At 43.7% G+C, this 72089-nt stretch overlaps 1 protein-coding gene and 3 pseudogenes across 1 annotated transcript; 2 read left to right on the top strand and 2 right to left on the bottom strand.

Annotated features, from left to right (window-relative positions):
- Positions 1–6220: 6220 nt before the first annotated feature.
- Positions 6221–6973, top strand: LOC136501850 (uncharacterized). The gene is made up of 3 exons (XM_066497375.1): positions 6221–6278; positions 6437–6513; positions 6665–6973. The coding sequence occupies exons 1-3, from the start codon at positions 6221–6223 to the stop codon at positions 6971–6973; spliced, it is 444 nt and encodes a 147-aa protein (XP_066353472.1).
- Positions 6974–28326: 21353 nt separating this feature from the next.
- Positions 28327–31130, bottom strand: LOC136499553 (uncharacterized; annotated as a pseudogene).
- A 2518-nt stretch (positions 31131–33648) lies between these two features.
- LOC136501788 (uncharacterized) lies at positions 33649–36654 on the top strand (annotated as a pseudogene).
- Positions 36655–39071: 2417 nt separating this feature from the next.
- On the bottom strand, positions 39072–48533 carry LOC136501632 (protein CHLORORESPIRATORY REDUCTION 6, chloroplastic-like; annotated as a pseudogene).
- Between the last annotated feature and the right edge of the window lie 23556 nt (positions 48534–72089).

Raw genomic sequence — 72089 nt, 5'->3', positions numbered from 1 at the left:
CACTCTAATTTGAAATCGTATTTTTTAGACTACTAGGTAAATGCCCGTGCGTGGTAACGAGAACACATAATACCATGATAACATATGTATGAGCGTGTGTTATACTGTTATCTAAAATAGATACCGCAATCATAATGTTTCAATCAATATTACATAAGCCTTTACCAAAGATAGATAGTTAAGATATAACTCTAAATTTGAATGCAAAACTAAAACATCAACTTCAATTGTCATATCACTTCATGTCTACGATACGCAAAAGATAAGCTTGCATTTATTTAGGAATCAAGTGCTAGAGAAAGATAATCATAGATGGCACATAGATGGCATCAGAATTTGATTGTTGTTTTTTTCTTGTGATTTGTCCGATTTTCCTTGAAAGAAAAAAATACCGTAGATCTTGGAGTGCTGGGGTGCACGCAATCGGGCACAACAACGTCCTGCCAGTGGACGTTAACATTTCCCTTATTGTTGATTTTTTCCGTGATCTGTGCTTTCTGGATTTACCGAAAAGATAAGAATACCGCGACTATATGTTGGAGCGGGGTGCACGTGCATGCATCCATGCATGGAAAGACCCGAATGAACCTGTGAGGGAGGAGCGCGGGATAGAGCTGGGCAGAGCAGCCATGTAGGGGTTGGGGGAATTCCCTTTTCTGCTTCAGATAGTCATGGATCGCAAGAAGATTTTGGTCCTGCCGGGTAGATGTTGACAATCCGTATGTTTTAGTTGTATGAGCTGTTGATGAATTTGTGTTCGTGCCATTCGGAAGGGGACTCTATATTCCCTTTTCGAGAACACCTAGCGGCTACTAATTTGTTAGGGAAACCTTCGAAATGCTTCATAGTGAACCCTGTCGACCTCCCTAGGAAGAGGGTTAAGAGACTAGCTACCTCGGTGAAAAGGGTAAATCATGGCTCGCGGTGAAAGTGTACAAACTCTGCAGAGTATTAAAAACCGGTATATCAGCCGTGCTCACGGACATAAGCGGCCCGAAAAAAATGATAGAATAGTTGCTCACTTGATGATGATGTTATTAATGATGATAATTCTAAGGATGACTATTACTCATGTTTATGATCATGTGATTTAATTGGGGCTTGAGCACATCTAAATGCTAATATAGTGCTAAAAATTTGACTTATTAAAATGCTAACCGCAGTAAACCAGTGTCAGCCTTCTAAGCTTCACAAACCCATGTTATTCTTGTTGAGTACGAGATGTACTTACGTTTGTTTATTTTCATTATTTGGATAAAAATCCTGGATGGGTAATAGATGACAATGGTTATGAGGACTACCCTGAGGATTATAGACTTGTGCTTCACCAGTCGACATCCCTGTGAAGTTTTAGGCACTCATGGAGAGTAGTTATCTAGTTCTTCCGCTTTCATGATGGACTTGATATTATTGTAATGAATTATTGTTCGCGATGTAATAAACATTGTGATGATATTTTGTAATTTATCAGCTTATGTGTGCGACTGAGCTCTGGGCGCACATAAGATTTATGCATCCCATTTTATCCTTAAAATCGGGTGTGACAGATTGCTTTGTGGTGTCCCGCTGTATTCTTAGGGAACATCCACCCACTCATTTGGGTCCTGGATATCACAGTGTTTGGTTTGCGTGTTTGGCGGTGATATCGGAACAATGGCCAAAAGTTTCGCGAGAAATTTTACGGCTCCCATTCATCCCCCTCTGGTCGCCGTTTCGGTCCTTTAGAACATGCCATTGGGGTGAATTAGGGTGGGAAATTAGGGCCTCTTTGGTAGGGCTTCGCTCCTTGATTCTGTAGTTCTGCTTCTTGATTCTTTGGTGGAGTGAATCACATGATTCTAGTGGAAGAGCCAGAGCGGGATGGGAAGCAGGTGAGAATTAATTCTAGAGTGATTCTTGTGGAGATTGAATATAGAGTTGTGAGGAGTAGATCGTTTTAACTCCCAGCTCCCAAATGTAAATGGAGAACTGATGTAGTGTCAATTCGTCTTGCTGTGTTGGTGTTACCTTTTGAGTTTTTAGCCATGCCAAGCGCTAGCTAGTATTAGTGCAAAATCACGTATACTACCTAGGAGGTCCTCTTAGTTTAATTCGAAGGGTTTGAAGCGGCTATCCCTCTCAGTCCTATCTCCTAGAGCTGGCCACGATAATTCTAATAAATTCTATAGGAACTTCAGAGGTTTTATACCCTGTTGATTTCTAAAAGTTTTTTTTAAAAGACACTCAAACGAGTGTCACATCTGATATATCGGAAAACAAAGGTTGGTACAAAAGATGAACAAAAAGATACAAAACGACATCTAAAAATAAGAGTACATAAGACCAAATCGGTCGTCTTCTTCCTTCGAACATCCATCGCCTGCCAGAGTTTGAAGATCACCTTGTGAAGACAACAAAGAAAAGGGACACAGACAAGTTACCTTCTATCCTTCGGGGAGGAATTCTACTTTTACTTTTCATTAGTTTTGTTGGGTCGTTCTCTTTTTATGTGGTGCAAGGAAGAATCTCTTTGGGTGACAGAAAGATATTTAAAGGTAGAAAAGTCCGGTTCAAAAAGACTAGCAATTGCTGGTTAAAGTGAAGTCAGTCAAGAGAGGCAAACCTATCATATTAACGACATATCCACAAACAATCCGGACCGGACGGCACGTCGTCTCTAGGTTTCCCATGCATGTGCTGTGGACTAAAATACACAATTCTCCGGCCACGCGTGAGTCTTGGTCGTGACCACTGAATCCATCAGTGCCGAGGAAAAGGCAGGCTGAGGGGCCAAGCACGTACAACATTTATATGTCCCCTATAATGCATTCCCTTGATTAACTATTCAGTATTGCTATATGTTAATTGGGTGATTTGGGCTCTTCTATCAACCGAATTCTGTGGTCGATCAGGATTGTCTGATGCACGTACGCAGGGTAGATTCCTTGTTGATCTGACTTTTTTGTTGAACATATATATGATCAAGTGTGTCTGCTAGGTGCCATTCGTAACTACACATACTACTAGTAGCAGGCACGTCAGTGGTTAGTTATCTGGGAATTTGGATACCATATTTAATTCGTTGCATTGTCTTCACGTCAAACGTACCCTAATGACAGTGATCAAGCAAGTAGTGATGTGTCTGTGTATACCTTGGCGGCGAGGATATATCTGGAGGCCGGCGTATTTGACGTCCAGCTGAACTCGTTTATGGCCCAGCTCGTGCTACCGAACTCGTCGGCCATGGCCATGGTGTAGTCGAGGTACTCCGTCCTCATCCTAGCTGCGATTTTTTTTTCCTGAAATTTGTGAACAATTTGTTGATATTTGTGAACAATTTGATATATATTTCTTTGATATCTGGAATTCATAGAAATAATTTGTAATTTTTCTTTAAAGTTTGCCATATATTTGTATTATCCTCAAATTACACCACCGTTTCCAATAAATTACACCGAAGAAGTCATTGTAAATATAGTAATAAGTCAATGTAAATTTAGCTAGAAGACTATAAGTGCATGGGAAAAATTCAGTCGGAAGGGCCAAAACAACTGAATGTCACCTAGACAGATCCTAACTATTTAGTAGTTTAATTAGCTAGTCAATGATACTATTTAGGCTTTGATTATATATACTTTCTCCATATTACTCACTGTAAGATCAATCTTAGTGGGGTTTTATATATATCTTAGAATACAGCTTATCGGGATTTCATTGCTGCAGAAACAACTCATAGAAATTCTCCAATTCGATTTGGGTAGTATAGCGCTGAAAGGACAGATAAACAAAGTCCAGCTTTTCTCCTTCAGGCCCAATAGTAATTCTTGTTTTTTTTTTCTTTTAGAGGGAGCCCAATAAGATGGAGGTTATTCAAATTGGATCCGGGGGATGTGTGATGTTTTTATTCTAGGATATATATATTCATTGAGCTTTTTACCTGTATGACCCTAGAAAAAATGCCTCTTCCTTGTATGGCCTGTTTTTTTTTCCCGAACTTCCTTGTATGGCCTCAAAACGAATTTATCTTCCTTATATGGCCTTCCGTCGTATCTGTTAGGGTGTACCATTAGTTTCCCCACTGGATGACATGCGAAATGACTGAAATGCCCTTCTGCTTTCTTCCTTCGTATCCTCTGGTTCCTTTCCGCTGCACCAGACCAGGATCGAGCGGGTTCGAGAAAAAACGCCACCGCCGCATACATAGGGGAGATGGACGCCGCCGCCACCGGCCCTTCTACCACCAGATCCGCCGGATCCAAGGCCAGCCGACCTCTCTCCCATCGCCGACCGGAGAGCTCCGTGTGGAGGAGGCGCCACCGCCTGACTGGTAGAGCGAGCACGGCCAGGGCAGGTCCGGCGCGGCCAGCCCGACGCCCCATCAGGCGGCCCCTCCCCCGTCCTGTGCGGAGTGGCCGACCCCTCCAGCGGCAAGCCCGCGAGCCAACACGCAGCCCCTCCCACGGCCAGTCCATAGCGAGCGACCCCTCCCGCACCCAGCAGATGTGTTTGTGAACTATGACTGATCTTGAGGGACCAAATCTTTTTGAACGTACAATAATCATATGTTTTTTTCAAATATCCATAAAGCATAGCTTCTGAATTTCTTAGTGTTTTTTTCTTTGGCTTGTAACACATCTGATTGATAATATGTCTCCTACCAGGTTAGTGTACTCTCAAGAATAGCACAAGGATCTCAAATTGCTGATACTAACTCCATTGCGTCATCGCAAACAGTTTCTGTAAAAGGCTCATCTCTCCAGGTTACTATGATTCAGGTTACTCGAGCCTCCTTTATAATTTCTTATTTATTGTTAGTTTGACATGAAAATTTTTATTGCAGTGCTTGGTGAGTATTCTAAAGTCATTGGCTGATTGGGAGCAACTTCGAAGAGATTCCTCAAAGAAAGGGAGCATTGTTGAATCTCGTGAAGAGGATGATTCAAGGAGCTTGGAAACTTCAAATCCTTCAATTTTTGCAACTGTAATGCTAGGATCAAATCAAATATTGAGGGATTTTGTAGTCCAATCGCTAAAAGAGTTGGCTGGAAAACCTGCTGAACAAATCTTTGTAAACAGTGTAAACTGCCAAGTGATTCAATTGTTGAATTCTTCATCGCCCTTTGTGGCGTTTCTGCTGAAGAGCTAAAACAAACACCTGCTCGCTCGCTGTATGTGAGACCAATGTATGATTGAATTCGCACTTTTGTATGACCTTATTTATGTGAGACCGAAAATATGGTGGATTTGTGAACAATTTTTGTGTCAACCTATGGTTATATGCATTTGTGAAATTTTTTATGCATTTGATAAGCTCACTTTATTGCAATATATTTGTGTACTTGATTATGTGTCCTATTATGTAATGTTATTTGTGAATTTATTTGCTTGATATTACTCTAAATATACAACAGACAAACAAAACTATGCATTTTATTTTTTTCGCTAGGGGTAAAATGATCATTTTACCCTTGACTTAACACCGCTAAGTGGCAAAAACGGACGGAAGGCTATAGAAGGAAGGAAATTTCGTTTCGAGGCCATACAGGTAAGTTCAAGAAAAAAGAGCCATACAAGGAAGATATTTTTTTCCAGAGCCATACAGGTAAAAAGCTCATATTCATTCATCAATCAAGATTTTGCTCAAAAAACAATTCATCAATCAAGATACTCTTGTACACTTGATACTTCCTCTTTATAATTAGCATCAGTCACAAGTTGTTCATATCACCATTTCTAGCTAGGTCCACACATCGTGCAACCTGATTATGTATTTTCAGTGGGAGAGAGAATCTCAATGAAATGAATTCTCCATTCTTTCCCCTTAATTAAAAGCTGTGCGGTTTAATTATCCAAGGCTTGATCGGAACCTCAAGCCTCAGAGTGAGGACATGAAGAACGTGACGGAGCAAAACAAGGGCCACATTTCAGGGGAACATCCTCCCTTAAAGGCCGTGGCATGCACAGCTTATCTTGAGATTCACATCAAGATCTCATTCTTTGTAGGTTTGTAACCCAACTTCAGGGAAAAGAATATGTGATCAGAAACTCTCTCACCTCCTCGCTAGCTAGAAGACATGCATATGCCTTCCGAGTATATGTGTTCATGGGAACCAAAGGCATGCATCATGGGAGCTCACTCCATTCATTCGTATATATGCATCCAAAATCAGCTCTTGGGCAAAACTCTCTTGTTTGGAGATTTTAACCAGCTTCGTATTGCACACTCTTATTAGCACTTGCAATGTGGAGTTCCATGGTGTTTGGCTCTCTCATCCTTCTCCTGGCTACCAGGGCTTATGGTAATGATACTTGTTAGCTTTGGGCTTTGTGCCCATTTTCCTGAGTTCAGTCCTGTATTCATTTTTATCTCTCTCATCTCGTATAGCATGATGATGAAGATCGATGTTAAACTGAATACATGCTGATTGTAAATGTATTCCATTTTCATCTTCTATAGGACTTGGGAGGCTGGACATGCATCAGCTCCACACAGCACAACATCAACAACTGCACAAGAAGGTCGATAGCCAGAAGGTTAGTGACGCAGTTCTTTCTAGCATTCTCCATTAGTTTCTTCTTCATCATGGCCATGTCACACACAGACAGTGGCATCTTGCTTAGCTTGCTTGCATGTAATTAACTGGCCACATGCATGTCTAGTGTGTCTCTGATGTGTGTATTGCAGGAAGAGATACCGGCTGACTTCACGTGGCAACGACCACCACCATCTCCTTCCGGTCGGCGGCCGGCGGGGGTGCGCGACGACGCATCCAACAGCCGAAACCGCTTAGGCGGCAGCACTACACCGGGGCATCGCCTGACGGCGAGCACGGGACGTGCTGCTGAAACGGACGGAGAGGCGAAGAAGATGAGGACTCATCGTGGGCCTCGTGGGGTGGTGGCACCCAGATTAATCCACGAAGATTACGTCGGGCCCAGCGGTCATTCACCCAACCACCACCGGGCAATACCATGCGGCCCATGCAAGCATTGAGCAGCCCGGCCTATTTCAGTTTTCTCCGGTCAACACATGCTGCTTGTGTCCGGACATGCGTGTTATAGGTGGAGAGTAGTCCACTGGTAGCATTTAGGAGTTCAAGTTAACTTTTTTCACATCTTGATTAGTTCATCTTGATGAGTTTTAGATCGACCCAATTACCTGGAACAGACCAAAAACATGTATTCCTAGATGCAATACATGTAAACAAGGGACAAATATAATAATGAACTAATTAAGTTTCAAGTTGTGCCCATCAAGCTTGCACTTTTGGGGAAAAGTAAGGTGAAGTTTGCCATTCTTAGAATGAAGTAGTCGTCCATCGTCAACTCAGTTCTTTAGTTTTTTTTATTTGGTTTGTGAAATGGAATGAGTCGATTCATCACCACCCTATCCCTCACAAGATAATAAATAATATGAGTATGAGGAATAAGGTCATTTCACTAATTTGAGAAAGATTTGTCATGTATCACTCCATCTAAAATGCTTTGATTCCCGAAATGAACACTCCACTAATTTATTCTTGTTCATTGGTATGCATCACTCCATCTAAAATGGTTTGATTCCCAAAACAAACACTCTATTAATTTATTCTTGTTCATTGGCATGCATATAAACATCGTCAGGTTCCTAAAAACAATGTGCCATTTCCGCACCAGAGTGATTCACACATCCAGTGTGGCCCCTGTGTGTCGACATGTGACCTCTTAGTTTTGAAAAAAAAACTTATATGTTCTCATAAACCTTATAAGTATTGTAGTAATGCACGTGCGGCACATACGTGTTTCTGGTTATGATAAGTGATGTTATAGATTAATTTAGAAAGTTTGAATGTGGTTAGAAAAATGCAAATTAGATTGATTGATAGTTTGATACTAAGAAAGACTGTAACAAACCTCCTTACAAAACCTATAGTCTTAATGGATAAGATTTACAATCATTTTTGAGTGATCGTCCAGACAAAAAACTAACATACAGATTCGACAATTAATATCTACCAAAACATCGATTAGACAATTAATATCTTATTATGGAGATGTAATCTTCCATTGCCTTTTTATTGTCACACAAACTCCCTCTGTCATCGTGTAATACAATGTATTTCAAAAATTTTAAGTTGACTTAAGAGAGTACTCAAATGACGCATATACCCATAGATTAAACACAATTTTCCTCCTTAAATTATGGCTTCCTTTTTAACAACCTTTGCCAAACTTGGGTATGACAAATTATGTTTTAGTATAAATTTTAGAAGCACCAATGCACTATATTTCAAGGTGGGGAGAGTAGTATAACAAATAAGAAGACAAATATACTTTAATTTAATCTACTCCCCTTGTAGATTTCAAAATTTGTATCCGAATATAAGACATTCTTTTTTTGAATCTGGGTGTCACTTCATTACTCATTGGCTAGCATATCGTTAGCAACAATTACTGTGACACTTTCAGGCAAGGAGTTAGAAACTATCTCCTGACCTAGGGACAAGAGTTGTTTCGCATTAAATAGTCACACAAATTTGGCATGCACTATGTCGTTACTTGTTATTTATCAATCAATCTCCATTAAACACGCTAATGATAGTGTCTGATTATGAAATGAAGTGAGGGCACATAAGTGTCCTAAAATCTCTACAATACACTATATTACAGGATAGATAGATACTGCGTGGTGCTGGGATTCGAACCTGAGATCTGTGCCCTCACGCGTAGCTGCTATAACCACTCCACCCCTAAGTCCCTCTTGTTCACATACAACATGTATATTCCTTTGGTACTAACTTCTCAGGATTTTAAAATAAATATTTAGAACCCTAAACGGCTTCACATAAAAAAGTCATCAACTACAAAGTTATTGTTCTAATCGAGATCTACAACTTTGATGTTGGTGGTTTCACCATCCGAGGTCGTTTGACAAATTTAAATTTTATATCGTCAAAACTTCAACCATACTATTGGGACATCAAATGATTTCAAACGAAAAAATCATCAACTACAAAGTTGTAGTTCTCATCGAGATCTACAACTTTGGTTTTGGTCAATTTTTCATCCGAGGTCATTTGTAAAATTTGAATTTCAAAATTTTAGAACTTCAGATACAAATTTAGACCCTAAATGATTTATAATGAAAAAATTGTCAACTACAAAGTTGTAGATCATAGCGAGATCTGCAACTTTGCTTTTGATCATTTTTTCATTTCAGGTTGTTTGTATAATTCAAAAAAATTGAATTTTAAAATATAAGAGCTTCAAACAGAATTCTAGGACCGTAAATAATTTCAAATAAAAAGGTCATCAACTACAAAGTTGTAGATCTCATCAAGAACTATAACTTTGATATAAAGTTTGTTTTCATCCGACTTTGTTTAAAAAAGTTATGAATTTTATTGTGCTGCAGCATAAATTATCACCACCAGTTCGTATCATGAACCGTTAGTGAAATGATTTTCACCACCGGTTGGTACCACAAACCGACGGTAAAAATGGGTCGACCATCACTACCAGTTGGTAACACAAACTGGCTATAATGATTGGTTATCACTGTCGGTTCGTGTTACCAGCCGGCGGTGATAATAGTCCAAATTTTCATCAATGGTTCATGATACGAACCGGCGGTGATGAGTATCTTGGTCGGTTTTTAGCAAACCGGTGGTGAAAGTGGTGGCGGTGATTATCAGTTATGTAGTAGTGCTAGACAGATAGATAGAGAGATAAAGAGATAGATAGCTAGACAGATAGATAGATATAGATAGATAGACAGATAGATAGATAGACACATAGATAGAGAGAGAGAGATAGGCAGTGTTAGAAAATACTTAGTATTAAACACTTATATAGGATCTCTAGTTCTGATTAGGACACCTAATTAATCTTAACCTTAGAATTAGATACATCTCGGGTTTACCTTCGTTGGCGGATGAGGAAGCCATAAGCGATGACCTGTGCCTGTGAGATCCAGGCGGTGGTGAAGTTAGGGCATTCGGTGTCGACTCTTGACGGTGGTGACTCTTCTACTGTGCTACTCTGATTAGGGCGGCGGCCTTCCCTTTACTCCAGCACTCGAGTTAGATCAGGTACTTAGGTTATGTGGCTAACCTCACTCGTTCTGTTAGGTACAGAGAGGGAGAAAAGGAGCCTTCTATTTATGAGCGTTGTGTAACGGGGGGCCGCAACCGAGGTTTCGTTGGGGCGACTCCGATCAAGCCGCATACATGGGGTTTCCCCTACTGACTCGGTCATATGATCGTTTGGTCATTTGACCATTCTTGAGATCAACCCAACATTCGCCCCCTTGATCGAAAGGAATCCATTCTTCAATTGAAAACAATACACCAAGGCAAGTGTTACGATTGCCGGTTAAGTGCAACCAAACTCAGTGACTATAGCATACCATTTAAAATCTCCAAATGAATATTTTCTAAGTCTTTGGAGGAGATGGTTGCTTTAATGGTCCCTTAATACCATAATCATAATCGATGGCCTCCTAGATAATACTTAAGCCGACAAATAATAAAACTAGGTAATAGGCCTTACAGTGGTACCATAAGCATTCAACAATATGCTTGTCTTAGCTTATAAGATTCTGGGTTCTAGCTTTCACAACTAGCACCTTAATGTCAATGTGGTTGATAGTCCACTTGACATGTTGTTACTCGACTAGATAACTGCTATGAACTATTGAAGTATTATTAAGTGGTTGTGCAAATATACCACTCTTAATCCGGGTACTAATATTAGTAGCAATAAGCCTACCAAATTTAACTCATGCTTCAAACTTTAGTTTGCATTGTCGACTATGCAATAATAACTTTGCGTCTCAATAACTCATGACCAAAAGTTATTTTGACAACTTACTAATGAGCATGAATTCCTTATTCTTATGCAAATCAAATTTTCTATATCTGCCAATGATCCCGGTTATAAATATTGAATCAAGGCTTGCACATTTTGAGCATCACTAAACTAAATGAACCTCTTTTGTCTTATTCAACTTTGTACTAATTCATATTGGTTCATTGCCTTGATTTATGAGAGCAGGCATGATGGAGCACTTAAATGACACTTTGTCTATATTTATCTTTGTTGCTCCTTCTACGTATGCCTTATATTTTAATCCCAATAATGTCTTATTTAAATTATGTACTAAGCAAACTTGACACAGAGAGAGAACTTTGTGTGCTAATTTATTACTCTCCCTGATCCTTGAGATCTTAATTGTCTATTAGGACTAAGATTATGTAACACCCCTGGTGTTAAGCATCACTAAAACTTGATCATGTCATCATCAAGCATGTCAATCATCTATAGTAGCTCACAATGCTTTGCATTCACTAAAATCGATATTTATTTACTAGTATTGCAATGTATTTGTGTTGGTTTGTGCTTAAGCTCAAAAATCCTTTTAAGGTATTTTGTGGTCTTCTATTTTTGAATTTCACTAAAATGCTTGAAATTATTCCCTAATAAACTTTGAGATGTAAAGTAGGAGCGTTACACTAGTGTCAAGTATGGGGTGTGAATTCAAGTCCAAACCCTTAAAATTTGAGCTCCAAATTTGAATTCAAACTTGAGTTTCAATACAATCATTTTTGGCTAAGTACTGGATTTCAGTATTGGATTCAATTTTGGGGAAATTATTAAAAGGAATTTCACAAATAAACTTGATCAAGCAATAGCATCATTTTGAAGTATAAAGTTTGTACTTTACAATGGTGTTATTAGTTGATTTGTTTGCTCACTAATTAATCACCAATTAATTTACCAAAGAGGCTAACTTAATTGTTTTCTAAAACCCTAACTGTCCAAACTGAAAGTTCAGTGTTTCAGTTTCTTTCTACCTCTGTTCTTCCCTCTTGATCTCTTCAACCAGTTAGAACTAGAGGAGGGTGCTTAAAGCAAAGTTGGAGAGCAGATGAATATGAACAATTTTTCTTTTTGGAGATCTTCGAGTTACCACATGGAATCGAGAGAAAATGTAAGAGAAACGGGGCTGTTTTAGTCGCTACAGTGCTCACCGAAGCAGCTGCCACGCAGCAGCTGCCGCCGGCCGCCACCCTCGTCCACCACCTTGCGCGCCTGTGCCGCGCAGCTGCTTCGCCTCGACGCCTCCCAAGCAGCTGTTGGACGCCCAGAAGCCGCTCCGTCACCCTTTAAGTCGCCAAGCCAGCCAACGAGCTCGCCTTCTTCCCTTTCGCACCGCCGTCAAGCACCACCAATTCACCGGCAATTCTTCCGCCACCGCTCGCCCGTCGTCTAATTCATCTCGCAACCACACTCGCCTCATCCTTGCGCACCGTTTGAGCCAACCCGTACCGCCCCTCGACGCCGGAGCCGCCCGTAGGCCATCATCTTCCTCGACGACGTTCACAGCGCCGCCGTGAGACCCCTCACTGTGGGCAGCCCTCTGTGGTACATCCCTTTCCTAACCGTCCCGTGTTTTAGCTCCACCTAGGTGTCTTGTTGCTCATTATGTTAATGGTTTTCACAGTCGACCACCAAACGCGTCGAAACGCCGCCGTGTCCGCGAGTTCGCGCTGCCGCCATCGACCTCGACGCCGGTGACCTAGTCTGCCTCGCCTCCATCTCAACCAGCCGCCGTTCCAAAGTCGTGGTGAGCTCCTGATGCTAACGTTGTTGTCTGTTTTATCTCTACTATGGCCTAGTAGCCGGAGCGCCGCCATACCAGCGTGCTCTGCTTTGTCGAGCTGCCGCGGTCGTGGTTACGTGCGTAGTTAGCCGCATTCGCTCGACCGACCCCTCGAGCACGTGCGTGTGAACGTGTTGAGTGCGTCAGTGACCTTTGCGTCGCCGGGGACCTCGCCGTTGTCTTGGTCCGCCATGCCATAGCTCCGTCGTGCCGCCATGAACGCCAGCGTGCACGCTACCGTGCCTTAGCTAGTCAACCGTCACCACCGGTGAGTTCGTGAGGTCGAGAGAGATGTGTAGGAGTATGTTCCGTCACCGGAGTCGCCGTCTTTGGTCATCGCCACCGTGCTGGAGTGTCGCCGACCTGCCGGAGTCGCCGTCATGCTCCCCGTCGGGCACTAGCTGTTCAACTTGTACCACCATGAGATGCGCGAGGATGAGAGGAGTGCAACGGGCTAGGTCTCATCGCCGGCGAGTTACCCGCCGGTCAACAACGAGTGCACCGTGGTCAGTGCGGGCGCACTGTGCGCTAACCCGGGGGGGGAGGGGGGGTGTGGGGGGGTTGAGTGAGAAAAGGATAAATGAAAATGCTAATAAATCCTAAACTTGATTAATTCATAACTAGATAATTAAAGCTGATAAAATTATGAAAATTTTGTGTAAGCTTGTTATCATGTGCTTAATCATGGAAAAATAAGAGTTTGTCAAAATCAGTAGTTTTGCTAGGTTTAAAAATTACCTCTTTTAATTAATAAATGGACCTTCAATGATATTTATAGGCTAAAATAAATATCCTAAAAACTTGAACCTTTTTGTATATGCTTTTTATGCTTTTTATGCTTAAGTCAACCTTCACAAAAAGTTTGGCTCTGTTTTGATGAAAATAAATTGTTCACTTAATTCAAATGCCTTTTATGGATTAATAAAAATACTAAAATGATTTCTATAAATCCCTAAATGACTTTGATGTAATTTTGGAGTTGATTGTAGACCTTGGAACACTAAACCCTTGCTGTTCCTAGGCAACTTAATCATTTTCATGTTGTGCTCATAATTAACTTGTTAATCATAAAAACAATGATGCTTTGTGAGTAATTAACCTAAATGTTAAGTGAAGGAAAGTTGTACTCAAGTTAATTAAACTTGTTAAGTCATCTCAATCCATGTTGCACCTTCCATAAGTTATGATAGTACATCATCATTCTAAAGCATGCATATTTACTTCTGTTTAGTGAACGAGAGTGGTGATCCTAGTGTTGAGCAAATTCCAAAGGAGGGTTTTCACTTTGTGGAGGTTGGGTTTGAGGGTTGTGGTTTTCCTAGACTAACTGACAACCCCGACACCACAGGCAAGCCCCGAAGCATACAACCACTTCCTTGTGTTTTACAAATATTATCCACTTAAGTCTTCTGTTTGATGCATTATGTACTAAAGGAGTTGTTTGGTAAACAATTGTTGCATTACCTGCCTTGATATGCTAATACCATTCCTTGTTCCCCTTTTAGCCGCATAAGTTAGTTATGCTTAGCCTTGTTTAGTGATAAGAGCCGAGTGGTGATTTCATCATCTGCAATGGTTCCTTACTCAGGAAATGTCCTGAGAGCTTAATAATGATTAATATTTTAACCGGAGGCCGGACTGGACATGGGTAGTGTCACGGGTGGTTAAGCCGACAGGTTTACCTGGTCATGCTTGTTCCGTTTATGTCGATTGAGGACCGTACCGTTGTAGACCTATTGTGAGTCGAGACCTTGTAGTACTAGCCACATACTCTAGTAAGCCTAATACCTCGGCTATTCCATTATGTGAAAGGCCAATCGCCCACTAGGAGTGGAGAGATGGCGAGAGTAGCGTGTACACATCCTATGAATCCGCAAGAAGTGGTGCAGGAAGGTAGAGTACTGTGCTCTCGGGTAACGTGAACCGTTCATGTTTTGGGAGACCCCAGTGAGGGTTGATATATATATAGGTTCGGGACTGGTCCTAGACCTGCATATGTCATGTGGTAAGGAAACCCTAGCTGGGCTAAATCGATTCGAATCACCTTTGCTTCACGGAGAACAAGACTCGATTCTCTTCTCTACATCGTAGTAATAACTGAAACATTAGTGCTATGTTTAAGAGTTGGAATAATAAAAAAGTGATTGACTTAGATCATGTGCCAACTAGAAAGTTCTAATACTTTAACTTGAGCTAAAACATTGAAAGCAAGGATCAATTATTAGTAAGCTTTTCTGTAAAAATTAATCTTGATTCTTGCTACAGACTTACCTTGATTCCCTTTAAAGCTTGCATACCCTTGAAAATTTTCCTTTTCGTCGGTTAAGTCTTGTTGAGTACCTTTGTACTCAGGGTTTGTTAAACCCTTGTTGTAGGTGAGTCTCATGAGCAGTTAGGCTTTTGCCCCTGCTACATGATGGTTCTCGAGGAGGAGTCCCAGCAGTAGAGCAGTTGTTGTGCACCCTTGGGCAGGGTAAACTTCTTTTGATTGTAGTGTAAGTGGTACCTGTTTTGCTACCCCACGGCCTGGATGGCTAAAACTTATGGTTTGTAATAACTAAATAAATGGCTTGTAAACTTATGGTTTGTAAGACTTCCGTCACTTACTCTGATGTAATATATTTGTATATTTGGGTTTTGCGGCGGCACAACTTGAGCGAAGGCGGCTGCTATTCTGGAACGAAATAGGGAGGCGGCACGGTGCAGCTAGTATTTATGGTGGGGAAATACTTGGAGCACACGCCAAGAACCGAGGCGTGGCGGCGGTAGAGTCCGGTGCGGACTCGTCTCGGGGAGGAAGAAGGTGTCGCTGATGTGTGGGGCCGGACTGTCAGCGACACACGTGCGGGAGAGGGGAACGGCGCGGGCCACGCGGGGATGGAGGTAAGGCCGAGCTAGGCTGCGGTGGGAGCCAGAGCTAGGCTGCTCGGGCCAAAAGCCGAGAAGGGAAAAGAAAGGATAAAATTCCTTTTCTATTTTTCTTAACACATTTTCAAATCTAATTTAAACTCAAATTTAAATTCTTTTAAAATTTTGATCAAACCCAAGCATCACAAAATTAAGTATGCATCAGCATGCATGCACAAACATGTAGTTAAACCTTATAATTGATTTTAATTTTAACAAAGTTATTATTTTTCTAAGTTTGCATGCTCACAAAATGCATAAATAAATCATTTTAAGCTATTTTAAAAATATGCAAATTTTAGTGTGTTACGGCACCTTTTGACATTGCTAAACATCCTACATAGTTTGTATCTACTGATAATTTTCCTACATTAGCAAAGTAGAGTGGATCAATTGGCATGATGGTATAAAACGATCGTTGCTTGAATACTAGTCCTGTAACGACCCAAGCATTGCACATTTGGTGATCACAGTCATCATTTAGCAACATATTCATATTGATATCGGTATGCAACATAAGAACGAGCTCATTTTATATTCAATGGTAGTATCACTAGATGTCATGTTCTTTTAACAATACCTTTGGTTCATTTTTATATGTGGTGATGAGACATTAATATTGTATGGCCATTGGATGGTTGGTCGTACACAATAGCAAATCTCCTATTTATTCTTTGTGAATGATCTGTGGATGAATGAAATTATGACAATTGTCTATGTAATCACAAATTAAAGCAAAAAGATTTGTGATACCACTTGAATTGAAAATGATATACGTTCTATCTATCTAGTAGGGTGCCCATGACGCTCAAAAGTTTCTACTAGTAGAGAAACAACTTTTGATCCACTTCGAAATTTGGCTTTAGTCCCGATATTTTTCGCGTCCGGGACTAGAGAGACCTTTAGTCCTGGTTTGTAGATCCAACCGGGACTAAAGGTCCCTGCCCAATGGCTACTGCGGCAGGCTTTTGCTACAGGGGATCTTTAATCCCAGTTGGAGCTACCAATCGGGACTAAAGGTTAACTTTTACTCCCGGTTGGTCTCTCCAACCGGGAGTAAAAGTCTACTCCCGGCTGGAGGCTCCGTCTGAGACTAGAAAGGAACCTTTAGTCCCGGTTGATGTCTCCAACCGGGACTAAAGGTCCCCCCTATATACCCCTTCTTCCTCCCCGAGCCCGAGCCACTTCGACCTTAGTGTTCTTGCTTCATCGCCGGCCTCTTCTTCCTCATCGTCGGTAATCACAAGATTTCTTCGATTCCTCCATCGATTCTTCGGTTCTAAAGGTTACCAATTTTATACTCTCATGTTTCATCAGTAGCATATCTCATTTTGTGGACTAGATATATGTGGTTTTTTATGGTGGATTTTTTTTTATTTGTAAGCCATTTAAGCTCAAAATCACTTTAAAGTTTGCATATTTGGATGAAGGAAGGTTAAAGTAGTTATTCAAAACTAGTATTCAGCTTTCATTTCTAGCATGCATAGCACACTTCATGGTTCAGAGATATAGAGAATTTTAGAGTTTTTTTTAATTTTATTTGTTTATAAAATGAGAAATTTATATTATATTAAAAATGAGTATAGAGAGTAGATGGCAACTGCTTCTAGGTCCTCGGCCTCTCATCGGGTTCCAAAGCAACTGAGGCCGGACCTCCCTCTCATTGCATGCGGCAAGTGTGAGAAGATTCTGATTTAGTACCGGGTGAGAAAGGAGTGTCCCAACAAGGGCCGTATCTTCTACAAGTGTCCGGGTCATAATGTGAGTTATTTTGTCGCATTTGATGATTATGGTTAATTTATACTTATTTTCATGATGATTATGATTAAAATTCTAAATTTTTGTTTTAATTTCAGTGGGATGGCACTGGATGTTTAGGCTGGTACTGGGAGGAAGAGTATGTTGAACACGTGCAAAACTCTCTTGCACAGGTGGCTATGGCGGCTGATGAGGCAGTGATCCTGCGGAAGAAGCCCATAGATGTTGAACAAATGTATGATCTGTCTGTTTTAGTTGGGATTGGTCGCGAAATCCTTATGCTGTTGAAGTGCATTTTAGCTTTAGTTTTTTAGTGGTAGTTGGGATTGTCTACATTGTAGCGAGACTTTCATAAATTAATACCTTGTGTGGTGGTATGCATATCGTATAATTAACTAATTATGTTCTAGGTTTTAATATGGTATGTATGTCATGTAATGTAGATGAGCCGTCATTAGATGTACAATACTGATCGTCGCTCCCAAGAGTTCATTGAGGGCGTGCATTCTTTCTTACGTGTGGCCGAGGCAAACAAACACGATGGTTTCATGTGCTGCCCATGTGCCATATGTAAGAATTTGAAGGAATATGCTAGCTCAAGGAGTCTTCATCCACACTTGTTGAAGTCGGGTTTCATGCCAAACTATATTTGTTGGACGAAGCACGGAGAAACCAGGGTTGTAATGGAAGAAGGTGAAGAAGAACAATGGAACGATGATGACATAATTGCTGAATATGGTGCCTTCAATGATACTGCAATGGGGGAAGCTGAAGAAGAGGTAGGGGCAGAAGATGAGCCTACTGATGATCTTGGTCAGGCCATTCATGACGCACAAAGAGAATGCGAAAGTGAAAAGGAGAAGATCAAGTTCGAGCGCATGCTCGAGGATCATAAGAAATTGCTATACCCAACTTGTGATGCGGGGCAGAAAAAGTTGGGTACCACACTGGAATTGCTGCAATGGAAGGCAAAGAATGGTGTATCTAACAAGGGATTTGGGGAGTTACTGAAAATCCAAAAGAAGATGCTTCCGAAGGATAACGAATTGCCCGCCACTACGTATGAAGCAAAACAGGTAGTCTACCCTTTGGGATTGGAAATCTAGAAGATACATGCATGTCCTAATGACTGCATCCTCTACCATGGCGAGGAGTACGAGAAGTTAGATGCATGCCCGGTATGTCATGCATCGCGGTATAAGATTAGGCGAGATGACCCTGGTGATGTTGAGGGCGAACGTCCCATGAAGAAAATCCCTGCCAAGATTATATGGTATGCTCCTATAATTTCACGCTTGAAACGTATGTTCAAAAACAAAGACCATGCAAAGTTGTTGCGATGGCACAAAGAAGACCGTAACATAGATAATATGTTGAGACACCCTGCTAATGGGTCCCAGTGGAGAGCAATCGATAGAGAATTCCTGGAGTTTGCAAATGACGCAAGAAACTTAAGGTTTGCTTTAAGTACGGACGGTATGAATCTTTTTGGGGAGCAGAGCAGTAGTCATAGCACTTGGCCTGTTACTCTATGTATCTACAACCTTCCTCCCTGGTTATGCATGAAGCGTAAGTTTATTATGATGTCAGTGCTCATCCAAGGCCCAAGGCAACCTGACAACGACATCGATGTGTACCTGAGGCCACTAGTTGAAGAACTTCTACTTTTGTAGAATAGACCTGGTGTACGTGTGTGGGATGAGCACAAACAGGAGCACTTTGACCTACGAGCATTGTTGTTCGTAACAATCAATGATTGGCCTGCTCTAAGTAATCTTTCAGGACAATCAAACAAGGGATATAATGCATGCACGCACTGTTTCGATCACATTAAAGGTATATTCTTGAAAAAATGTCAAAAGGTCATGTACCTTGGCCATCGTCAATTTCTTCCTACGAATCAGCCCCTAAGAAAGAAAGGCAAGCATTTTAAAGGTAAGGCAGACCACTAGACCAAGCTGGGCAACCAAACTGGTGAGGATGTACTCAATATGGTCAAGGATGTGAAAGTAGTATTTGGAAAGGCACATGGCAGCGAACCTATTTCGAATGACGCCGACGGTCACACACCCATGTGGAAGAAGAAGTCCATATTTTGGGAGCTACCCTATTGGCAAGTCCTAGAGGTCTATAGCGTGATCGACGTGATGCACCTGATAAAGAATCTTTATGTGAACCTGCTAGGCTTCATGGGTGTGTATGGGAAGCCTAAGGACACACTTGAAGCATGATAGGACCTGCGGTGTTTGAAAGAACGAGACAACCTGCATCTAGAGAAGACAGATGATGGATGCCATTACTTAAGCCCTACCAGCTACACTCTTAGCAAAGAAGAGAAGGAAAGCATGTTTGAATGCCTAGCAAGCATCAAGGTACCATCTGAATTCTCCTTGAATATAAAGGGTATAATAAATGTGCCAGAGAAGAAATTCCTAAACTTAAAGTCCCATGACTGCCACGTGCTCATAACGCAATTGCTTCCTGTTGCATTAAGAGGAATTCTACCTCCAAATGTACGTCTAGCCACCGTGAAGCTATGTGCATTCCTCAATGCAATTTCTCAAAAGGCAATCGATCCAATGGATCTAGCTAAACTACAGAATGATGTGGTTCAATGTCTTGTTAGCTTTGAGTTGGTGTTTCCTCCTTCCTTCTTTAATATCATGGCACACCTCCTAGTTCACCTGGTCAAGGAGATTAGCATTCTCGGTCCTGTGTTCCTGCACAACATGTTCCCCTTTGAGAGGTTCATGGGAGTCCTAAAGAAATATGTTCACAACCATGCTTGGCCAGAAGGAAGCATCGCCAAGGGCTATGGAACAGAGGAGGTCATTGAGTTTTGTGTTGACTTTATTCCCGACCTTGACCGGATTGGTGTTCCTGAATCGTGACACGAGGGGAGACTAAGTGGAAAGGGGACACTAGGGAAGAAACCATATATTGGTACGCAGGACAATTATTTTAATAAAGTACACTACATAGTTCTACAAAACTCCTCCTTGGTGGATCCGTATATCGAGACACATAAAGAGTTGCTCCGATCCGAGTTTCCAGGGAAGTATGAAGCTTGGATTACGCGTCAGCACATGGAAACTTTCAGCGACTGGTTGCGAAAAGAATGTTAGGGTGATGAGAGTATTGATGAGCAACTGTATTTGTTGGCTAGGCAACTATCGTGGCATATCCTCACATACAAATGGTATGAGATAAATGGGAATACATTTTACACAGTAGCCCAAGATAAAAGGAGCACCAACCAAAACAGTGGTGTCCTCATAGATGCCACCGACCATAATGGAAATAAGCAAACATATTATGGCCGCATAGAGGAGATATGGGAACTAAACTATGCACCTACTTTTAAGGTACCTTTGTTCAAGTGCCTATGGGTAAAGGCAACTAGAGGCGGGGTAGCAGTCGACAACCAGTATGGAATGACAACCGTGGACCTCAACAATATTGGGTACAAAGACAAACCGTTCGTCCTTGCCAAGGATGTGAATCAGGTGTTCTATGTCAAGGACATGTCTACAAAACTGAAGAGAGGGAAAAACAACAGCGACCCAATCAATGAGTCAAAGCGTCACATAGTTCTTTCAGGGAAAAAAACATCGTCAGAATTGAAGACAAGTCAGACATATCAGAAGATTATGAAAAGGATGATCGAATTCCACCCTTCATAGTGAACAAAGACCCAAGCATCCAGCTAAATGATGAGGACACTCCATGGTTACGGCGCGATCATAACCAAGGGATATACATTAAGAAGTTCACTACTGTGCCCGCTTGATATATATAGTGATGTTTAATAGTGTGTATTAGAGGTATTATGTAATAATTGTGAATTCAGAGATGTTTATTAGGTGTTACCTTTTTTTCTATGTTCAGATTAAATTTGTGTTTGATGATGAGATTTTCATGTCGCTTTTGGACAATGAGTGATGAAAAAATGAAAAGATTTACGTTAAAATGATGTGAAAACAAATTTTGAATCAAAAACAAAAGTTTTATTGATTTAAATTAAACACTATATTTTTGCATTAATGAAATAGTAATTATTAATGACATTATGTTTCAATATTTATAAGAAAAAACAAAAAACTTTAGGTCACACAATTTTCTTGTGTGCAATAAAGCAAAAGTAAATCCATATTCTTTTAAAACAATTTTATGCTTTGTATTTAATTTACTGTGCAATTAACAAGACTTTAACATTTTATAGAAAGAATATATATAAAAAAAACAAATGGAGCTTGAAACCAGCGGGAAGCCAAACTGCAGCCCACCTTTACTCCCGGGTGGATCAACCACCCGAGACACAAGATGGGCTACATTTTCATGGCCCGCCAAAATCCCCTTTACTCCCGGGCCGTGGCTACACCCAGGACTAAAGGTCAGACCTTTAGTCCTGATTCTAACCATCACCCGGGACTAAAGAACCTTTAGTCCTGGGTGCCTTTAGTCCCGGGTCCTAGCTTCACCCAGGACTAAAGGTCCCCCTTTATAAACCACGCCCTTCTCCCTTCTCTAGTTCTCTTCCTCTCGGTCTCTGCCAAGCCATGCTGTCGCCTCATCTTCTCCACCAGATCCGATCCAGCAGCGCCACCGCCCCCAGGCGACCACCCTAGCCTCGCCTCGTCACGCGCGCACGCTTTGTCACCGGCCCCACCCGCACGCATGCTTCTTCTCCGGCCGGCCAGCGCATGCCTCACTCATCCTCGTCCATCATTGCCACATCTCGCGTCGCTCGTCCCCTGGCCCACGCGCCACGCTCGTCCTCGCTGGAGCGCGTGTCGTCCTCATCCCCGGCCCACCTTGCTCGTCCTCACCGGAGCGCCGGCCCTTCACTCCCAAGGAGGACGCCGCCATCGTCCGTGCCCACGCGTGGCTCGGCAACCACTGGGTCGCCATCGCGCGCCTCCTCCCCGGCCGCACCGACAACACCGTCAAGAACCACTGGAACTGCTCCCTCAAGCGCAATCAAAGCATCCCGGCAAAGGCACCGGTGGCTGCGTCCAGCGCCTATCGTTTTCGGGGCCCTCTCGCCTCCTCTCCTCTCCCCCGTCCGTTCTCCTGGCGGTGTGGCCTCCTGCTCTTCCTCGGCGCCGGTGGAGAGCCCAGGTGCATGGCCAGGTTCGTGGCTCCGCTACGCTCTGGCTTATGGTGTTGTTCGGCGCCACGATTTGGGTGTTTAACTGTTCGCTCGTGAGAGGATGGACTAGATGAATGTGTTGGTTGTAGTCATGGGGTTGATTCAATTGGTCGTAGAATTGCGCGCATGCATCGGCGCTGCGCAGCTAGAAGAACTCTGTGAATGTAGCATTTCGGTGGTCTCAGACACCAGAGCTTCCAGATGCCTCTGTGGCTCTTGTCTCCGGTTGTCCAGCCGCACCATCGCCATGGTGACTGCCTTTTCTTCTTATTACCCCTTTTGTAATCAGATGGATGCATGTGCCAAGCCCTCGGCAGACAATCTTGTAATGGGATATGGCTCTTCGATTTTTGTTGCGCGATTTTGCGCTGAGCCATCAAGCCGGCTCTTGTGCCTGCTGCGCCATGGCCATAGTCATAGCCCACCCCAAATGTCAGAAACGAGTGTCGGAAATGTAGTCCAACTTCACGATCCCGGGCCTCCACAAATCTCAACTCCCCCAACCGACCGACACCGTTTCTATTGTGGCAAACCTGGGCTAGCTGCAAACCCAAGCCTAAAACAGAGCCCAAAACCTGGCCGGGGTCCAGCAGCTCTTTTCTTTCGCGTGCCAGTGCTTCTCGTGTTGGTGGCCAAGGCAAGCAAATTAAGGGCTGAGGAGTGGACTACGATGAACAAGATGAGTAGACGACAATGCTAAAGGAGGGAGAAGTTTTGTTCAAACTTCTGTTGCGACGCTTGTTCTTCTTTATCCACCTTTTCGTAGATAATACCAAAAAAACATGCGCATCGTATCCGCATTTTCTCATATTTTTCCCATCTCCTCACTTTGGAGAAGCTTTGGAGACTTGAATTTCGAGTGTAGTTATTTAATTAATTTTTAGCACATGACTCGATCCATTTTATAGATATATGGTTTTTATTTTTTATAGATATATCTAGTGGTGTAAAAGCTAGATGGCTGCCCCGAGAGACAACATGGATGAAGAAATGATGGATATTATCAACACCGGCACTCAATTTGCCGATGGTGAGCAGCAGGATATAGATGACTGGAGTCAATACCTGGCTCTTGAAAATAATCAAGAAAATATTGTGCAAGAAAATACTGGCGAGGTATATATATTTATATATATATTTGAATATTATATATATATTTGAATATCTATCATCTATTATGTGTACACATGATATTTATTTATTCTTTTTTTATACGTAGCCCTCTGGATCGACGACCACAATGGCGAAAAGCAAAAATATTCGAGGCCCGAAAAAGCCATTGGAGGGGCGCTACATAATATCAGAATTCAATATCGAGACAGGCGAACCACTTGGTCCACATGCAAGGAAATTCATGCAACACTGTGGATACCTTGTAAGGGATAGACTTCCGATCAGTGCCCATGAATGGAAGCAAAAGATCAATGAACCTCATGTTAGTTTTGTCTCTGATCTTGATAAGAATTTAATTTGGGATGATATCCTTCAACATTTCACATTGCAAGCGGATGATTATGATGATATCAATGATGATGAATTGAAGGAGCTAGTTCAAAAGTGGGCTATGAAGAAGATGGCCACACAATTCCAGACTTGGAAGAAATCCCTATACACGAAATATGTCAAGAAGAACCTAACGCCCAATTTCAATACTAGGGGCCCGCTCGCGAAGTTGATGCCCTATTGGAATGATTTTGTACAGTACAAGACATCGGAAGAGGGTGAGGAACGAGTGAGAAGGAACCAAGAAAATGCCCAACAGAAGGTATACCACCATGGCATGGGATCAGGTGGCTACGCGACTGCCATTCCTAAGTGGGAAAAAATGGAAGCAGACATTCTTGCCAAGGGTATCACACCAAAATCACTCAATTGGCCCAAACGCGTGAAGAATTAGTTTTTTATCCATGAGGGAAGACTAGACCTAGAGACCGGGAAGCTGGTTCATGGCCCAAAACTCAAAAGAGCAACACAAAGATTTTCTTATGCTCTACAAGCTAAAGCTATTGGTGCGTTCAGGCCCAATAGAGAGAAGGATGAACTGACATATGCCATCGGGACTATTGAACACATTGGCCGAACGAGAGGTTTAGGATGGAACATTTCTTGGGAGCACGGTTTTCCTAATGACAAAGATACCTATAGAAGTCAGCAGAGAAGGAAAGATGAGGAAGCAGAGCGGATCAACAGGTTGGAGGAATATGTTCGTGAGTCACGGGAGGCGTCGCTTCAAGCATAGGAGCGTGAAAAAGACATGCAAGCTAGAATGTAGGACAAAATCATAAAGCAAGTGCAAATAGCAATGAGTGCCCAAAGGTAGGCATTAGATCTAGGAATCAACATTAATATTAGCCCCCCTGATCAGTTGAAAAGCAGCTGCGCTTCCACGGAGTTGCCAAATCAGGATGACGCAATGCTACGTTTCCCCGTGAATGACATCACTGCACCGTTTACATCATGTGAGCTACATATTCCAAAAGAGAATGTCATAATCATGGTGGCTCTCGGTGTTTTTTCTCCTCTAGATCTTACCAAGACACCAAGAATCCATGGGGCAATAATACCACCTGGATATGTTAGCGTCTCAGTGGATAGAGTTAACAAAGGTTTTAGTGATCTGGCTCTTGACATTCCAGGAGGTGATGGGGAGAAGACTCTAGGAGAAGTAGAGAAGACATTCATACTATGGCGCAAGCGCTACATCATTATTCCCGGGGTCTCTAGTCCACCGCCGCTTCCTCAACTGCCAGACAATAGGTGCGGACAAAAGTGAACGAAATAATTTTTTCACTAATTTTCTATTGACATGCATGATTAATAATAACAATTTCTTATACCTAATTATTCTTTTTTGTACTCACATAGCAGGGCCTCCGCCAACCTAAGTCCAATTATTCAATCTCTAGATCAGCATAGTGCTCCAGGCAATGATTATGCAATGTCGCCACCTCCAAGGAGGTCTCCAACGCCTCTAAGGAGGTCTCCACTGCTGCCACCTCCAAGGAGGTCTCCAACGCCTCCAAGGAAGTTTCCAATGACTACCCCGCCTCCCTTGATGACCAAGAAGTAGCCAGCTCCTAAGAGGTCCACCCCACAAACGAAGCTGTTGGCCCACCAGCCAGCAAAGAAGAAAGCCTCCTCTAATCTAGTTCTTGGAATAAAATGCTGCAGTACAAAAAGATATGAACAGTTCTTGGAAAAAGTAAGAAAGCAACGAGAAGCGAGGGAGAACCCAGAGAAACCGTACTTCTACCTACCTCCAGATCTTCTAAGAAAGAAGGTGGACCAGAAAAAGCGAGAATCTCAAAAGACCCTGCCAAAATTGAACTACGACCGCTCTCTCACCAAGTCATTTGAGGCAGCGCAGAAAAAGACTACAGCAGGGAAAGGTGTTGCACAACTCGGACAACAATCGCAACAATCAGTCCCCCTTCTTGTCATTCATAATGAATATGGTTAAAACTTAGACTTACTGGACATCGATTTTGAGGACCTAGTTCAGTTTTACGAGGATACTGGTTTGGACCTTGCCCAAGTGCCCATTGAAGGACCATCTGCTCCGAAAGTGGATCCTTGGAAGAAATTTGAACATGAAAAGAGTTTACACAACCCTGAGGCCTTAGGTGAACTGGGTATGCAAATATACCTGCTAAACAAGTGGTACATGGCGGCGTGTGAACAGGAAGAGACATTTGTTTCTATCAGAGTTAGAAACCAACATTACTTCCGTGGCGATGACGTTATATATGTCGAGTTTTTAGAATTACACCAACTATGCCACCTGGACTCTCTCGACAAAAGTCTCACTAGCTGCTATTGTCTGTAAGTGTGATTATTTTCTACTATTAAAGTGTATATATAAAGCTACATGTATATATATAAATTATATATCCTCACACTATATTTTTATATATGCAGATATGAGATGACAGAACTCAAAAAGAGAAATGATAATGATGTTGGTTTCGTTGATCCAAATATCATATTCAAACACCCTAATCCCCCGCCTCAATGGAAAGCTGAACTCGAGAAAAATCTCATGAGGTTCTTAGTGAACCAACAAAACAGGACATACTCTTCCCCTACAACTTCAAGTGAGTGTTAAATAATTAATGTCGATCATATGGACATTTGTTCAATTATTTGCTTACTAGCTAAGCTATCTCCCATATATATATATATATATATATATATATATATATATATTGACTCTAGTTAATGTCGATCATATTTGTTTATAAAAACATATGCAGCAATCACTGGATATTGATGGTCATCGATACGGCCAATAGTCGGTTGAGCATCTTAGACTCATTAAGAAAAGAGCAAACAGAGTATCAAGACATGATAGATATTATCCAAGGCTAATTTGGTCTCTCTAGCAACTATATATACCCCGATCTCTTAACTGCAACAATTATTAAAGGCTAAATTAATTTTTTATTTTATTGGGCGCGGTGTTTGGAAAAGTTTCATTGAGGAACACCACATGAAACATTGCAAAGCGCCAATGGATGTAATCGCACACAAAGTAAGTACTAGCTACATTTATATATATATAATTCAATTAACACCATGCATGCTTTCAATTCACCGGATCTTTTTTCTCGTAAAAGTGAGTTCTGAGGCAAGAATAGGGGAACAACTACTGTGGATACTATGTTTGCGAGTTCATCATGGCGTACTCAAAAAGAACTCCCGAAGAGATCCTCAAAGTACGTTATATAAATATATTCATATATTCACAATTTCTTTTATTGCTCATATATATAAGTAATCACGTGACCAACACACACACACACACACACACACACACATATATATATATATATATATATTAATATTTTTTCTTTAACTTTTATTGAAGACTCTATGGTTGAAGGAAAAAGTCATACGACGTGACCAACTAAAAGCAATTCAAGAGACCATAGCAGGATTTCTTAATGACCACGTCCTAAACCCCTCCGGCGAGTTCTACAATGACATGAACGAAACATGGAAGCCAAATAACCAGATGTAGTGAATTTGTTATCCCAAGGATATGATAGAATATACAATGCAAGCTTTATTTGTAATATATATATATACATATTATATGTACATAAAATAACGTGCAATATATGTATATGCATGTAATATATACGTTAGTTTCATACTTTAGTTTATACTAAATGTTCGAACATTATAAACGTGTAGAATACATATATTATTAGCAGCGTAGAATGCGTATTCGAAAATCTATTCGAAAACCAAAACGAATCATCAATTGAAAATAGAAACAAAAAAAGAAAACCTTTAGTCCCGGTTGGTAATACCAACCGGGACTAAAGGGCCGGCCCACGTGGTCAGGCCGGGAGGCCTCTTTAGCCCCGGTTGGTATTACCAACCGGGACTAACCTTTAGTCCCGGGCGAGAAATCAGGACTAAAGGAGGGGCCCTTTAGTCCCGGATTCGTGCCCCCGGTTGGGAAACCGAGACTGAAGGGGTTTCCAATCGGGAGTAAAGCCTATTTCTGTACTAGTGCTAGTGCTATTCAGAGCCAAAGAGAATCTACTTGCTAGAGAGGAAACGAAAGTGCTAATATATACTCCACACAGTTCATCAAGAATAAAAAGACTCATATCTCACAATGCAGCATCCTAGGTGGTTGGGTTCAAAATCTTGGTCTAACACATGTGTCACACCAAAAGCAAGAATCAAAAGGGGGGCATAAATTTCATGCAGATGCTGAAAGAGTCTTGTACAACAACAACAGTTCTTAAAATAGCATCCATGGTTCACAAAAGAAATTCTAAATCATTCAGGTACGATTGTTCATGCCACTCATGTGCCAAGATTTTCTTACCATTATGTAAAATAGCCAGGCAGTAGGGAGCCCTCGTCTACCTCACTTGAAGCTGTCTAAGCCAAGACTCACCTCATCACTGGAGGGCATCAAGAATTCCCTTGATGCCAGCTCAAGGACGCTGTTGGCACGACCAGCTGGGTCACCACTGCCACTGATGTTGCTGGGCCATGCTTCATTGTAGTATCCATTTGCACCAATGTTGCTAGAGGATTCACCAATGTAGGAGGATGGACCAGTTGTCTAAGCTCTCTGTTCAGTGCCGTGAGAGGTTCCACAAACGGGAACCAATTGAAGCTGGCCTGTTTGGACTCTTCGGTAACCAGCTGCAACTGCGGCGCTGACACGGGAGGGTGCATAGGATAGCCCATATAGTGTGTCTCCTACAGATCACAGCGCTGATGTTCAGGTCTGGCAGCAGCAAATTGTTGAGATTGATTGCCCTATGCTGGTGGTGCATTGGTGCAGCAAGGTTGGCGGCATTGAGGTGCATAGATTTCCATCTTGGACGCCCATGTGCGGACAACCCTCGGATCGATAACTGGTGGGTGTGGTGCTGCGGATTGGAATCTTGGTTCCATGCTGCGGATGTACTCCAGGATGAAAAGTTGCCCAAGTGGCAGTTGTTCACTTTTCTTCTTCTTCAATCGACGATTTGACTTTAGGCTGTGCTTAGTTGAGTTCAAATGATTCTTGATGGCATTCTCTGGCCAGCCTAGGGAGGAGCCTTGCTATTGTTGATCAGTGTTTTCCATAGGATTTGTGAGTTCGAATAAGCATGATGTCGTCCTTCTCCATCCATATTTTATTTTTTTGTGACAAGTTAGTAATATGCAAGAATGCTTAGCATAAGTGAAGATCAATTCTTAACTTCAAGAACATACATACTAAATATTCATGCTTCCTATTGCTCAGCTGTGTGAAATAGCAAAAACATTCAAAATGACAGATATTAGGGATGACGGGTTTCCTAGGCTTAGCATTTCTGCAATTTTTAGGGATTTTCCACGATTGTCATGCATTGAAGAGATCTAGAGGAGCCCGAACAAATGTAGAAAGAAGGGGGATATGTTGGTGGCAAGGTGGGAAGGGCACCGGCAGTCAGAGAGGTGGAGAATCAATGGTGGCTGCTGTTGGTGGCTGAGAGTGTAAAATTGGGTTGTTTAGAATTAATGACGGTGGTGATGTCTCCTATGACATAGAGAGTCACAAGTGGAAAGATTTGGGTCCATCTGGAGAATGTTCATCTATGAACAAGTTTCCTGATGGAAAGATTTTTGAATATGTGTCTATAAAGTTCTTGATACAATATTAGTAAGTTTTCTGTGCTTAGTTTTTGGATCAGCATGTGCAGGGTATATATGGACATGTGCTTACAAAGGTTTGTATCCAAAATTATAAATGCGTTGTAGAACATAAGGATTTGTATCCAAAATTTTAAATGTATTGTAGAAACCTTTATGTGGGGTTAGATAATTTAAACATATCGTATGCATAGTATTCTGAAAAAGGAAAAGAAGGCAAGTAAGGATAAACAACATCATTGGAATTAATCTGAGAGAACAAGGAACCTAGGAGAGAGAGAGAAGGAAGTCAGTTTGTTTGAATAACAATGAAAGATGACAGGATTACAAAATAAATGCATTATCTAAGCAATAATTATTTGGGTCTAAATCTATAGTATACAAATATGCCTGAACAAAAATATGGTAAATACAATTTTATTCGTTCTGTAATATCAAATTTTGTTCCTGTCAACAAAGTCTTATTTTCATTGAAATTTTAATTTTGATAATCATACCATTGTATTGTGTTAGGCGTAAAATGTACCTTTCTGTCGCAATTCAAAGCTTACGTTCAACAAAAGGATGAGCCAACGCTTGAATAATTCAACTCAACATTTTAATATGTTTCCTATGGCTAAAAAGTATGGTTTCATGATTTAGTAGCTTTCATGAGGAATTCTCCATGTCAGTTACCAAAAACAAAGGCGTGCTACACCAGAACTATTCCTTTTTATATAATTCTATCCATTAGAATGGTAAGGTAAAACATTCATCATCGTCCATCTATAAAGATATGATCATAAGAAATTCCTTAATAATCCTATGGATCAAGTAATCCTACAATATTAAAGAGACTATGGCCCTGTTTGTTTCTATAAATAACGGCAGAGTGTGAGCAGACATGTGATCGGGGCTGCATCATGCACCACACAATTTCAATATCGCTTTTCACAAGCACGTGCGGCATGGGGACACATGGTGGACATGGCGTGTTTTTGGATTTTTCCCATTTTTGTCTTAAAGGCATCGAGAAACTAAATCAAGCATGCCTTACATATAAGCAAAAAGTAAGCAACAAGAAACAAAGTGATTTGACCCTGATGTCTGGGTGGAGATGATTGATCCATCTTTCACGGCAATGCTTGCCAATCCGGCCTAGCAAAGATTGTGCTATCACCAACCACCTCCCTTCACCAAGTTGCACTACCATATCCTTCAAAATGCTATGGATTGGAGAAGCAAACAGTTTAATTAAGAATGCAATTAAGAAGCTAAAGTTAGGAGGGAAGAAAAAAGTTTGATTTTGCATTGTTGCCTATCCTCTTGCACTGTCCATGATCATTTGAAGGATGTTGGCTTGTTGTTGCTTCTGATTTGTGGATGTGCAGCTGCCGCAATGTCAACATGAATGTCATTGATGGCATTGTAGCCACCAGCTGTAATTGCCCCCTCTAGCATGTAAGACTTTTGATTTAGGATGTAAGACTTTGATTTTGGATGATGTGAATTCAAAGCTTTAGATTCATATGCAGAATGGAGAGAGGGAGGTTCCATAGTCATAGTCCTCATGCATCTCCTCACCATAAACTAGAAGAACAGGAAGGGAAAGGAAACAATAGAGGGGGTGGAAAAGAGCCATTGACTCCTTACCCTGACATGTCAAGTGGTTCATACCCTCCCACACATTGGTCATCTAGCACCTTATGGGGACTCAATAAGGTAGTTGCCTGGAAATCAATGTCATTGGAACGTTCTAAGAAATTATATTGATCTATCCAATTTCCTTACATCAATTGTTAGAAGACAAGGCCATATTCCTTAAAAGAAAGATAATAAATATGCCCAATGCTTAGTGAAACAAAAATGTTGTGTGCAGGTTCTGAGATGTTGGTCCACAACATAGCCAGATGAAAAGCACCAACACATTGAATTAAAAAATATCCTTATCCGCTCATCCATCCACTCTAGCAGCCATTTCGCACCATGCTTTTCTTCTTCAACATATCATCCTCTCCCCCATCCACTTCTTCTCTAGGCCCCTGAAAGATATAGGCCTTTGTTTGGGTTTTGGTAATTAATAACAATGCTTGTGGACAGACCATTCTATTTGAGTGTGTGAAGGTAAATTGGTTTAGTTTACAAGAAGAGTTGGGCACTAACATGGATATGATTGATAGCATGTTGGAAAGCTCAAATCAAGCATAGAAAGAAGTGACCAAGGCAAGGCTTGGCTATAAAGGATTATGTGCAAAGAGATGGTGAAGGGCAAGCTAAAAAGGCTCAGTCACGATGGACCATTGAGACGGTGAAGTGCGAGTATAGAGTTTGGCATTGATGGACTAAGGCAATGGTGAAGGGCAAGCTAGAAACTCGAGACATGATGAACCATCGAGGAGGTGAAGTGCGAGTAGAGAGCTTGGCGCTGATGGACCAAGGCAATGGAGAAGAGCAAGTGAGGCTAAGGTCGGTGGACTTGAAGCTATGTGATGGTTTGAGTGATCCACATCACTTATGAAGATCAAGCCGAAGAATCAATGATCATATCAAGTGGCTTGGTGAACATGTCATACATGGTTTCCTTGCGGACATCAATTTGAGAGAAATTGGATTCATGCAAGGCAAAGGTATGAAACATCAGGTGTTTCATTTTGCCGGCCATCAGGCGTTTAAAATGGCTGAGTTTAGGATAGATAGCTATAATATTAAGAGGGGCAAATGTGTTTGTATATTCGTTATCTACTAACACTTGTGAGGTCCTATCACTAAAATTAGAGACGAGTGGTGATTCAAAAAAGAGATTCAAAACCTTTGCAAAATGATTTGAAAAATACTAACAAGTGCTCATGGTGGTGGTTGTCTTGTGGGACAATACTTGGAGTTAACAAATTTACAACGGTTTGAAAAACAATTTTGAAATGAGACGATTTGGACTTTCTTGGGCTGCTAAAACAGCCATGGCGGTCTAACTACTAGGCCTAGAGATTGGACCGTGGGGGCACTGTTCACATGTGTTGTAGCCATGCTTAGTCCGTCAGTGACTTGGGCCAAAGGACCGGAGCAAGTGGCCTAGCGACTAGGGGAGTACCTAGTGGTCATGGAGTCGAGGCTGATGGCGTGAGGGCCAAAAGGTCCAAAACATTGAACCTTAATTTTTCCTTCTTAAAATGTTTCACCCATTGAGTCTTATGTTTTAAGACTTCAATATGGTGTTCCCAATAATTTGATAGTTTTTTTTTCATCAAGTAAACATTCTTGCTATCTATTCCAAAGTTCTTGGTTATGAATTTTTAGAAACTATCAAAGGATTAGTGATGGAGTTGTACTTGGAGTTCAAGGAAGACAAAGTGGAACTTAGAAGAAATGTTAAGGGCTTGAGGAAGAAATAATGGGGAAATGCCACGTGACAAGAAGAATGGTTGACCCACATCATAGACTAGCTCTTTCCAATTATAATAGTTCGACTTCTGTTCCCTCCATTACATGTTATTAGGCATGCGTTGTGAACTTCAACTAAATGTGTTCAAACCAGAAATTGATTTCTTATGGTTATTTGTGCTACAAATGTTATAGTGTAATAGGGATATGTGTCAAGACTAAGTTCTAAAGACCGTGCCAAGTCAAATTGTGCATTATATTTTGAAATGGATAAGGGATTACTTTCTTTGGCCTACATTAATATCTAGGTATTGCAATAGTTGAGATGATGGTTCACTATAGCGATCTCTAGGCTACTTATTCATAAAGAAACAAACTTGGGCCAAAAACTTGTTACTCCTTATGTTGGGCTTGGTTGACTATTTTTGGCCCAACTAAAAATTGTCCCAATATAGCCCATAAGTGTAAGAAAAACAAGAGGCGGAATGTCATGTTTTTGCATTGTTTATGTCCATTGGATGTGAAAGTGGTTCAAGACGATGAATGGTTGATGTTTCATCCTTGTTCTCTATGTTAAGAGGGGATTGGGTCTCCATCGTCATCCTTTCCTCATCATGCTCCACTTTCCCCAATCTCACCCACCTTAAAATTTTAGCCTCTAGAGTCAATTCTCTTGCTTCCAACCTTGGATCTTGATCTGATCATGGCGTCCGATGAGTCTGCCTTCATCAACGACATGCTTGCGCCACCCATGGCAGCGGATGGGAGGACGGAGAGGAACCTTGCAAGCTCTAGCCATGGGGATATCATGTTTGAGCATGATCTAGTGGCTCCTGGTTCAATGCAAGCTAGTGGTGCTCAAGTCATGGGCAACCCCCTCGATGTGAGCTCCCTTGTGTCTAGTATAAAAGGTATGACTCCAGCAGGGTTTGAAATGCCAGAGGGGGCAGTTATAGCCCGTGGCTACAAAGCCCTTAGTGGTATTCTTGTTGACATTGCTGCAGCTCCACAACAACAAATTAGAAACAACAACAAGCCAGCATCCTTCAAAGGATCATGGATAGTGGAAGAGGATAGGTAACAATGTAAAATCAAACTTGTTTCCTTCCCCTTCTTAACTTCAGCCTCTGAATTGCATTCTTGATCTAATCATTTGCTTCTCCAATCCGTAGCATTTTGAGGGATATGGCAATGCATCTTGGTGAAGGGAGGTAGACCCTGATAGCACAATCTTTGCCCGGCCGGATTGGCAAGCAGTGCCATGAAAGATGGATCAATCATCTGCACCCCAACATCAAGGTCAAATCCCTTTGTTTCTTGTTTCTTAGTTTGCTCATTTGTAGGCGTGTTCGGTTCAGTTTCTCGCTGCGTTTAAGCCGGGAAGGCGGAAAACTCACCAAAACACGTTGTGTCCATCGCGTGTCCCAGTGCCGCACTAGCCTATGAAAAGCGATATTTGAATTGCATGATGCAGCCCTGATCTCATGTTTGCTCACATGCGACATGTTGTTATCTGTAGAAACAAACAAGTCCATAGTCACTGTAATTTTGGTGGCTTACTTAGTCCATAGGATTATTAAGGAATTTCCTATGAGCTTTATACATGGACGATGTTGAATGTCTTAGCTTACCATTGTAAAGGAGAGATTTTATAAAAAAAGGAATAGTTCTTGTGAAGCATGCATTTGTTTTTTTAATTGACATGGCGAATTCCTCATCAAAGCTACTAAATCATGCAACCATACTTTTTAGCCATAGGAAACATGTTAAAATGTTGAGTTGAATTGTTCAAGTGTTGGCTAGTCCTTTTGTTGAACATAGGCTTTGAATTGTGATGGAAAGGTTCATTTTACACCTACCATATATACAAAAATGGTATGATTGTGAGAATTAAGGTTCAACGAAAATAAGACTTTGTTGATAGGGACAAAATGAACTCATGCAAAATTTGATATAACAGAATCAATAAAATTGTATTTACCATATTTTTTGTTAGGGTCTATTTGTGTGTGTGTGTGTGTGTGATTTAGACCCCAATCATTACTTCTTAGATAATGCATTTATTTTCTAAACCTTATTTACTGATTCCTACCATTAGATCTTGATCTAATTGCCCATGTTTTCTTGCAATGTTATTCATACAAATTGATTTCCTTCTCTCTCCTAGATTCCTTATACTCTCATATCAATTCCAATGAGCTTGTTTATCCTCAAGTGCCTCATTTTTCCTTTTTCAAAACACTATGCATATGATATTTTTGAACTATCTAACCCCACATAAAGGTTTCTACAATAGGTTTAAAATTTTGGATACACAAGTTTCCGGTTTCTACAATAGATTTATAATTTTGGATACAAATCTTTGTACTCATGTGTCAGTACATAACCATGCACATGCAAATCCAAAGTTGGGCACCAAAAACTTACTAACATTGTATCAAGACTTTATAGACACATATTAAAAATCATTCTACTAGGGAACTTCATGTTCATAAATTAAGAAACGTTCACCACATGGACCCAAATCTTTCCTCTTGTGGCTCTCCATGTCGTAGGAGACATAGCCACCATCACTACCTCTAAACAACACAAATTTACACTCTCCATGAACAACATTAGCCACCATTGATTCTCCCACCTCCTCCCTTATTGGTAGTGCCCTTGCCACCTTGCCACCCACAGACCCCTTCTTTCTCCATTTTGTTGTTCGGAATCCTCTAGATCTCTTCCATGAATGACAATTATGGAAATCCCAAAAAAATGCCCAAAATGCTAAGTCTAGCTAGGAAACCCATCATCTCTAATATTTTTGTCAATTTGAATGTTTTTGCTATTTCACATGGTTGAGCAAATGAAGGCATGAATATTTAGTAGTATGCTCTTCAGGTTTAGAAATGCTATGCCAAATATTCTTGCATATTACTAACTTGTCACAGAAAAATGACATGGACGAAGGAGGAGGATATGGTGCTTATTCAAGCTCACAAATCCTATGGAAGGCACTGGTCAATAATAGTAAGGTTGATCCCAGGCTGGCTAGAGAATGCCATCAAGAATCATTGGAACTCAACTAAGCGTAGCCTAGATTCAAAGCGTTAACTGAAGAAGAAGAAAAGTCAACAAGTGGCACCCAAGCAACTTTCCATCCTGGAGGAGTACATCCTATCCTGAAACAAGACTCCAAATCTGCAGCACCACAACCACCAGCATCCCTACCAGTTATCGATCCAAGGGTCGTCCATACATCGGCACCCGAGATAAAAATGCACCTCAATTCCCCAAACCTAGCTGCACAATTGCCCCACCAGCCTAGGGCAATCAATATTGGCAATTCGCTACTGCCAGACCTGAACATTAGCAATGATCCACAGGAGAAGCACTATATGGGCTATCCTATGTATCGTCCCGTGTCGACACCACAGTTACAGCTAGTTACCCAAAATCCCCAACAAGCCACCTTCAATTGGTCCCCATTTGCTGAACCTGTCACAGCGCTTAATAGATAGCATACATCTGGTCCGTCGCACTACGTTGGTGAACCTCCAGCAACATTACCAACTGACTACTACAATGAAGCAGGGCCAAGCAACATCGATGGCAGCGTGGTGACCCAGCTAGTGACACCAATGATGTCCTTGAGCTAGCGTCAAGGGAATTCTTGATGCCCTTCAGTGACAAGGTGAGTCTTGGCTTAGCCAGGTTCAAGTGAGGCAGACCGAGGGCTCCGATTGCTTAGCTATTTTACATAATGGTAAGAATATCTTGGTTCATGAGTGGCAGGAACACTCATACTAGAATGATTTTGAATTTGTTTTGTGAGCCATGGATTTTATTAAAAAAGAACCATCGTTGTTGTACAAGACTCTTTCATCATCTGCATGAAATTTATGTACCCTTTTGATTCTTGCTTTTATGGTGTGACACAAACGTCGGATCAAGATTTCAAGCCTAAGCACTTGGGATGCCGCAATGTGAGATATGCTTCTTTTTATCCTTGATGGACCGAATGGAGTATATATTAGCACTTCTATTTCCTCTCTAGCGAGTAGATTCTCTTTGGCTCTTAATAGCACTAGAAATTTTGGGCGTCATGGGCAGCCTACCAGATAGAACATATAGCATTTTCTATTAAGTGGTATAACAAGTCATTTTTTACCTAGAAACTTCTTTCGAAGCTCACCTCGGAGCTACGTAGGTCCAATATAGACACAAGAGGCATTCTTTCCTTTGTCTAGCATAAATGTTTACCTAGCGTTCTCTAACTTGCGATCGGTGAGCCATTCATCAACCCTCGAACTCAACGAGAGGTGCAGCGCCATCTCAACATGTGAACACCTCTAGTTTGCAAGACTCGCAATTATTTAAAATATAACTTCATTGGAAACTTCTCTAGTCGAGCTTAGGTGGTTGAATCAGTCAGCGTGCCTTAACTTGATCATGATGTATGGTTTCTAACAAATCAGTTCCAATATTTGTCATGTAAGAGTGCTATAGAATGGATATAAACAATTAGTCATTAGAACATATAACTATGTGAGAGGTGTATCTATTTGTGAAAAATGTATAGTAACAACTTATTTAAATCATTTGAATTTTTTATGGAAAGATTATACACCAAAAACTTGATAATAGAAAACCAATGCTATTGGAACTGATTATATCGCAGACCGCTGTTCCCCGCCGCAGCCGCTGCTCCCATCTACTCCTCCCCCTATGCGATGTCCCGAGGACGACGGCACCGTGCTAGCCGCAGACCGCTCAGCCTCGCCGCGCAATGCCATCTCCAGCCGTCACCTTCGACTCTCCGTCGCCACAAGCCGCCACCGATGCTCCTCTCGCACACCAACCTCGCCACACGGTCCAATCTCCGGCCGGCCATCATCGGCCACAGCCACACCATGCAGGTCGCAGCTGCCCACGGCCACATCGGGCCGGTCGTGGGCTGGTTGCAGCCTCCTGCTCATCCCTGGCCACGTCTGCTCCGCGCCCAGCTTCACTCGGCCAGCCCTAGTGGCCTCCGGCCAACTTCAGCCACCCCAGCTGGCTGCAGCCTAGCTACAGCCCGCCCACAGCTACCACCAGCCAGCCGCAGCCTAGCTACAGCCCGCCCGCAGCTACCACCAGCCGGCCATATTTCCTCGACTTAACACGGGTGCTCATATTTTTCTATATTTATTCTAGAATTTAACGGTATTATTGTTTCAGCAGTAGAGGTCTGGCAACAAAACTATCATGTGAATGTAATATTGCTAAATACTCCCTTCATTTCAAATTATAAGTCATTTTAGGTTTTTTAGGTTCATAGCTTTTGCTGTGTACCGAGAAATAGAGAATATCTAGATGCATAATAAAGATTATGTACCTAGGAAAGCCCAAATGATTTATAATTTGGAATGGAGAGTTAACAAGCAAACAAATAGAGAAGACAATGAAATACATTTCTCTTTTTTGCCTAACACAAATTTTGCTTTGTGGTCAAACAAAATTGAAAAGTCACGCTGGACAACATAAAGTCGTCCTTCCTATCCCTGAAGAAAGACAATCCAGAAATCGTGCACCGGAGGAACCACATTTCTTTATTCTTTCTCCAGTAATCGATTTCCTTTCAAAATCGAATGTTTTATTTCTGCAAAAGCAAATTCATTCTACACCAAAGGATGACATAAAGTAAGTCATCCAACTGTAGACCACACTGTTATTTTCTAAAGCAGAGACAAGCTAGAGACACTCTGGTCGCAGGAGCAGGGGCACCGGCCCTCGTTTGCTGCAACTGAGGTTGTGTTTAGTCCGGTGAAATTTGGAAATTTGGCTACTGTAACACTTTCATTTTTATTTGGCAATTAGTATTTAATCATGGACTAATTAGGCTCAAAACGTTCGTCTCGTGATTTCCAACTAAATTGTGCAATTAGTTTTTTTCGTCTATATTTAATGCTTCATGCACGTATCGTAAAATTCAATGTGATGGCTACTGTAGCACTTTGTGGGAAAACTTTTTGGAACTGGCCATGAGCAACACGACAGCATCAGAAAGGCTCCTGGAAGAAAGCAAACGTACCTTTCTGTACAATTCTGTAACTGATTCTGTGTGGAATCGGATCCCCATTTTCAGCTTTGTATACTTCATCACGAAGGATGGATAGGGTACTTCTCTCGATCAAGTCGAATAGCTCGTCTCCGACACCGAAACCGAGCATCCTGGCCATGTCTGCCGTCTTCAACCTCGGCTTCGGATGGTTCTGCTGCTTCAGCTAAGTCTCCACAGCAAACACTTTCTTCATCACGAACAGCTCCAGCGCCTACGGGTTGAAGACCACACCCATTCGCATGCTCATCTGCAGATCATCCATCCACAAAGTTTTGTACACTAAAATTTTTAAAGGGTGCACAAAACCACTTTTTTCTCTGAAATTACCTGGTGAGGAACAAGCATTGCCGCGTATGTATCTGGCAAGCTCGCCGGCTCTCCAATCAACTACGACCGGGAACCAAGGGTAAGCAGCGTCAAGCCTCACGAACCATAGCCGTATGTCCGGAAACTCTGACAACTCTCGCGTGTCGTACTCTCATCCTCTCTCTCTCGTAATTAATGGTAAACCCAACAGTTTGATCCAACAGGGTTCTTGAATCAGCTGAACAATGCACATAAAGTTCTTGTCAGATCACAAACTTGGTGAATGCTAGTTGAAATTAATGGCATGGTGCTCTAGGTATGATTGTGAACCTGCTGTTAAGGAACTCAAGTCACCAAGTGCTTGACAGCTATAGGTCTTGTCATTATCTACTTAGAATAATTATCTAAGTAGTTGGTGGCTGTGTCAGCCCTTATCTTTATCCCTAGCATCTACTTTAGCATCTCTAGAATATGTTGTAGTTTTCTTAAGGCTCAAGCAAGCTTTCTTAAGGCTCAAGCAAGCTATCCTATATGTATCCCCAACCTGCCATAGTTGTGGCATGGCTAATGAAATCTGAAATTCAGCACCCAACCTGTGTATTGGTTCTAACAAATGGTATCTAGAGCCTAAGTTCATCTGGGTTCTACCCTTACCCCATCCCAATCCATCGCCATGTCTCTCCACTCCTCGTCCTCTTCCTCCAACCGTTCCACCACCTCCAGCATACGTGTTGCAGCGGCTACAACAGCCAGGAGCAAGGAGGCGACGGCTGAGCGTGCAGCAGCAGCGGAGCGGGCGGCTCGCATCGCCCAGGCGGAGCTTGCTACGGCGCGTGCGGCTGAAGCCGCCCACCAGGCAGCAGCGGAGGCGTGGGAGGCTGCAGCAGCGGCGGCTGCGCTTGGTGCGGAGGCGGACGCGGGCGAGCAGGACTACGACGCCCGGGTGGGCGCGTCGGATGCAGGAGCGGCGGCGGCTGTGGCTTTGCACCACGGAGCGGACGCCGAGCGGCCCTAGCCCGACGTGGGCGGCTTGGGCGGACGCGGGGGACGTGAGGCTGGCGACCGCGACGGCTTCGATGAACAACGCCGCGACTTCGACCAGGACGCATGGGACCGAGACGAGCGGGCGGCACGCGACGCCAACGCCTGGCTGGAGCGGGAGGAGCAGCGCGAGGCGTGGGACCTGGGTGGACAGGACGCTGGCGCGCGGAGCCCTCACAGGCGGCGCGCCTCCCGTTCCCCGGACCGGCGCCATGGTCGCCGTGGCCAGCCCGGCTCCCCTCCCGTCGTGCAGACCGTCGTCAAGGACGCCGACGGCAGATGGCCCATGCTCACCAAGGCCAACTACGCCGAGTGGTCCGTGGTGATGAAGGTGAAGATGCTGGCGCGGCGCATATGGAATGCGGTACGGTACGGCGACACCGACTTCGACAAGGATCGGTGGGCACTGGAGGCGCTTCTTGCTGCTGTTCCGACGGAGATGCACTCCTCCCTCGCGAACAAGCGGACTGCCAAGGACGCCTAGGGCGCCATCGCTGCGGCACGCACCGGCAGCGACCGCACCCGCAGGTCCACGCTTCAGAAGCTGCGTCAGGAGTGGGAGAACCTGGCTTTCAAGCCGGGTGAGGACGTCGACGACTTCGCTCTCCGACTCAACACCCTGATGCAGCAGTTGGCGTGGTACGGCGACAATGACATCGACGAGGAGAGAGCTGTCGAGAAGTTCCTCCGTGTCGTCCCCAAGAAGTACTCGCAGGTCGCCATCGCGATCGAGATGTTGCTGGACTTCTCCGAGCTGTCGATCGAGGAGGTGACAGGTCGCCTCAAGGCCATCGACAACCGCGAGCAGATACCTCCCTCAGAGCCGGTCACCTTCGGTGGCATGCTTCCCTTCACCGAGGAGCAGTGGCTCGCCCCCCAGCGGGAGCGGAAGAAGGGGGAGGCCTCTGGTTCTTTGGCTTCAGGTTCGTCGAGCAGCCGCAAGCGTCGGCCACGCAAAGCGGGACAAGGCGCATGGTGGCCCTCCAGGTGGCGCCGATAGCGAGCGCAAGGCTCCCCGCAACGACACATGCAACAATTGCGGGAGGACCGGACACTAGGCCAAGGACTGCCGGCAGGCAAAGTGCGGTGGTCAGGCACACGTCGCGCAAGCGCAGGAGGGTGACGAGCCAGCTCTGTTCTTTGTACACGGGAGCATCGAGCCGCACTCCTCTCCCGCGTCGGCCGCCGCCGCGCTCCTCCACCTCGACGAGCCGCGGGCTCATGTCTTCCTCGGCAACGGGTCTGACGGCGACAAGATCGACGGGTGGTACCTCAACACCGGCGCCACCCACCACATGATCGGGCGGCGGGAGTTCTTCTTCGAGCTCAACTCCGGCGTTCGAGGCTCCGTTAAGTTTGGGGACACCTCCGCCGTGGAGATCAAGGGCGTCGGCTCCATCATCTTCACTGCTAAGACCGACGAGCACCGACTGCTCACCAGTGTCTACTACATCCCCGCGCTAAGGAACTCCATCATCAGCCTGGGACAGCTGGATGAGAACGGCTCGTGCATGGAGATCGAGCATGGGGTCTTGTGTATCTGGGATCGCCATCGTCGCCTTCTTGTCAAGGTGAACAGAGGCCCCAACCGCCTTTACGTCCTCCACGTGCATGTGGCGCAGCCCGTGTGTCTTGCAGCCCATCATGACGACGACTCCTAGTGGTGGCACGAGCGCTTTGGGCACCTCAACTTTGAGGACCTGAAACAGCTCGGCAACAAGGAGATGGTGCAGGGCATGCCGCGAGTCGAGCACGTGGAGCAGTTCTGCGACACCTACATCCTCACCAAGCAGCGGCGGCTCCCCTTTCCTCGCTAGGCAAGCTTCCGCGCCAAGCTGGAGCTCATGCACGGTGACCTCTGCGGCCCCGTGACACCGGCCACACCTGGAGGCCGGCGCTTCTTCCTGCTCCTCGTCGACATGTCCCGCTACATGTGGGCGGTCCTGTTCGACACCAAGGCGGCGGCTGCGGACACCATCAAGGTCCATCAAGCTGCTGCGGAAGAGTGCAGTCGCAAGCTTTGGGTGCTACGCACTAAGAACGGTGGCGAGTTCATGGCGACTGAGTTCGTGGCGTACTGTGCCAACGAGGGTTTCTAGCGCCACTTCTTCGCGCTTTACACCCCACAGCAGAACGGCGTCATTGAGCGCCGCAACCAGACGGTGGTGGCCACCGCCCGCGCCGTCAAGCAGAGAGGGATGCCGGCCATCTACTGGGGGGAGGCTGTGATGACTGCCGTCCATCTCCTCAACCGCTCGCCCACCAAGGCCCTTGACGGCAAGACGTTGTACGAGGCCTGGCATGGGCGCAAGCCCGTGGTGAGCCACCTCCGCGTCTTCAGTTGTCTCGCCTTCGCCAAGGAGCTCAACCACATTAGCAAGCTCAATGACCGGAGCACGCCAGGGATCTTCATCGGCTACGCGGAGGGTGTCAAGGCCTACCGCATCCTCGACCCTGCGACACAACGTGTCCACATCTCCCGGGACGTCGTCTTCGACGAAGGGCGAGGCTGGGCCTAGGACAAGGCGGTGGACGACGGCTCGACTTTGACTCTCAGAGACTTCGTCATCGACTACGTCCACTTCGAGGGAGCCGGGGGAGGTAGTAGCTCATCTTCACCGAGCTCGTCTACCTCAGCACCCGGCGAGTACTCCACCGCCTACACCACAAGCAAGTCCTCCACCACCTGTACCACCGGCTACACCCCGCTCTCCTACACCAGCTCCCCAATCTCCTGCATCGGTGCCCACACCTCCGAGATCAGCACCAGTAGCCTTGGTCCATGACGAACAGCGCACGGTGGAGTTCGCCACTCCGCTGTCCGACGATGAGGATCGCATCGATGCCTACCACGAGATGAGCGTCTACGCTACCACACCTTGGACAACATCTTCGGTGATCAGCCCGTTCCTGGACTGGTGGTGCATGACTTTGAGGCGGAGCTACACCTGGCGCACGAGGACGACGAGCCCCGATCCTTCGCTAAGGCGGAGGGAGACGCGGCATGGTGCGCCGCGATGCAAAAAGAGATGGATGCGGTCAAGCGGAACTGGACGTGGGAGCTGGCGGATCTTCATGCCGGCCACCACGCCATCACCCTTAAGTGGGTCTACAAGCTCAAGAAGGATGAGGCCGGGGCGGTGATCAAGCACAAGGCGTGTCTGGTGGCGCGCGGGTTCGTCCAGCAGGAGGGAGTCGACTTCGACGACGCCTTCGCGCCCGTAGCGTGGATGGAGTCCGTCCATCTCCTCCTCGCACTGGCGACCCAGGAGGGTTGGCATGTGCACCACATGGACATCAAGTCCGCCTTCCTCAACGGTGACCTAAAGGAGGAGGTCTACGTCCACCAGCCACCGGGATTCGTCATCCCCGGCAAGGAGAACAAGGTTCTTCGCCTACACAAGTCCCTCTACGGCTTGCGGTAGGCACCCCGAGCTTGGAATGCCAAGCTGGACTCCACTCTCAAACAAATGGGGTTCCAACAAAGTCCTCACGAGGCTACAGTCTACCAACGGGGCAAGGGAGGCAATGCCCTGTTGGTAGGCGTCTACGTCGAAGATTTGGTGATCACCGGCACCAAGGAGGCCGAGGTGGAGTCATTCAAGGAGGAGATGAAGGTGACCTTCTAGATGAGCGACTTGGGCCTTCTCTCCTTCTACCTAGGGATCGAGGTCCACCAGGACAGCTCCGGCATCTCCCTTCGCCAGACCGCCTACGCCAAGCGCATCGTCGAGTTGGGCAGGCTCACCGGCTGCAACCCAGCACACACTCCCATGGAGGAGGAGCTGCAGCTGAGCCGCGACAGCACGGCGAAGGAGGTCGACGCCACACGGTACCGGCTCATTGTGGGCAGCCTTCGCTACCTCGTCCACACATGGCCGGACCTGATGTTCGCCGTTGGCTACGTCAATCGGTTCATGCAGCGACCGACGACGGAGCACGAGCAGGCCGTCAAGAGGATCCTCTGCTACGTCGCGGGCACTTCCGACTATGGCTTGCACTACCCGAGGTGTCTCGGTGCGGAGCACTTCATCGAGTACAGTGACAACGACCTCGCCGATGACATCAACACAAGCAAGGGCACCAGCGGGACGATATTCTTCCTCGGCAAGTGTCTAATCAGTTGGCAGTCGATCAAGCAGCAAGTGGTGGCTCTGTCCAGTTGCGAGGCGGAGTACATCGCTGCCACAACCGCTTCGACTCAAGCTCTCTGGTTGGTTATGCTGCTAGGCGATCTCCTGAGCAGAGACGCAGAAGCAGTGGAGCTCAGGGTGGATAGCAAGTCCGCCTTGGCCTTGACGAAGAACCCCGTCTTCCATGAGCGCAGCAAGCATATCCGAATCAAGTACCACTTCATTAGGAGCTGCTTGGATGAGGGGAGCATCAAGGCCGGCTACATCAACACCCAGGATCAGCTCGTCGACCTTCTCACCAAGTCCCTTGGACGGGTTAAGTTCTAGGAGCTTTGCGCCAGGATTGGAATGGTTCAAATTCCCTAGAAGGCACCACACAAGACTTAGGGGAGAATGACAGCTGTAAGTCTTGTCCTTATCTACTTAGGATAATTATCTAGAGTGGTTGGTGCCTGTGTCAGCCCTTATCTTTATTCCTAGCGTCTACTTTAGCATCTGTAGAATATATTGTAGTTTTCTTAAGGCTCAAGCAAGATTTCTTAAAACTCAAGCAAGCTATTCTATATGTATCCCTAACCTGCTATAGTTATGGCATAACTAATGAAATCTGAAATTCAGCACTAAACCTGTGTTTTGGTTCTAAAAGTGCTTCCTGAACTGGCGATAGGTCGAGTGTTCGGATGGTGTCAGATAATGATTTCAAAACGCCCTTCGGTAGGCGGCGGCGGAGGTCGGACCTGTGGGGTCTCTGCACAAAAAAAAAACAAACAAATGGTACAAGCGCAAATGCCAAGGCTTAAAAATTATTATGGTGCCCGGATATGGACATTGGAGACACTCAGATGAAAATTAGAAATGGTAACCAGGCATGGCTGAAAACACATAAAACACTTGGCATCCCTGAGAAAGTTCTTATAGTTCACAAATGAAACACAGGGTTAGTCAGTTAAAAGGTTGTACCTCAGGGAAAATTAGTGTCATCCATTGCAAATTGCCTAAATCCCGTCTTTGCCACAGGTGAGCCCTATGTGTCAGTGACACACGGACGGCAAATAGGTAGGGGTTACAAAAAAATTCAGTGTCAAATATATAACTGCCTATTTTTGTAGTGTATGATATTAGTGCTCATAGCATCAATGGATCAATTCTTGGAGAAAATTAGTACTTGGTCTAAAGCAGACAATTGTCGTTTTAAGGCCGGGGAGACATTCGCTTGTCTGAATTCTGGAGGAATCTGGATGGTTTGGAGGAATACTGGATGGATTTATGAAAAAAAAATTGTTCCGGATAAAAAAATAAGCGGATCAAACCAGATTTAAGAGCACGCGAACGAGGCCAGACAGTGGTAAACCTAAGAAGTACATGAATGGCTGCTCTTGATTGGGCAAGTCACATATTTTCTGGGCAGAATGGCTGTCAGACAGGTACTAACATGACCTACATAAACGTAACTAAACACAGAAATCTGAACAAAATTGCTACTCCTACTAGTTAGCCCTCGGGGGAATTCCCTGTGTGCCATTATAAGAGATCGCAATGCTCTGTGTATCCTTAAAAAAATTCAGCGGTCTTCAGCGCCACTGCTCCAACTTTTTCATGCCCTCCATGCCACTTCCGTCAGTTTGAGCTCTAACGCCGTCAAACTGCAGGTGTGAAAAGATGAAAATACCCTTAAGTCTAAATGTCATTAAATTTTTTTAAGCATCTTAACGACTTCAAATGAAAAATTCAAAACTAGAAAGTTGTAGATATCGTCGAGATCTATAATTTTCATATAAAAATTATTTTCATTTAATTCCACAAAAAAATATAATTTTTCTAAGATATATTAATCATATCAAATCATATTTTTTTGCGGAATTAAATGAAAATAATTTTTATATGAAAATTATAGATCTCGACGAGATCCACAACTTTCTAGTTTTGAGCTTTTAATTTGAAGTCGTTAAGATGCTCAAAAAAAATTAATGACATATTTAGACTTAAGGGTATTTTCGTCTTTTCACACCTGCAGTTTGACGGCGTTAGAGCCCAATCTGACGGAAGTGGCATGGAGAGCACGAAAAAGTTGGAGCATTGACGCTGAAGACTACTGAACTTTTTCAGAGGCACACAGAAATTACGATCTTTTATAATGGCATGAAGGGAATTCTCTCTTAGCCCTTACAGCATTCAGTCGATTTCAGAAGCACTGAAACGGATGAACCAGGAGAAAGCATCGTCTAGTTCTGTTCTCACTTCATGTCATACGATTGTTTAGTTGATTTTTCCCTGATGGCGTCACTTTGTTCAGTGCTAGTAGTACATTCAGAGAGGATCAGTATGCCGTTGATTGCTTAGTGGGAGGGGAAAAGAGAAAAAAATCACCGTCTTCGCCCATGGAGAGGGAGAGGTCGTAGTTTCCGGAGGGGTTGAACGCGACGCGTGCGGCGAACCCTGACGCGCGCTCTGCCCTCGCCGGCGCCGCTTGGAGCTGGACGGGTAGCTTCCCCGTGGCGGAGCAACGGGAGGCCGGATGCGGCGGCGGCGGGCTGCTGCTGATGTGCCGCATCGGCGCAAGGCGGTGCGGCACAACGGGCAGGTGGTGGGCGGTGGCGGCGGCTGCCATGGTTGGTGGGCCGCCGCCCCCTCTTGCCTCCCCTCCGGCCGCCGCCGCTGCTCTCCGGCGAGCGATGGCGGCGGCCCGCGGCGGCTCCTCAAAGCTGGCGCCGTTCGCACTCCCTCCTGCCTATCCTCCCCCCACCTCCTCTTCCCTGAGACCCCACCTCTTCCCCTACTGTTCCGGCGTTTGGGCCGGCCGGCGGGGCGGATCCGGGCCCTCCGGGGCCGGATCCGGCGAGCTCCTCCCTCCTCCTGGCGTTTGAAGCGGCGGCGGCGTCTGTGGCCTCTAGTCGGAGCTGGGGCCTCCCGACCCTTCCCTCTGATTTGAAGCGGCATGCAGGGCAGATTCGGGCCCTCGGGGCCCCGGATCTTGCGTCTGCACCCAGGTCCGTGGGGGGCTGTGCGCTGTGGCGGCCGCTACCCGGCGCGCGCACCCGCCCCTCAGTCGGCTCGTGTTGGTGCTGACTCGCCTGGGCTGCTGGCCGGCGGCCGCCTGGCTGGTGCTGCTGGCTAGCTGGCGACTGGCTGGCCGTCCGGCGCCTGGCTGGCTGGCTGGCTGGTTAACCGGCAGCTGCCGCGGCTGGCTGCCTAGGGCCTCTATGGAATCCTGGTCCACGGCCGTCTGGCATGGCTCTGGCCAGCTCGAGCACGGCTTTCATGGTGCAATCTCTTGTGTTTGTTTTACTGGTCCACACAAGCCTGGTGAAGCAGCGATCGTGTTTGTTTGTCTGTACAAATCTCTTGTCACATCTCTGCATGCCTTGACCCGCCATTACCTTAATTAATCCCACCCGAACCTGCTCTTGCACGGGTACACGGAGTCCAGCCATTACCTTCTTAAAGCAAAGTTGTCCTTTCTGCCATCCTAGGCTTCATTTTTTCAACATGCCTTGTCAATACTTCAGAGCTATCATCTTTGATCATATCTTCACATCTTTGTTTTAGCTTCTTCTGACTTCACGTGTCCGGCGAAGTCGAAAAGGTGTCTTCGCTCTTCAATCTCTCGCAATCTCCATCTTGTTCTAAGCGAAGTCAGGTTCTTTCCAGTGAACTCAAAATTTTACCTTCGCCTTCGTTTCCTGTGGTCAAATTTCATTGTGATAGTTACCAACATGTTCGCTGGTTGGTTTCAGCCAACAGTGTTTTTCTCTCACAATAAACCAGCACCAGCTGGGCTTATCAGCCCAGAAACCAACCAGCGAACACGCTCTACAAGTATAACATCAAACTTTCGGGGCTGCTTTTTCTGGCGAGGTCAAATCCCCAGCACATACACATTTGTACAGGCAAACGAACACATCCTAGCTCGTTTCATGCATGGAAAATAAACATGAACAGTTTTTTATTAGATAGTTTGAGTTAGTAGTGTGGTGGAGTTGTATTTTTTTTCTTTTAGACGGAGGCAGTAGTAAAGCTCAATCAAACATTTTTCAATGTCTTATCACTCAGTTTTTCCATGTCTTCTCACTCAGTTTTTAATTTCTTCCTAGAGGATTTGTTTTATGATTTGGGCTGGGGATCTTATTCCGCTTTAATTCCGGCAAGAATAGAGTTTTTGAATAGAATGGCAGGAGCTCTGCCTTTCAATTAAACAGGGGAGCAAAAGAGTGTCTATACAAGCAAAAAGAGTCCTCCAAGAGGTGGGGGTGGGGGGGGGGGGGGGGGGGGGGCGGGGGCGGGGGATGCAGGAAAAACATAGATTAAAACCCTCAAATGCTAAACATGAGCAAAAGCTCTCTTTCTTTGGTCAATGTCCTCCTTAATTCTTGCAGCGACCTGCAGCACCGTTTCAGAGGCGTTGTTGAAAATCCTCCTGTTGCACTCCTTTCAGATGTTCCAAAAGGTGTAAATCACCACCCCATTAAGCCGTCTTCGTTCTGAATTTGGCACTTTCTTTGTAGTCTCCCACCATGCTTTGATGTGTATAGGATCATCATGAGCATGTGACTGTAGTTCAAGGAAGTTCTCCGAGGAGAGGATTTGATCCCAAACCACCTTAGCAAAATGACAACACAAGCATAGGTGTAGGCCGGTTTCTAATGGACCATTGCAAAGTACACAAGGTTCATGATGTGGCCACCCCCTTTTCTGTAGGTTATGCGCCGTTAGAATTTTGTCATGTACTATAATCGAGGTGAAGATTTTGCATTTGTTCTCCACGTGCGCTTTCCAAATTAGATCACTTCGAAACAATCCAAAGGAGCCTTTGAATTGGATCCGATATGCTGAACGGGTGGAATAAACGCCATCTGGGGTCCATCTCCAGGTGGAGTCTCTAACGCCTTGCTACAGATGGACATCCTGAATTCTTATCCATAAGGAAACAAATTCTTCAACGTGGACAGCCGAGGTGATTCTCCCCCTTAGTGAGCGTATCCAATTATTGTTCCATAGCTCACGTTGTACTGTTCTATTTTTTTTTTCTCAAAGCAAGCTGAAACAAATTTGGGGCTAGATATCTAGGAGCCTCCCCCTCAAGCCAATTATGGTGCCAGAAGTGGACCTTTGCGCCATCACCCAACGTTATTGTGATTGATGAGTTGAAGAGGAGGTGGTCAACATCATTACACGGGAGCTCCGAGCCAAGCCATGGTTTGGATTCTTCCATCCAATCTTGCCAGAGTCAGCGTAGGCGAAGAGCTCTCCCAAATCTTTCTAGGTGAGGCACCCCTAAGCCCCCAAGATCCTTAGGTCTGGTAACTGTTGACCAGTTTGCCAGGCAGTGCCCGTCATTGGCATTCTCATCCCCCTTCCACAAGAATGGTCTCCTAATTTTATCAATTTTCTCCTTCTGGCAAGAATAGAGTTACTGTTTCTGGTTTCAGGGTCAGGTTTCAGTTTGCCCTGGGGGTTCAGAGAAGGCCCCGGAAGACAGGTCAGCGTCAGCCTAGTCGATCGGTGGGAGAGTGTGGGGTGAGTTTGAGAGACGACGGCGGCGGCGGCGGTAGTCGATCGGTGGGACAGTGTGAGGTGAGTCTGAGAGAGGGTGGCGGCGGCGGCGAGGACCTCCGGACCGGGGTGGCATCTACTCCAGCGTGGAGGGAGGGGTTGGGCCGGAGACCCGGAGTACGTTGTATGGTTACATATCATCGATGCAGCCGCATCGCTTTCATTTCACTATCCCGGTATCCCCTGCAGCAGTTAGATCCCGGTGTAGATTATGTAGGCTTGTTTATCGAAGACCACAGCTAATGATGGTGGTATAACTAACATATACTAGACCCAAGTGAAGTCGTCTTCTTCAGGGATCACTGATGAGGGCCCTTTTAAATTTCGTTTCTCCACCATACACGCCAAATTCTTATATGCCGATGACTTTCTCTGTGTCATCCAAACTTAAACTGCAACTCTGCAAATGGCAGAAAAACAAAAGCCGCCACACACCAATCCTATTCAGATTTCAGGGTTTCCTTCTGAAACTGAAACTAGAGATAGAGAATCCCATGCATATTCCCATTCAGAATGGCCAAATTTCGTTTCTCCATCATACACGCCAAATTCTTAAGCCGATGACTTTGTCTGTGTCATCCAAATTTAACTGCGACTCTGCTTGTAAGTAGCAGAAAAAAAAACAAAAGCCGCCAAACACCTATCCTATTTAGATTTCAGAATTTCCTTCTCAAACAAGACAATCCCATGCATATTACCATTCAGAATGGCCCGGGCGCATGCTGTAATTCTTCTTCCTGAATTGCCGGACCTCATCGCCATGCTGTCATCATGCCCTCTTCGAACTGATTGATTGATTATTATTCCCCAATACTTACTCTAATCGATCGTCGTGTTGCCCTCCTGCCATCCGCTGCATTACCATACCATTATCCCCTGGCCCCTCCACGTCTGCAGTGTTTATCCACGAACCCTCTCGATCTCTCTCCTCCGCAGAATAATATGCATGCATGATCATTACTTCATTAGCCAGTGATCACATCATCATGATGCAAATGGACATGTTAGTATGCTGTTTTACCATTAGTTCATCATTGCATCTAGTGTTGCTATGTTGGCAAAAACATATAATAGTTCCATCCATGCCGGCCGCTTTCTTCACTCGGCGACGACGACCATCCATCCCACAAGCATGCATGTTTCACGCTAAAGCGCGTGCTGCACTGCGCCTACTAAATAACTAACAAATCCCTTTTACCAGCTCGTAACCACCCACTTGCGCTTGACATCATAGCTAGTATATAGCAGCAGCTCATTGCATCCCATGGCGGGGCATGACCCTGATCTGACCTAACCAACCAGCTGCTGCTCCGTCCGTTTCTCTATAGCTAGCCAGCCATCAAAGCAAGTTGAAGCAAACAAACGAGAGCACAGCCAGATCAAACAGTGGGACCGATCCAGCAGAGAGTCCAGAGACTGATCCATCGATACTACCAAGATCGCCCATCCGCCACCGCCGTCGGTCCGTGCGCTAGCCACCACCCACCATCATGGCGCTGTCGGAGCTGCAGGCGCGGGCGCGGTTCGTGCAGTCGGCGGCGGCGAGCGCGGGGCTGCACTTCGGCGAGGACCGGCGGTGGCTGAGCCGGGGTGCTGATACGGCGGGCGTGACTGCACTGCAATTGTTTTCTGTCCGTGTGTCAGTTGTGGACAATCCAACCCGCAACACGCTGTTTCTGTCGACAGAAGTAGCCACAACACATGCAGCTTACTGCTTGTGCACATTAACAAGCCTTTTGTTTTGTCACACTAAAGATACTTCATTTTGGACGTACGGATATCGAGTTCATCCATATGCTTCACAAGTACGTACGTAGTAGTAGTTATTGTAGTATAGTGGTTTCACAAGCCTTTTGATTATTATATATAAAGTTTGCCCTTAAGGGCATTCGCTTGTGCATGTGAGGGGAATCATGACAAAATCAAAACTATACGACCCGAAGGCCCGAAGCTGTTAACTTTTAACATATAATATTTTTTTTAGAGAAAAAGGATATACCCCGCTTTTGTATTAGCAAAAGCCATACAGTTTAACAGCATCTGCATAACGGCGCGCCCCGCCCAATTCATGGCCTCATGGCCTTAACTCTGAAAATGCAAGACTCGAAACATCTAAATGCGCATCAGACAGACCCAAAGCTACACTTGTTGAGACTGAAGGCTGAACACCCGATGGCTCCGACTCTGATGATAATCTTGTCTCTGTCGAATCCGTCCACTACAGTTGAGGCGGTGAGCTTGCTCGGATCTCCAATTGCTTCGCAATCCCCTCCACTTGCAGTCCGATCTCCAGCTTGAACATTGGTATCCATCTTCTCACCATCTTGACGATCTTGAACAAAACTCATCTCAACCCTGTCCATGTAATCCCCTGAAAGTACATTTCATTCCTTAATTTCCATAGAGACCAAAGTACAAAAGATGAAAGGATATTAGTAGTCAGTATGTGCCGCTTATTTGCAATCCAGAATCTGGCAACAGATTCAAAACAGTCACCCAGCTTATGACCCAACGCATCAGAGATAATCAGCCAAATATTCTTAGCTACACAACATTCAAAGAAGAGATGAGTAATCGACTCATGATCATTACAAAACATACAAGAGGGATCACTAACTTCCCTGCGTTTGGCAAGGTTATCCCTTGTTAACAATCTGTTCTTGGATAACAGCCAAAGAAAGAACTGCACCCTTGGTGGAATAGTAATCTTCCAAACCGAACTCACAAACTGCGGGACAACGCCCCTATGGTTAACCATTGCATACAGGGATTGTACCGAGTACTTGCCTGTCGAAGTAAAGCTCCACAGAATATGGTCTTCCTCTTCAGAGAGGGAAGTCGACTCAACCAGATTGCACAATTCCCACCAAAGGTTCATGATATTAGCTGACACATTCCTTCGAAATGTTAACATAAGATTTTCCCCATCCCAGACCTCATGAACAGTTTTACCTTGCTGCTCATTAATAATGTATAGAGGCTAGAAGGCAATAGCTAAACTTGTGTTGCCTATCCACAGGTCCTCCCAGAACCTAATCTTCCTACCATCACCAATAGCCCATTTGATGCTCATATGAGCAGTTTGCGTGGCCCAAAGAACCCCTTTCCAAAAAGGTGATGTACCAACATTTGGGCAGCAAACCACATTAGGATCATCAATTTTATACTTGAAATCAACTATGCTTTTCCAGATAGCATTGTTGTTCAACTGGTACCTAAAAATCCAGGACCCTAGTAAAACTAGGTTGAGACTTCTCATATCAGGAATACCTAGGCCTCCCACCTCCTTTTTCTGTGAGACTAACTGCCAATTAGCTAAATGATACTTTGGTGGTCGACATCGTCATTCCATAGGAAATGGCCCATTTGTGAATTAATCATGTCAATTGCCCATCTTGGGAACTTAATGACAGAAAGCAAATAAATTGGGATACTTGCCAAACAAGCTTTGAGCAAAGTAAGTCTGCCAGCATAGGACAAAAGCCTACCTCTCCACCCAGAAATTCTTTTAATGATCTTATCAATGATGGGTTGTAAATCCTGTCTTCTAAGATTGGTGTAATGAAGAGGTACACCCAAGTACTTTATTGGAAAATCACTTCTCTTACAACAGAAGATCTTAGCAAAGCAGTTTGCCTCATCCTCCTCTAACCCAATAGTCAAAAGGTCACTCTTATCATAATTAATCTTCATGCCTGACATTTGTTCAAAACAGATTAGAAGCCATTTTAAATTGTTTGCTTTTTCCATGTTGTTTTTAAGAAACAACAGCGTATCATCTGCATACTGTAGACTAATAATGCCCCCATCTATGACCTGAGGAATGAGCCCAGTAATCAAATTATGTTTGGCAGCTTTCATAAGCATCCTAGAGAACACATCAGCCACTAAATTAAACAAGAGTGGGGAGAGAGGGTCCCCCTGCCTCAAACCTTTGCCGAGTTTTAAATAGGTACTGTTTTCATCATTGATTCTAATGCATAGAGAGGCCCCCTGACAACTCCCCTAATCCAACTGATCCACTTATCCCCAAAACCTCTAGATTTGAGCATGTCCTCGAGGAAGCTCCAGCTAACCCTATCGTAAGCTTTTTCATAGTCTAGCTTAAGCATAATCCCTTCTTCCTTGCTCCTCACTACCAGATATGGACATCACTGTCGGTTCAAAAACCCTTTCACTGTCGGATTTTGAACCGACAGTGGCATACCGACAGTGATGGGGGGTTGACATCACTGTCGGTTCTTAAAAACCGACACTGATCTACAGGCAACAGTGTCGGTTCCTGGGTCCACCCGGCAGTGTCCCGTTAGATAACACTACCGGTTTGTAGTCCCAACCGACAGTGAAGGTTGCATCAAGAGTGTCGATTCTTGGCTCAAGCCAGCAGTGTTGAGCAAGCCTACACTGTCGGTTCATGGTTCAAACCGGCAGTGTTGTTGTAACCATCACTATCGATTCATGGCTCAAGCCGGTAGTGTTGAGCAAGCCAACACTGTCGGTTTGTTGCTAACCGGCAGTGATGTTTACGATAACAATGCCGGTTTGTTGCTAACCGGCAGTGATGGTTACGACAACATTGTCGGTTTATTGCTAACTGGCAGTGAGGGTCCGTTCGCATTTTATTGTTTTATAATTTATTTTAATTTATATTTTTTCATGGAATCGTGTTTCACTTTATATAAGCTACGTAGACGATATGTCCATCAATATTAAACATTACAAATATTACGGTTATAATTCAAATGTTCTTATCCAGATCTCGATCCCTCAAAATAAAAAAGAAATGTTCTCGGACTTTCATAGATTGTGCAATGCTTCTCTGGACTTCTTACAATAATTTGGCGAGCCACTCTGGGTCATACTGGTCCTTGTACTTCATGGATTGTGCAATGGAAAATACTCCATCTTTTTTCAATACCTCGGCTAAGATTAATTTTGCTAGCTCCGATTGCAGTGCGACGATCTCCATGTCTAACAGCCTTTCGTGGTTATATTTCTTGCGCTGTTGTTCAAAAAAGATGATATCCAAAGAGGAACAGTAAATTATTTTATTGAATTATTAACAGACATAAATGAAATGGGGATTATACACACCAACTTATCGGCTTCTTCTGATTTTCCACCGATGTAGCGAAGCATTACCCACATTACATAAAACTCGCATTCATTGTTTCCCGCTGGCTGTGATAGGTACTTCTCCTCCATTTCGACAACTTTGAATGGGACCTGCGTCCCACCGATATGTCTTCTTCGGACACTGAGCAACATTAAAGGGAGAAACATTAGAAAGCGGTATGTGTGATTAGAAAATAATATGTTATTAGGATCGCTTACTAATTTAGTACTACCACTAGTGCATCCAGATGATGAAATAGTTTTTTCTTTGAGTCTCACACCTTGATCAGATTTTTAGCAAGATTGACACAAATGAAGACGAAATAGTTGCTGCAATTACATAATCCTAATTATCGAATAATCTTAACTAAAAAGAAGCAAGCCGAGAACACATACTCGCAATTGTAGAATAGAAGTATGTGGGTTTTGTTCTTCATCGTGAATTCATCGAAAACAGCAATCAATCTCTGTTTTAGGTCTTCCACATCACATCCATGGAGGCCCAGACATGTCCTCTCATTGACTCGCAAGGGGTCCAAGAAGCCTATGTAATCCCATTTACTTTTTAGAATGCAAAATTTTGCTATACACCTACATAAAATTCATGGGAAGTGCTCAAAAGTTAACAATTTGTGTCTCAAGAGAGTAGTTAATTGTAATATCATGCATGTAGGGTACTTACATAGTCCACAGCATCAACATTTGAACATCGAGAGAGCGTTTCTGGTATAGCTGGAACAAGCACTCCCACTCGACATCGAACTTCTCTTCTTCAGGATAATGGAAAACATGTGGCGAACGGATAATAACCTCAAAACCAAAGTCGTCCATCTTTGTTGCTTGAGCCATGTAATATTCATGTAACTAGCGCATATATGTTGTTAGATTTTTATACTCATGATCGGGAACCAAAAGATTGCCCCTTTCATACTTCATTGCCGGTGTTCCCGTCCCTTATACATCATAATAGATATTCGTGACCTCTTCCATGGTTAATACTGGGTTGTCTTCGACGTACTTCTGTATGTTCCTTAAATCTTTATTGTGTATTTCTTTGTCTCTTGTTGTAGCGTATTTATTCTATGTTTGCCTTTTGAATTCAGACTTCAACAAATATGAAGGCAGTGAGGCACATAGATTGAAGAAACTAACACAATCTTCCTTCGAGATGTGTGCTGTAAATTTTTCTTTCATCAAGGTGGTAACGCTGCCACTGAACAACCTTTTTATTTTTTGTTGGTCCACTTTGGGTGCATTTGCGACTGAATCCAAGGACCTTTTCTACGACTAGCGAGGATGTCCTTGATCTTGTTTTGGGCTAAGGTGGAGGAGGAGGAGGATGACTGACGAGAATTCTGTTTTCCCAGCGCTGATGAAGATAGAGGAGGAGTCTCTTTTCTAGGGGATGATGAAGATGGAGTCAGACAAGGAGGAATAGAAGAAGACCTCTGTCTTCTTAGGGGTGATGGCTCCGGATGAGGAGGGGAGTGATCTCTGTTGAGAGATGGTGAGTGATCATCGTGGGTGGGCGAAGGCTCGCAGTCAGTCCTCATCATCAGAGGACAATGGATGGTCAAGCTTAATGAAGCTTTTGTGCCAGGCCACTTGAGAGCCCTTGTTTTGACCAAGTTTTGGCCTGTCTTCTGCTACGGGATACTCAATGAGTATCTTGTTATACTTCTTATTAAGTATTCTATCAATGGTGATGCGAGCGTACCCTTGTGGAATTAGACGGCCATTAATTGTCCCATCTCCCACAGGCCAGGCCTGGCCAAGCGCTACCTTGTCCTTTGTCCATTCCTGATGGATGTATAACTTGACATTGATGGGTTCAGTGATGCCGTCCATCGGATGAGGCACATTCGTCTCTTCTTCGTCGAGCGGGGTCGATCCGCAGGTGCTGTGACCCCTAAACTGTGGGCTAAAGGTAGTAGTAGTAGGGTTTTGTGGTACTCCTGAGCCCTTGGACAACAAAATTTGCTCGACTCGCGCTTCAACAGTCGCCTCAATCCGTGCTTCCATTCTGTCTTCCATCTCTTTTAGTCGCCTCAAATACTCTGCCTCCTGTTCCGCTCTACCCCTCGAGCGGCTTCGGTAAGTGTTAGATTCTTGGGGAATGCTAGTTTCCAAGGAACAACACTGGTTCCTCTAGTGCGACCAGGGTGCTCCTTGGTTTTGAGTGCTTGGGTGAGCACGTCTTTCTCCCTATTAGAAGTGTGAGTCCCTTGCCTCAGCCTCCTCAATTACCTAGGAGATCCTCTAGGATGAGTTCGCTCATGGGTTCATTTGTGGAGCTAAAGCTCCCGTCCTCGGCGTGTCGTACATTCCTCCCCATATAGTATATTACCGATCTGGGCTCCTAATCGGTGGTCTCAACCTGAACGCCTTCCTCAGCAAGGCGATCCATCTTTTGAAGTTCTACTTCAAATTCTAGCATCTTTTTGGCGTAGCCATGAGAGCCAAGATGATGAGGATTCATCGCTTTCTGTGAGTTCTCCTTATTCTCCCTACTCAGTTCTAAGTACTCCTTGGATAACCTGTATTCCTTGAAATCCCGCCAGAAGTCCTTCTGCTTGCTAAACTAACCACCATCAAAATCTAGCTCTTTATTTTAGAGGACAAAATTCTTATACAATGTCCCCTTGAAATTCTTGAAGCATGTCCCCATGATTTCTTTTGCTTTTTTCTTGACTAACTCCCTGTCATACTCCCTTGGGAAAGTGAAATACTCTAGGATCTTGACATCCCATATGTAATTCTTCTCACTTTCGGGAACCCTCCACGGGTTATCATCTTTCCCAAACCACTTCTATACCTAATCAGGATGAAGTCCCTAACAAGTAACCCGAGGATAGTCTTGTATTTGGTCAAAGCTATAGGCGGTGAGAGTGGATCCCCAAATTCATCGAACTCAATAATGTGCCAGTGTGCATTCCTACCAACATGAATCTTTGACACTGCCTCGCTTGGATCTGGCCTTCCTGCTACCCGAACCCTCTGGCTCCTCGGCCGGCGAAGGCTCCTGCTAGAGACACCAAGTAAGCTATGACCCTGTCAATTGATTAGCGTGTGTGGCTACATAGTCACATGATACCAAAGTTACCTGGCCATCTTGGTCATTTTGACCCAGATCGAGCAGGCGAGACGGGGTCCATGGCTGCTCGTTCTCACCATCCTGATTGACACCAGTCACCGTTTGTCGGATCATGCGGCTCTCCCAGTCCCAGTGATGTCAGCCGCTTCTTGTTGCCGATCTGTTCTTCAGGCGATGGGGTAACAGGCGACGATGAGTCATGGCTGTGACACGATCGTGGTTAGTTTTGGATGCGGACAACTACTAATAGCATATGTTCATATATATATATATACATATATATAATATGTTTAATGTAAAGTCTAATAATAAGTCCACATACAACAAAGTCAAATAATAGCATATGTTCACCTCGAACAAATTCATTGTTTGATTGACCACATACAACAAAGTTCACCTACCGTTCTACGAAACTAAGCCTACATCAACTTCCAAATAAGAAAAGTAATGACCATAGCCATAAATAAAAGCATGACATCTTTCCAAGACCAAGGAAGCAATTCTCCTAATCTTCACATCTCTAGCGGGTGGCTTCTCTTCAATCTCTAGTGCCAGTGGATGACCATGGTTTGCATTCATTGGACCATAGTAGGCCGGTTGCCCATGGTTTGCAAGGTAGGCCAGATGACTATAGTAGGCCCTCAAAGCTTCAGCTTCTGTGTTGTATTTTTTGTGCAAATTACCAGGGTAGCGATTGACTTGAGCATAGTAATCTTCCTTGGTTCGATAAATCCCAGGCATGTGACCAACATGCACTACATACCATGCCATGGTTGCCTATACATTTAAGTAAATTAGGCATGTGGTAAGTGGTAATAGTAACTCACTGAACTAGGGAAGCTTAAGAGTAAGAACATTGTTCGACAATACATTATCAGTATTGCTCATGTGCAAGATGAATAACCAAATTCTTATTGCTCCCAATAGTCATTATACCGATTGGTTTATGAATTTTGGAGGAAGCTGCAATTGACTTATATAGTCATATCTTAATAAAATCCACTTATTCAGGTGTCACCTATCTATGTCATATTTTACATTGCCATTAGTATCTAAAAAACCTCCCATTGATGCATTGGTAATCCACACACTGTTATATCGAAATCTACATGAAACATGAGGCTAATGAACAATATTTGTAGGTATGTCAATGGGGATTTTGCTGCAAAAGGGTTGATGAACAAATAATAGAAAACCACATCTTCCATGAAATTAAAAAATCAACTAGATGCATTTTTGGAATGCTGGTGCATGTCTGTGCCATTGAAATGTATCATTTCTTCTCCAGACTGACAGAGAGGCGAGAGCACACAAATTTGTACTTGAACATCAAATACTGTAGCTACAGTGTTTGTATCAAGATCACACAATACATCATCATCATTAATCATCTAAAATCTGCTAGAAAAGACTATCTTAGTAAGGATGCTAGAAAGCTCATAAAAACCTAGCAAATGCTCTCCAAAGTCACAAGGCAGTTCTTTATTTTTTGTTCTAGACATTTAAAAATTGGATGCCTAGGATTCTTGCCTGAACAAACAAACATACCCTAACAACATCATCAATGTGGGCATACACTATCAACTGTCTTAAAAACTATAATACACATAGGAGTGGATGTATTAGAACTAATTTTTCCTAACACAGTGTATATTTGCCACTTTCTTTTTGTCCCAACCACTCCATGTTATGCCATCTTGTGACTCGGTCACTTTACTCATCCCGTGCTCTATCTAGCAATCCACGAAGCCACCAAGGTCCCTGCTTTTTTCCTTTACCTAGGCATCCGAGCCTACGTGGTCTAAGGAGACCACTAATACTCACGAAAGATGGAGTTGAGATTACCATGATTATACAGTGTGATGTGGGTGGTACAAAAAAATCAGCAATGTTACTAGCCATAGGTGGTGGAAGGTAGGAACCAGGAGGGAGAAGCGCTAACTATGAGGTGCTAACAATGTGGGGCATTTCATCAAACACACAGCGGGTAGTGAGCCACGCACTCACCATGGGGGAGGGAAAGCAGCTGTCCGCGTGCTCCTGAAGGCCTCGGCGATGGGAGTGCTCCTGAACACACTCACCAGGAAGGAGGAGGGGCACGGCCGGCAGTCAGTGGACGACAAACGAGGGCACGGACGGCATGGTGCTCCTGGCTTGGGGCGGTGGACGGCGTGGGGCGGTGCTCTGACATGGGGCGGTGCTTCACGCGTGGGGTGGTGCTCCAGTGGCGCGGGGGGAGGGGTTGGCGCAGGGTTGAAATGAATTTGGATAATTTCAACCCGCGCCTCTTTTATACCAGTATCTCATCACTGCCGGTTGTAAGTCAAAACCGACAGTGATGGGGGTACATCACTGCCGGGTAACTCCCCAAACCGACTGTGATTGGTGTACATCACTGTCGGGTCATTCTCCAAACCGTGATGTGGTTTAGCAGTTAGGTCTTAAGTATTATAACTTTTCATTTTGTTTCGAACTCCTCCGATTGTCTCAACTGGTTAAGACCCTTCAACCAAGCCCCCGAGACCCGTGTTTGAGTCCTAGGCGGCCCAAATTTTTTTTTGTTTTTTTATAAATTAATAATTTACTTAGGGAAATAGCTCATCACTGTTGGTTTTGATTGTAAACCGACAGTGATGGGGTACATTACTGCTAGGTTATTCCTCAAGCCGACAGTGATGTGGTGTAGTAGTTATATGTTAAGTAGGATAACTTTTTATTTTGTTTCGAACTCCTACTTGCGCAGCGGTTAACATCCCTCAACTTACCCCCAAGACCTGTGTTCGAGTCCCAGGTGGTCCCAAATTTTTTTATTCTATTTTATAATTTATTAAGCGGCATCAAGGTCAAAACAAAAATGTAAATAACCCTAAGCACACATCCTATACTAGCGTAGTGGTTAAGTCTCTGAACTCTATAGCCCGAGACTCGAGCTCGAACCTGAGGGCTAGCACAATTTTTTAATTTTTAAATATCACTACCGGTTTGAAATAAATCGGCAGTGATAACTTGTATCACTGTCGGTTTATTCTCATCAATGCCGGTTTTTTGAAACCTGACAGTGATGTTTATATATATTAAAAAATTCTTTTATATACTGAATAAATAGAAACATATGTATTCCTATGTCGAAATAGCTTGAAATTTTTTTGGCAAGCTTGTACACCTAAATTAAAACCCCACACAGGATCTTAGGTTTTTCTGATCAGTTTTTTTATTTATTATATTTTTCTGTGTGCTGAATGAGACAAAAGAGGGTGAATTTCATCTTGGACCCAATAGATTTTGTCATCCACCTCCACAAAATTCTTATCCCTAGGGCACATTAGAGCCTGTGTAAAAGTTTGGCACCATTTTGGATCTTTTCGTGGGTAGACTCAGTTCAACCTATAATTAAACGGTCTCGTCGCGTGGAAATTCAATTAAACATCATAAAGTAGCAAATCATCTCTGAAAAATCCCAAACTTGATGTTTCCTTCACACGTGGCACATGCAAGCCTAAGAAAAAGTTTAAGACCAATATGACAACGGAATGCGTATGAACCAAATAAACCTTGATAACCTATGCGTATAGTCATGGTTCGATGAAAGGGCATATGTACCTCTGTGAAGCATGTATACTCTGCCTGTGTCAAAATGACTTGAAATTTTTTTGGCAAGCATGTACACCCAAATTAAGACCCCACACAGGATTTGAGGTTTTTCTGATAAGTTTTTTTATTTATTATATTTTTCTCTGTGCCGAATGAGACAAAAGAGGGTGAATTTTATTTTGGACCCAATAGATTTTGTCATCCACCTTCACAAAATTCTTATCCCTAGGGAACATTAAGAGCCTGTTTAAAAGTTTGGCACTATTCTGGATCTTTTCGTAGGAAGACTCAATTCAACCTATAATTAAACGGTCTCATCACGCAAAAATTCAATTAAACCTCAGAAAGTAGCAAACCATCTCCAGAAAATCTCAAACTTGGTGTTTCCTTCACACATGGCACGTGCAAGCCTAAGAAAAAGTTTGAGACCAATACGACTACCAGAATGCCTATGAACCATAGAAACCTTGATAACATATATGTATAGTCATGGTTCGATGAAAGGGCACATGTACCTCTGTGAAGCATGTATACACCACACAGGATTTGAGGTTTTTCTGATAAGTTTTTTTATTTATTATATTTTTCTCTGTGCCGAATGAGACAAAATATGGTGAATTTCATCTTGGACCCAATAGATTTTGTCATCCACCTCCACAAAAATCTTATCCCTAGGGCACATTAGAGCCTGTGTAAAAGTTTAGCACTATTCTAGATCTTTTCGTAGCTAGACTCAGTTCAACCTATAATTAAACGGTGTCGTCGTATGGAAATTCAATTAAACCTCAGAAAGTAGCAAACCATCTCCGAAAAATCCCAAACTAGGTGTTTCCTTCATATGTGGCATGTGCAAGCCTAAGAAAAAGTTTGAGACGAATACGACACCGAAATGTATATTTCTAGTTGCCCAACAAATGTTACACGAATTACATGCATGACAATAATTAAACACACAAAGCTATACAAATTAAAATTAGAACACAATTAAACTACGGCCTTGAAAATAACCTAATAGACATTAATTACTATCGGAATCACTGCTGGGTTCGATCGGGCCATGCACACTAACATGCCTCTGTAGCCATAGTATGGTAATTGATGTCACGGATTATGTATCCAGCTTGTATCGATGAAGTCTAATGCCCGTATGAGTGCACTCTCTCGTGCCTCACAATACCGAAAGAATGGTCGGCCATAGATGTAACCTACTGAATGACCACTTGCCCCTGTTAGTAATCCTTATGCAGTACTGGCCTCCTGCTATAGTGAGCTGGTCGAGGTTACCATTGCAGAAGTCTCAATCATACCCTGAGTTGCTACGTAGCTTGGTCTAGAATGGCCCACAAGCCACATGCAGCATAGGTAAGGTCCAGGAGCACAATCTGCATGTGGAGAAAAAGAAAAAAAAATAGAGAATGTTATTACAATAATAAACAACAAATAACCATGACTCATCTATAAGTGACCATTTTACCACATCCGCATGGTTGTAGCTCGCAAACCATTCACTTGCTTGAGGGACGGGGATATCACCAACATTCAAAGCAAGTGCCTTGAAGTGCGAGAAATCAGGACACATCATAGCAAACACGTCGAAGTGCCTCTAAACAGATGCGCATGGCACTGAATTGGGCACTTATCATGTCTGGGCTCTGTCTTCCCATCTCGTGGATATGGTTCCGATGATTTGCACCCCTCAAAGGGATGAAAAAACTAAGTTCACACGTCCATAGCTAGTCACTTGCATTAGATGCCATGTTCTCGACAATGTCCAAGATAAAGAACCAGCTAAGTGTTGTTCATAGCTAATCTATTGGGGATATAGTCTGCAACATATATGTATGCAACAATGATATTAAACTAATTATACTTATTTGTTAGCATCAAAAAACAAAAGATATTGGAAAATATTTCATACAATAGCTGGAACAGGGAACCGTGGAATGGCCACATTAGGAGCGAATGGCTCATCGCCAGGGTGGAAACCTGGTTCTTGTGGTGGGGGAGGTCCGTTGTTCATACCACCTGATCGATAAAATGCAAAAAAAATATGAACATATATGCACAAAAAATTCTTCCAAGTAAAATGTGGCAACATAATTAAATATAGATTGAATGCAAGGAATAAGAATATACATAAATGTAGAATGCAAAGAAACATGAATATAAATATAGATCAAATGAATATAGATAGAATATTGGAGAAGACAACATATCAATACCATTGAAAAATGCAGGAGCCATGACCAAATCACGTAGAGAGAGTGGATTTCTTGAGAAGTGAGTGAAACATGAGAAATGAGACTGTGAGAGTTTGTGGGTGGGTGGGATCGATGTATGTGGCTGGCAGTTTATTTTATAAAGGGGGGCATGGACATCACTAATGGTTTTTAAGTAGAACCAATAGTGAAAGTTAATATCACTGCCAGTTTGTAAGTAGAACCGACAGTGAAGGTGCATACATGTATAGGATATATTTATTTAGATAGTATAGTGGGAAAGTTTTAACAACAACGATATATTTATTTAGATAGTAATGAAATACATCAAAAAATAACAAAAATATTAGAAATAAATTATATATACGATAACAAAGACCTTACACTAAAATTATATATACGATAACAAAGACCTATTTGCGTACAGGTCAATGTTATAATCAATGTGTATGAACACATTATAATTTAACCACCTCAGTAGCATTCTTCTAGCACAAACTAGGGGCAAACAGCAGCACCGAGGTGGTCTATGAGCTATACCAGCTGGAGATGATAAGGTGGCATCGATGAATCCAGCCTTATCTGTACATGGCCTTTTTCCAGATGCGCACTACAGCGGATGGCTCTATGAACCTCGTGACATCTCCAATCTTCGGCTGTTGCTCTATCTTCAGTAGCATTCTTCTAGTACCTCTTGTGTGCACCATTTTGGTGGACTACGATGCATAACGATATATGTGGTTTGTTGCTAGAGGAAAACATTGTATCATGGCTGATAAGGCCTGCCTAAAACCAACATGCATGGAGAGGCTAGCTCCTGGCCAGAGGCCTATTTTATAGGGGCTAGCAGTCGTGGTACATTTTTATTTCTGAACTAAAGTTGTCGGGGTAGGTGGGAGCAGTGTTCCAACTGTTGTGGTCAGTAGGAGCACTGTTGGCATGTGAGGAGCATCTACACATCACTATCGATTTTAGTTTAAAAACCGACAGTGAATGGGGTACATCACTGCTAGTTTTGCTTGTAAACCGACAGTAATGGGGTACATCACTACCGGTTCATTCCCTAAACTAGCAGTGATGTGGTGTAGTAGTTAGGTGTTAAGTTAGGTGTTAAGTAGGATAACTTTTTGTTTTGTTTCGAACTCCTCCTACTGGCGTAATGGTTAAGGCCCCTCAACTTAGCCCCCTGAGACCCGTGTTCGAGTCCAAGGTGAAAGGTCCTAATGGCTAGATGGGGGTGAATAGCCTAATAAAAATTTCTACAACAACACTTAACAAAAAGGTTAGACAATTATGAGGCGAAGCGAGTGTTGTGATAGCCTACTCAAAATGCAAGACACCTACCACAATTCTAGTTTAGATAGTGTCTATTCACACAAAAGCTATGACACTACCCTATGTTAGTGTGCTCTCAAAGGCTAACTAAAGAACCACACCAACCAAGCAAGCAAGCTCTCACAACTAGCTACACTAAAGAGCTTGTCAACTAGTTTGCGGTAAAGTAAAGAGAGTGATCAAGAAGGTTATACCGCCATGTATATGAAGAAACCAATCAATCACAAGGATGAATAACAATGAAGACCAATCACCTCGGAATCAATGATGAACGCAATGATTTTTACTGAGGTTCACTTGCTTGCCGGCAAGCTACTCCTCGTTGGGGGCGATTCACTCACTTGGAGGTTCACGCGCTAATTGGCTTCACATGCCAAACCCTCAATAGGGTGTCCGCACAACCAACACAAGATGAGGATCACACAAGCCATAAGCAATCCACTAGAGTACCTTTTGGCTCTCCGCCAGGGGAAAGGTCAAGAACCCCTCATAATCATCACTGATCAGAGCCGGAGACAATCACCTCCTCCTGCTCAATGATCCTTGCTGCTCCAAGCTGTCTAGGTGGTGGCAACCACCAAGAGCAACAAGCGAAATCCACAGCGAAACATGAACACCAAGTGCCTCTAGATGCAAACACTCACACAATGCACTTGGATTCTCTCCCAATCTCACAAAGATGTTTAATCTATGATGGAGATGAGTGGGAGGGCTTTGGCTAAGCTCACAAGGTTGCTATATCAATGAAAATGGCCAAAGGTGTGAGCTTCAATCGGCCATGGGGCTTAAATAGAAACCCCCACGAAAATAGAGCCATTGTACCCCTTCACTGGGCACAACTGTGGGCTGACCGGACGCTCTAGTCAGTTGACCAGACACTGAGCCCCTAGCATTTGGTCGCTCGTAGTCAGCCACGTGTCCTAACTTCAATGGTCATTAGTCTTGACCGGACACTGCTGCTTGAGTTGACCAGACGCTGAACACCCAGCGTCCGGTCATTTATAGTAAGGTTCCAAAACTGATTTTTGCCGACCAGACATGTCCGGTCATGCTCGACCGGACCCTGCCAGCGTCCGGTCACACTGTGACTACTTACTGTGCTGACCGACAACACGACTGGACGCAGCTCTTCAGCGTCCGATTGCCTGAGCGACCCAGTGTCCGGTCAGTTGACCGACGCCAGCATCGTTGCGACCAACTCCATTTCACCTCTAACTTCTTCACCCTTGCTCAAATGTGCCAACCACCAAGTGTATCACCTTGTGCACATGTGTTAGCATATTTTCACAAACATTTTCAAGGGTGTTAGTTCTCCACTAGATCCTAAATGCATATGCAATGAGTTAGAGCATCTAGTGGCACTTTGATAACCGCATTCCTGATACGAGTTTCACCCTTCTTAATAGTATGGCTATCAAACCTAAATGTGATCACACTCTCTAAGTGTCTTGATCACCAAAACAAAATATCTCCTATGGTTTATACCTTTGCCTTGAGCTTTTTATTTTTCTCTTTCTTCTATCCAAGTCCAAGCACTTGATCATCACCATGGCATCATCTTCATCATGCTATGATCTTTGTTTGCTTCGCAACTTGGAGTGTGCTACCTATCTCATAATCACTTGATAAACTAGGTTAGCACTTAGGGTTTCATCAATTCACCAAAACCAAACTAGAGCTTTCACCAGGCGGCAAAATTTTTTGTTCTATTTAATAAATTATTAATTTACTTTGGAAATAGCTCATCACTGTCGGTTTTGATTGTAAACTGACAGTGATGGGGTACATCACTGTCAGGCCACTCTCCAAACCAGTAGTGATGTGGTGTAGCAGTTAGGTGTTAAGTAGAATAACTTTTAGATTTCTTTCGAGCTCCTCCTACTGGCGCAATGGTTAAGACCCCTCAACTTAGCCCCCGAGACCCGTGTTCGAGTCCCAGGCGGCCCAAATTTTTTTGTTCTATTTTATAATTTATTAAATGAATTTTCTCTATGCACCTTCTTTCTCCATGGCTTTCTTAGAGTTCCTCTTCATCTCGGCCTGATCTAGAGACTAGAACAGTACATGCATCAAGTAAATGGATCACTCAACAATCAACACACAAGCCATAGGCATTCCCATTCACATCTCCAGGAGCACATACATCAATGGTCAATGAAGGTTGGAGGAGGAATGGAGCTACTACACCTTTGCTCAATGCCGACTGTGGGCTAGGCTCCTTCGAGTATTGCGAATAGGGACTACAAACTGGTTGGGGACCAGTGGCGCCGAGGATCTATGGATCCCTCACTACTAGTAGTAGCTCAAAAGAGAATGGCCGCCCCAATGTCCTTCTATCAAAAGTCTAGACATATATATTTATATTTATATTTAGCTGGTGTTTAAATTCAGAGAGTAAAGTTTAGAAATGTTATGTCCGGTGTCTAATCGAGTGTTTGAATAGTAATAAGGTTAGTCTCAATGATAGTTTTAAATAACTTTCATTCTCATTAATTGCTATGATACGTCAGGCATATTTGCTGAGTTGGCAGAGTATTAACAAGGAGGAGAGAGGAGATGAGAGTTTCATCAGGATCAAACATCCTTCATGGTTATGTGCATAATCATTACATAGTTAACAATAATCTAACTATCTTTACATGCATCAACAATGGGGGCCTCATTGTGATCAAGCCATACATAAGTAGGTTCGTCACCCTCTTGAAGGATAGGTAGGGGTACGTTCGCCCCGAATGGAGGCATTTCCTGATAGCCCATGTAGTCTTCTTCGTCCGTCACTCCATCAACACCGACAATCTTCCTTTTCCCTTCTAGGACTACTTTTAGCCTTCCTTTTGTCTTGTTGTCCCTTGCATAGAAGACTTGCATAACATCTCATGCAAGGACAAAGGGGTTGTCTCTATATGCGGTCTTAGTGAGATCAACGGTAGTGAAACCTTCATTGTCAGTATTGATTTTCTCGAGCCAGACCCACTAGCAGCGAAAAGAGCTGCCTTCAATGGACCATAGGCTAGCTCCCATATCTCCTCTATGAAACCATAGTATGTCGCCTGCATGTTGCCATTTTCGTCGTGAGCATCAAAACGAACACCATAATTTTGGTATGTGCTCTTTCCATCTTGCTTTTTTGTGTAAAATGTGAATCCATTGATCTCATACCCTTGGTACTTAAGATATGTACTCGAAGGTCCCTTGGCTAAGGCATCCAGTTGATTACCCAACTTTATTCCAAGCAAGCGACGTCGCAACCAGCTGACAAATTCGTCCTAATGTTTTTTATCCAGCCAAGCCTGTGACCTGCTCGGATACAGAGTTTGTAGCAACTGCCTATGCTCATCAATGTATGGCATCACACCCTCGGCTTGCTAGGAGAACAACGAACTGTGCTTGTCTGAAAGAAATAGAGTCATCTACTGTAACAGATTTCTCCCCAATCGTTCCTTTGCCATGTAGTCTTCCCTCGTGACGAGATTCTAGAACTCCGACCCTTTTGATGTCCAGATAATATGTGTAGAACTCAATGGCCTCTTTCGTTGGCCATCCTTCAACCATGCCCCTTCTGGCCTGAATCTGTTCCTAACATACCTCCTAAAAACTTTCATCAATCTTTTGAAAGGGAACATCTAATGCAGGTACATTGGGCCAAGGGCTCTAATTTGGTCAACAAGATGAATGAGCAGATGCAATGAGATATCAAAGTAAGTCGGCGAGAAATGCATCTCAAGCCTAACGAGAGTTTCGGCTATGTTCTGCTGTAGCTGCTCTAGCATGGACATATCAATAACCTTTTTGAGATCACGTTGAAGAACGAGCAAATCTTTATGATTGGAGCGCAGACCTTTAGGGGGAGGATACCACGCAGGGCAATAGGAAGCAGCTGAGTCATAATGACATGATAGTCATGGGCCTTCATAGGGCCATAGTTGAACTTGAGTTCTCTTATGTTCACTAGCCTCTTCGAGTTCACACAGTAGCCCGTCGGGACTTTGAGTTCATTAAAGAAAGATCTTGACCACCATGGAATAATTAGCTAGGAATTTAAATGTGTTCATAGACACCAACCATTTGGATGATGGATTCACCACAATTTGAGCCTTGCACAAATATCCAATTGGAAAAGTGCTCTCTAGAATGGAGAAAGAACTAGAATGAGAATGAAGCAATGTAGCCATCAAAACGAAGCTAATTAAACAACAAAATCAAAGGAGTGGATGTTTGTTACTAACCTTAAAGCAAAAAGATCAAGCCATACTTCAAAATCCAAGCATTAGCTTCATGGTGAAGAGCAGCCGCAACAATGGAGGGAAGGGTCAAAACGTGCGCCTCTATTCTTAGAATGGAAGAGAGGAGGAAGAAGAGGACGGTTGTAGCCTTTTTTGTTGTAGGCTTATCACCGTCGGCTCTTGGCTAGAACCGACAGTGATAGAGCCCAATCAATGTCGGCTCTTGGGTTAAACTGGCAGTGATGAGTGGTCACCAAAACACTACTAGTTCAAGCCACAAACCGGTAGTGATGTGGTCCTTCACTGCCGGTTTTAGCCCAGCCCCAATCATTTTTTCATTTTTAAGCTCATAACCGGCAGTGAAGGTACATCACTGCCGGTTCTCATAAATCCGGCAGTGATGATGTCGGCAGTGATGTGCAAATCTGGTATAGTGTATGCACCTCATGAATGATCTCATGAGCTGCAACCACACTTTCCAAGATGTACCTGCCCTTAATGAAGGCAGTTTGATTGGAAGCAATCAACCTGTCTACTAAACCTATCAGCCTGTTATTAAGCATTTTTGGAAAAATCTTAAAGCTACAATTTAGCAAACTAATTGGCTTGAACTTCTTAAGAGTTTTGGCCTTCGGTTCCTTAGGAATGAGAGTAATCATACCATAGTTGAATCTGTCTAAGTTTAAGTTACCCTCATAGAAGCTATCAATCAGCCTCATTAAATCCTTTTTAATCACCTCCCAACAGGTCTGATAGAAAAGGAAAGGCAAACCATCAGGGCCAGGTGCCCCATCAGCATATGACCCAAAAACAGCTTCTTTAACCTCCTCCTCGGAGAAGTTAGTCTCCAATAGCTTAGCTTCCCCAGAAGTAACCAACTCCTCTTCTTCCCAAAACTAGCTATCTAACTTCATTCCACTACTTTCCTCCTCACCAAACAGAGATTTGTAAAAATCTACTACATGGTTTAACATAGCATTCTCATCTATCCAACCATCTGGTCCATCTAGACCAACAATTATCTTCTTCCTATTCCTTTGATTAGCCACAACTTGGAAATATGTTGTGTTTTTATCTCCCCCTCTAATATTCCTATCTCTCGACCTCTGTTTAGCCTTCATCTCCTCCAACCTCCAAATTGCTTCAAGCTCCCCCTCAATACTCTTCATCTTCTCTTTCTCCATATTTGTAAGGATTCTTTCTTCTCGAAGAATTTCTAAGACTTCAAACTCCTTAAGGAGCAGCTGCTTATGTTTCCTAATATTAGCATTGATATTAATAGCCCAACCCTTGACTTTTTTCCTAAACAATCTAGTTTTAAACTGACAGATGTCCAAAGGGTCATCAAAGGCACAAGGGGTATTCCAAAGATTTATAACTAAATCTTTGAACCCTGGTTGTTCCAGCCACCACTTCTCAAATCTAAATAGGTTTCTTGGGTTTAGTCACTCCAAGGTTGAGAACTAGTGGAACATGATCACTCCCCACTCTAGCTTTTGTTGTAACAAAAGCTAGGGGGTACTTCTGTTCAAAATTAACAGTATAGAAGATTTTATCTATGGCTGCCAAAATAGGTCGGTCTTGGTTATTTGTCTAGGTGAAGGATCTAGTGGAGTTTTTAAGCTCAGTCAGACCCCATTTATTGATCAAGTCCATAAAGTTGTTCGCTCATTTATGATTAATTATGCCATTGCTTTTCTCCTTAGTCGAAATTGTGATATTAAAATCACCACCTATGACCCTTGGACCATCCCAGTTAGCTAGGAGGTTTTCTATCTCTAGCAAAAACTTAGTTTTACCCTCTTCATAGGGAGATCCATATACTACTATCAGTCTCCAAACAAAGTTATCTAAATTATTTCTCAAAATACCACCTACACTATATGAACCAATTTTCCAAGCAATAGTCTCAAATTTCCTCTCATTAATCCCAACCAAGATACCACCAGCAGTACCTTTGGCCAGCAAGGTTTGCCACGAAAAACCTTTATGCACATAGTTTAAAAAGGAATCATTAAACAATTCTTTTTTGTTTCCTAGAACCCTACAAAATCAAGTTTGTTCTCATTGACAAAATCAGTAACACTTTGGAGACCGCCTTGTTTATTTAGGCCTCTAACATTCCAAAAGGCTCCTATCATTATTAACAATTTGGGTGTTTTGTTGGGCTTTGCCTATAGAGACAACTTGAGCCCAAGACTGGCAGCCAGCACACTATCCTCAATTTTATCAGTTTGGTCAGTCCCACTTAAAGGTGGAAAATCATAATCTAATACTTCTACATTCAAATCCCTAGGAAGATTAACCTCAGGGTTTTCTTCCCTAAAATGTTCATAACTTAATCTCTCTTTTTCTATTAATTGGTCAATGATTTTATTAGCTTCAATAGTATCATTACCAAAGCTAATATTAACACTCTGAGCTTTATGAAGTAAAGTTGCATTGCTTT

This window comes from Miscanthus floridulus, chromosome 13 (assembly GCF_019320115.1).
Source record: "Miscanthus floridulus cultivar M001 chromosome 13, ASM1932011v1, whole genome shotgun sequence".
Lineage (NCBI taxonomy): Eukaryota > Viridiplantae > Streptophyta > Magnoliopsida > Poales > Poaceae > Miscanthus > Miscanthus floridulus.
Note: the sequence above shows the minus strand (reverse complement) of the source record. Positions and strands in the feature narration are given on the sequence as shown.

Excerpts from the sequence above, each read along its gene's own strand:
- LOC136501850 (XM_066497375.1), top strand. The coding sequence starts at position 6,221 with ATGTGGAGTTCCATGGTGTTTGGCTCTCTCATCCTTCTCCTGGCTACC. Across the intron at positions 6,279-6,436 it reads CCTGGCTACCAGGGCTTATG|GACTTGGGAGGCTGGACATG; the intron begins GTAATGATACTT and ends CATCTTCTATAG. Across the intron at positions 6,514-6,664 it reads AGAAGGTCGATAGCCAGAAG|GAAGAGATACCGGCTGACTT; the intron begins GTTAGTGACGCA and ends TGTGTATTGCAG.